General features: G+C 32.0%; 1 long non-coding RNA gene across 1 annotated transcript; it reads right to left on the bottom strand.

Moving 5' to 3' along the window:
• Positions 1-19,341: 19,341 nt before the first annotated feature.
• On the bottom strand, positions 19,342-34,538 carry LOC107436338 (uncharacterized). Its single transcript, XR_001583103.4, has 2 exons — positions 34,252-34,538; positions 19,342-20,416 (listed from the first exon to the last, which is right to left on the bottom strand). It is a non-coding gene; the product is annotated as an uncharacterized LOC107436338 (long non-coding RNA).
• Between the last annotated feature and the right edge of the window lie 37,551 nt (positions 34,539-72,089).

The following is a 72,089-nucleotide window of genomic DNA, read 5'->3' as shown; positions in this document are numbered from 1 at the left end:
AACCTACCCCGGCTCGCTAGAAGGATATATTTTAATGATATCAATACTGAACCTTGGTGTAGGAGTCAAAGTGTTTTATATTTATTATTAGTTTTCCTTTATTTTCACTTTTGAGACTGCATTTTATTGAGTAAAATCCAACATTTTGTGCAGACAAAAAGAATAAAATACTGGACTTTCGTAAATTGATTTTACCAGATGCCAGTTTTCAACGAAAATAAATAAAACAATATTCCCTAAAAATATTTTTCCGTTTGTCTTTCATGAATAAATTTAAAGAATGCCTAGAAGAACAAAATTGAAATCCTGAAATTAATGTCCGTTACCAGATTAGATTTGCTTGGATAACAAAATTTATCGCAGACCTTTTGCTACATCTAACAATAACTTATAAGAAAATATATTTTTCGTTTTCTAAATATGTTTTATTAACTTTGGAGTCAGAACAATTTCGAGTATTAACTCTAGAAGGCACATAATTTTTTTGATCAATAAGAAAGTGTAACAGTTCGATTGTACAGCCGATTTATATTGGATTTGCAGCTAACAAAAATAAGGAACGTAGCTTTTTGAACCTAACCCAGAAGACATGAGACATTATAGACCTTGCATTAGATGCATTTATACGCCAGCATTGAGATCAGTTCCAACAGGAGCAGTATACTTGCAAACTCTGATTTAACGAGATGCATGGTGTTCAAAGACATTTTTATAAAATGGTAAAAACTCTATCGTTACAACCATAAATTAACTTTTTCGTTAATATCTTGAAAAATTTTTGTTGGAATTGTCAGAACAAAAAAAAAAGAAAAAAAGAACTGCATTTGTGTTAACAAACTCATTATTTTATTTTATCTGTCGTTGAACAGCCGATCCAATTTTGTGTTTATGACTACTAATTGCTCATCTCCGTTGCCTTGTAATTTTAAACTAATTCAGAAGATAAGGAAACGCCTGGATCAGTATCCTTAGAGGTATTTATTCGTTATCAGAACATGGAGAACTTTGCGACTCGACAGATTTAACGTGCATCAGTCACCATTTACTATAAGGGTAGTCTTCGGCCGGTGGGGATCGAACCCACGAACTCTTGGACATGGGCCCAGTGCCCTACCAACCAGGCTATCCCGGTCTAACAAACCCATTACTTCAAATTGTTTTAAGAGTACCTGTAAATGAGCAATAAAGAATAAAATGTGAGGTGCCTAATTTTTCTTTTTGGGAATCAGGTAATCATGACTCTATAAATTCAACGTATGAGTAAGAAATTATGATCATTAAAAAATGTTGCTTTGCAAACTATTGAATAGATTCTACATCTATATCTCATCTACTTTCGTAGTTGTTTGAGAAGTATGTGTCTAAATTGTTCTCCCTTTTTAGTGTTGAAAATTCTACTCGTTTTATCATTAAGCGCAGATGACACTTAAGACGTGGAACTTCACTGTGCATGCCATATCAACCAGTGCCATCTTTTGACAACTGTTTTAACAAATACAACTGGAGTTCTTATTTTTTAGCTTTGTCTTTAGAATATTTTTCGGTAAAATTTTTTTTTCGATTTTCTTGTTACTTAAATCGTTTTCTATTACTAGCCCTCAATTGTAATTGGAAGAGTTACCGAAGAAATGCACAAGTTAAATCACAAAACTCAATTTTGTTTCTTCATCATATCATAATTTCTTCATTCTTTAGTTTATTTCTGTGAATTAAAAATTTTAATTTTCATAAATTCAACCAACAAGTACCCTCTGATTTAACAAGTAAAAAATTATTTCGGCCTCTATGCTCTCGATTTAAGCAACTTTCAAAATAATTTTGAGACATTGGCACAGAATTTTTCACTGAATAATTTATTGTTACATTACTTTCATCTCATAGTTTCATTATCAGAAACTTTTTGAGCAAATTTTATCTTTAAATCAAAAGGGTCAAATGATTGTTAAAGTAATTGTAAGAATATTTCATTTTGCTTTTTGAAAAAAAAAATACTGTTCTTCATTTATCTCTTTATAGCTACATTCTGTAGTTTTGTTTGGGTCACAGTATTTACAAATCGAAAAAAAAAATTCTTTATTTGCATAATAATGATCTTAAATTACAATGAGATTAAAAATTGTGTCATTTTTTATTTCTTCCACCCACAAAAGCAGAACTCTTAATTACGATTACAAAGTATGCACATAAAAGTTTTTATTACCAATTTATCTTCAGAGAGGCTTTCGAATCTACGCATACTTTATTTGTATTGCTTTACGATTTTCTTTGCCGGAAATAAGAGGAATTTCTATGTTCCTCTTGAAAAAGTGATCACATATTTTACCCCTTTACATACCTGACATTTTTTTTGGATATTACAATTATGTTTTTTTTCTGGATATAGCCACCACTAGAGTGGATTTATATATTAAAACAATACAAGCACAAATTAACAAATAAAATTGATTTTAATTAGTAAAATTTTCATAATTAGCAAAAAATAATAAGTATTTGAACTATTACGAACCAATGTTAACACGAACTATTTTAAAGAAAAAAATCTTTATAAAGACTGGCAAATTCAATTATTTCATTCCTTAAATTTATCAATTAGAAATAAGATGAATTCTATGAATGAATGTCATCTATTAAATATCGCTTTAGAAAAAAAACTAGGATTCTGACATTTAAGCACCAAAAAAATGAAAAAAAATTAAAAAGTCAGCACAACGCTGACGATATTGATATTATTTGTAGAAGTAAGATAGTTTTCCAAGCTTTCGAAAGACCACAGCTGAATTCTTGGTTTAATAGTCCATGAAAATAAATAAATGTCTGGTATTAGCAAATAAAAGACAAGACTCTCTCTCAATAAAATAAAAAGCTACTATTTTCGAATAGCTTGATCAACTTAACTATTTGGGAGGAATTACAAGCGATATTAAAGACATTAAAATAGAAACTAACTATAGAATAAATATGGTTATTAGATATTATTTTGAAGAGGATGTTACGCCAGATGGTACAGTGTGATAATGGAATATTTGCCTTGCATAGAATTTCGAATAATGAAGAGAGATTAAGAAAAATTAAGTCAGTTTTCTTATAGGCAAGGTTACTTTTATTAGGCAATCAAGGAATAGAAAGTTCTTGAGCATTGTCATATGCATTCGAATTTCAAAAACCCCTTTTCGCCTACTTGAAGGTCAACAGGCATACCCTTCATTTAAATATACAACTATAAAACTTCTTTTTTTAAAAATTAAAAAGAATTTTCTTAAAATCGTCAATGGTTGAGCTGAAGGGCCCTTGGGACAGCCCTCCACTCTTACAACCACCAAGTTCCAATCAAAAAGTATTCAATTGACGCTTTCTTGTACAGGTGAAAGATTTAAAATGAAATACAATGTAAGGTAATGTAATATACTTAAATATATGTAAAATTGATTTAAGTAAAAGTTATGATAAAGATTGAAGATAAATTATAATAAATTATTAAAAGTATAATTAAAATTCGATAATATCAAATGATATTTTCAAACTCAAATTTTGTATTTTGCCATGTAAAATTAACTTAAAAATGATGAAAAAAATTCTATATCTTACGAATCAAAATTTTTCAATCATTATTAAATATAATATCATAAATTAATAAATATTATCTAAAATTTATTTATTGCATGGAATTGTGTTTAGACAAGCGAATTTATGATTATGTGCAAATTTTTCTTAATTAGGTAAAAATGTTTTCAAGATATGGAGAAATACGTAAAAAGTAAAATTAACATTATGGGGTCCAAACTTCGAATCGCTCTCCTGATCAAATTTTGGGGACCATGTTTCCCACATTGAGGCTACCCCCTATAATTTGGAGGTCAGAAATCAGAAGCCTTCGAAACAAGGTATGTTTATTTAGAGAAAGTACGTTTTTGTGTCTGATTTCACAACTAAATCATCTTTTGCACTAATAAATCAAGCATATCAGAGGGCATCCCCTCGAACCATCCGATCATTAAAGCAAATGTTATTTAGGTAGGTCCTTTCTTTCAGCGCACTGTACATGAAAGCAAATGATGAAAAAATCAAATGAATAAATCAATAATAATAAAGCAATATGAATAAATTAAAGGAATATAGAGAGCTAATTTGAAAAAGAAAAATCTTGAGAAGAAATTTCGGTACTGTATAAAAGCACGCTGTATGAAAATAAAACTTTTAAGTTATACAACAAATTAGAGATGAAAATATAGTGATGGTATTTAAAATCCAGCAAATGAGATGGTATGGTCTACTGATAATACCAATGGGATCCCAGTCGAAAAAAAATAATTTTCTTCTAGCAAAGATCTTTTCTTCTAGCAAAGATCTTTTAGCAAAGATCTAATTTTCTTCTAGCAAAGAAAGTATTTTGGTGTTTACTTGAAAACTTTAACTTGTTAAAATATGCGAAAACAACAGAACATTTCCAGATAATTTATGTTGGTGTTATTGCATTTTAAAGTTAAGAAAACAATTGTACAAGGCATTGTCCTTTTAGATTGTACAGATTTAAAATTGATTCTTTTATTTAAAAATAAAGCAAAAATCTGCTTAAATATTTAAAAACGTACGCAAAATAATGAACCTATATAACGTTGAGTTTTATCTAAAAAACAAATATATATATTTATATATATATATAGTTGAAATATAGTTACAGTTTTAAAGTTGAGTTACACGCAAAAGAATTATTGTTTTTCTCTTTTGAACGTTCGGCAAGTATGGAATAGTAATATATAAATTTCACTGAATGGAAAAATTCAACTAGCAAAATCAAATATATATATATATATAGTTTTAGGTATTTTTTAAACTATTTCCGAGAAAAATAATGAGAACGATAAGAAATAATAAAAAATTGGCTTATGAAATCTCCAATAGCTTAAGTCGAATAAGCAAACAAGGTAAAAGAATGTATAAATACAAAATTTGAAATACTAAGAAGTAAGAAAATGATAAATAAAACCATTGAAAATGAATTTATTATTTTTACAGGGCAGGGAAAAACTATTTGTTAGGAATCATATTTTCATTAAAAAAACATTTGCGATGCAGTTCTGCAAAAAATATTTAATTTTGAAACAGTTTTTTTCTTAATAATAAGTTTCCGTATGGGTTGAAATGTTTTGTAATTTTGCGATTTGATAATCCAATTCTACGCAGAAATGTTTCAATATATCTGAGGAATTATTTCCAATATCCAGTGTGATTTTCCTCTTCATAGAACTACAACTGAGGAATAAAAAAAATCAGAAAAATAACCAAAATGCACTGAACAATACTGAGAGCTTAGATTCATGAATAATTTGTTTCATTTTAGGATAAAAATATTTTCTGTTTAGACGTGAAGTCAATCAATTTGACGAGCTAATTTACAATGGAAGTTACGATACTTGGAATTTACATTTATCATTATTATACCTTAAAGTTAGAATTAACATAACTATTATATTTCAAAGTTAGAACTTCCGTTAGACGTTTTTATACATTAAAGTTAGAAAATGTTTTTGTAACCTTTTGTACTTTTAGGCTAAACAAATAAAAAATTGATATTTTTACTCGAAAAAGAAAAAGATAGTTAATTAAAAATATCTTTGATTTGTAAGGTGATTTTTTTAAAAATAAACAAAAAAAATTATTTGTTAAGACGGAAAGTCAACAGAACTTGACTAGCTAATTTGCATTAGGTGTCATAATTATAATGTTTGAATTAACATTAGGTGTTACCATATTTCAAAGATCGAATTTACTTGGGGCGTTTTTATATAATATTTAAAGATAGAAAAATGATTTTGTTACCTTTTATAATTTTAGATAAAACAAATGAAAAATTGGCATTTTTACTCAAAAAACCATTTGAATTAATTAAAAAGATTTACCTAATGATGGAAAAATAACTTTGATTTATGAGATAATTTTTATACAAAAGAAATAATTGTTTTCCGATTCTGAAAGTTCGCCAAGAACCAAATTGTATTGCGTAATGTTTTTAATTACTAAATGTGAACAAAGTGAGTAAAATAAAACCAAACAAATAAGTTAGCAAAACTTAGTTTATGTCTTCTAATATTTTTTTAACTGTTTCCGAGAGACTTGATGGGAAATATATCGAGATTAAAAAATGAGTTTGAAACATCTTCAGTAGCTTAATTCAAATAATACAAAAATATGAAGATGCAAAATTAGAAACACTAAAAGTTAAAAAAAAAATGATAAAACCACAGAAAGCGAAATTCTTATTTTTATGAACCCAAACAAAACTCTTTTGTTTGGAATCATATTTTCATTCAAAAACATTTCCGATGCAGCTGCATAAAAAATATTTCTTTTTGAAAAAATGTTTTGAAATTCTCTCAATAATAACCTTCCGTTTCAGTTAACTTAAAATATTTTGTAAAGAGAAAAAAATAATAAAAATAAAATAAAATTACTTTGGCTTTGATCTTTTCATCTAAGGATACAATTTATTGCAAAAACATAAAGTTATTTGTTTGAACTTTTTACCAAGACATAAAACTAGCTCATAAGCCATTAATAAATACTTACAGCTGATTTTTTTATAAATTACAAATTCATTATTTTTTAGAAAATTATAGTTCATCGCATGTTTTTTTAAAAAAATTTTCCTGTAAAAATCAGCTAAAACTTAATTAACGTGTTTCTTTTTCAGCATTTAATCAAAACAATATTCGGATACTTGCTCTAGCTTTTTTTTTTTTAATAAAGTATCTGGATATTTCTATTCAGTATATTAAAGAAAAAGATTTAAGCTTAAGAGCACAAATAGCTAAATAGAAAAGACAGTAAAAATAATGTATAGTGCGCAAAATAAAAATGGGCCATCCTTAATAACTTTTGATCTAAGGATCGGGTTTTAATGTTTTAGGACTCATTCCTAGTTATTCATAGTGGTAATCTCATATATGCTAAATAATTAGTGTCCCGCAGTGGACTGATCGTTAAGACACGGTTCCCAGCTGATCACCGAAGTCAAGCATCATTGGCTGCGGTCAGAATGCGGGTGCGTGACCACTTGGATCAGTCTGCGTAGGAGCCGAGGGTGTGCGGTATTGGTCCTCGTTAAACTGTTCTACCGTAAAGTGCTCGACTTCGCGTGCAGGTCGTCGGGCTACCAAAGCGGGGGTACCATCCCTTCTGCAGAGGATCAAAATTGTGAGGGTATGTCTAAGGATCATCCTCAGGGATGTTTCCCAGACCGTCTCCAATAGCCCATTGTGCAGCTCTAGTGCGACGTAAATGAACTACAACAACTAATTAATTAGTGCAGATGATATTTTAAGTTAGGAAATCGAGCACAAAAATGTAGTTTATCTGAATAAACATACCGTAAACCTGGGCGAGTCTACCCCTTCAGGGGCGAGTCTACCCATTTTAGTTTTATTTAATTTTCACTATTTTAAATTGCAAATAAAATTTTTTTTACCGACGGAGGACTTAGTTCAAACTCTAAGGAAGATGGCGTTGTAGTAGTTTGATCCGTTTTTATTTATTTGGTGTCTTTTTAACCGACCTGTTCAAACGTCTTTTGAGAGATTTGTATTGAAAATCAGCAAACTTTTAGTTGGTGCTCCGTAAGTATATTATTATTATTACTATTTTCACTTTGGTTAAGTGATAAACTTAACTAAGACTAAGATTACATAAATTTTACATGAAAAAAAAACAAAAAGAATGTAAGTTTTGCTGTTGTAAACAAAAAGCCAGAATTCGCGGGGCGAGTCTACCCATTCGTATTTAGTTTTAATAAAGCATAATAATATAATTTAGAACTTAGTTTATATTAACATTAAGTCATTTTAAATGAATTTGAGTATATTATTTTAATTCTGCATTGATAAATTTATCATTAATAAGAAAATTTATAGGTTAAATATAAATGTAAATATAAAATATGTTTATTTTACCTATTTTTTCAATTTTTATATTACAAAATTAGCTTTTTTCATTTAATGCAGATCGAGAGCTCATTCAACGAGAAAACATTGTAAGAAAAATCACACCTCCCAAAAGAATGGCAAAAGGATTTTTCATGATTCCCAATGTTTGAATTTCGATTTTGTTAATAATCTTTAATTATTATTATTTATTAATTGTTTAATTGTAAATTTATATTAATTTTAATTAATTTCTATCAACAATAATCAGAAAAAAATGTTATTTTATAATGTTAATGATTATAAAAACAAAACTGCAATCAAAATGTGATAATCGATCAAATACTCAATTTGTGTTATTTTATGAATAAAAAAATGGAATATATAATAAAGTTATGAATTTTACTTCATAAATATCCTATATAGTAACTAAAATAACAATTTAATAGTAAAATATGATTATTTACAATGTTAACATTCATTTTAGTAGAATGGGTAGACTCGCCCCATACGAGAGATTTGTCAGCAGTTCTATAAAAATATACAGTAACAGCGTAAGTGTTAATATTTTCTAAAATCGATTTCACAGCTTTAAAGAGGGATAAATAGCGATTCCGAAACACCTATTAAAAGCCTTTTTTCTTTAATATTTACAAAAGTTTGACCACTTGAAAGTTGACCAACTGAAAAAATGGGTAGACTCGCCCCGGTTTACGATACACTTTTTTTGACACAATCGAATTTTTGTTCCCCAAAATATTGGGGGTAGCCGTTATCTGAGATATATGGTCCCATAGTTTGGCCAGGAGAACGGTCCAACGTTTAGACCCCTTAATGTTAATTTTACTCTTTGAGTATTTTGCTATATCTCGAAAAATTCTTCAGTTAATTGAAAATTTTTTGCCCGCAATTATAAAATTCATTTATCCAAAGATAATTCCAAGCAAAAGTAACTTTTAATAAATATTTATAATTTTTCATTATTTTATTTATTATTATTCAAAAAAATTTGAATTGCAAGGGATACGTTTTTTTACATCATTCAAAAGAATATCAATTTACTTGGTAAAATACAAAATTTAAGTAAAATCGGTCGAATAGTTTCTGATAAATAGAATTTTTCATAAGCTGTATATTTAAAATTTGATTTCTCAGGAACTATTCAACCGATTTCACTCACATTTTGCATTTTGCCATATAAAATTACATTCTTTCAAGTGATGTAAAAATATATATAAATTTCAATTAAAATTTTTTTGACCATTAAATAATATGAAATGATAAACATTTATTAAAAGTTATTTATTGCGTGGAATTATCTTTGGATAAATGAATTTTACAATTGCTTACAAAAATTCTTCAATTCGCTTAAAAATTTCTCGAGACATGATGAAATGCACAAAAAGTAAAATTAACATTAAGGAGTTTAAACTGTGGACCGAACGGACGCTCCTGACCAAACAACTGGGACCATAATTCCCATATTGCGGCTACCTCCTGTATTTTGGGGATCAGAAATCCGAATTAGTCGAAGAAAAGGTAAATTTATTCAGATAAAGTACGTTTATGTGCCTGATTTCGTTACTTAAAATATCGTCTGCACTAATTTATTAGCATAATAGAGGTCACTCCCTAGGACTGAGTCGTAGAATGTGAAGATCCGATCATCAGATCAAAAGTTGCGCACTGTACAAAAGCTTAAGTAAGGAATTTTTATAATAATGTAACTATAAGTCACATTTTAGAATAGTTTTGAGTTTAAACTATTCTCTAAATAAAAGAGAGTACTTTTAATATTGAAAAAAAAGAGATATTTTGATATTAATTCTGAAATTTTTTTTCTTCCTTGTATTGCCTATTGGTCTGGAGGATAGTCGAAAATTAGGACCCCTTAATGTTAATTTTACTTTTTGTTTATTTCGCTGTATCTCGAAAACTTTATAAAAGAAACTAAGCGCTTATCCGCACAATTATAAAATTCACTTATCGAAGATAATTTCATGCAAAAAATAATTTTTAATAATTATTTACATTTTTATAACCATAGTTGAAACCATTGCTATACTTAACCATAGCTTAGCCATAGTTGAAAAGTTCTAGGTGCACCGATTTTGACATCAAATCAAGAAAGTAATTTTAAATGACAACATACAGAATTTGAGTGAACTCTCTCGAATAGTTTTTGATAAAACATACGATATCTAATTCATTCTAATCTAACATACGATACGATATATACAAACATACGAATCATTCTAAGCATACGATATTTCCATAACTGCTATCCCCTGGCTGACTACTAGCTGTTGAGGGAGTGTTTATATATATATATATATATATACCGAAGAGCCATTACATTATGACCACCCTTCATCTATAACAATGGGCTCGCCCAGGTTTTCATGGTTTCTCACCCAGGTTTTCATGGGGCACATTAGGACCCATAATCCTCATAGAACAGTCCCTGACGTCTGTAAGCTACTTGAACATAGTTCACCCATTCATGGCAACAGTTTTTTCTGCGGGGGATGGTGTTTACTAACAGGATAATGCACCATGTCATAAGGGTCGAATCGTTATGGATTGGTTCGAGGAACATTCCAGTGACTTTCAAGTCATGTCTTGGCCCCCAAATTCACCCGACCTTAATCCAATAGAGCATTTGTGGTCCTGCTTGGAAAACCAAATTCGTGCTGCCACGCTACCCCTTCGCAATGTGAGGGAATTGCAGGACCAGTTGGTGAGCGCTTGGTACCAGATACCTCAGACTACCTATCAGCACCTTGTGGAATCAATGCCACGGCTGGTGCTAGCAGTTTTGAGGCCTAAAGATGGTCTTACATGTTATTAGCAGGGTGTTCATAATGTAATGGCTCTTCGGTGTATGTAAACATCATTGAATTTTCATATAGAGAAAAACCGAAATGAGGAAAAGGTATAAATGTGAAAAGTGCAGACAGGTTTCCATACTCTGTCCCGTAAGTAAGCAATTGGAAGATATCTCCTAATTTGTGGCTGTTATTTTGAAGGTTTAAAATACCTTATTTACTAAAAAAAACAAGTTTTTTTTAGAAAAAGTACGCTTTTTTTCTGATTTCGTAATTTAAATAGTCGTCTGAGACGATCTAAGGTAGACTCCTTAAACAAAGAAAATTGCAGCTTAGTAAGAAAAATCCAATTTTTAAATCAAAAGTTATTCAGGATTTGGTCTTTTTTTATTTTGGACTCTCACACTTTATTATTGAATTATGTAAAGAGAAAAATGATTTTTTTTCTTAAAAATAATTTGCCCATATCCCTTAGTTTTTGTATAATTAATAAATTTGTATTGCTTTCAAGACACAAATCATATAAAAAATGCTCCTTAAAAGATAATAAACCAGCTTAACAGCAAATAATGTAATTTCCTTCCGTTAATCAGCATGCAATCAAAATGCAATTAGTTACTTATAGAATAACAAATGAAAGCAATCATTAAATTTAGGTAAAACTTATGGCAAAGTACTTATTACTACTTTAATGTAGTAATTTGCTCTAATGAGTTAATGACGCTCATTATTTTAAGTTTTGCTTATGTTGTTTTTCAATTTTCTTATTTAATTGTTCGTGTTTGGTTTATTTTATTGTATAAACTGTTTTCCTTGCATGGTACTCTTAGGACAAATTATCGATATTTTTTAAATATTCAATCAATTTTATCATTTAATCTAAAACTTACTTAATAAAAAATAAACTCAAAATTTTATTATCGTGATTATCAATATGGGGCTACCTAATTATATGCCTTTCTTTTGAGGAAAAGAAAAACAATTATGAAATTACTTTCTTTAATGAAATTTTGATGAAGGGCATAATTTAAGTGAATTTAATGTCTTTGAGCTTTTTCTTAAAAAGTTTAATGATGTTCTTTAAAGTAGCATTCAGCTTGAAACTTTATTCTTCTTTTCTTTTAATCTGATATTTATTATTAATCAATGAATAAAAAAGCATTTCATTACGTAATTAAGAAACATGTCAAGTTGCATTATCAAGATTGATATTTTTTTCTTTCTTCGTAAAATGAAATTGCGGAATATTTGCTTTTATTATAGCAACTGTAACTATCCATTAATACTTTTAATTAAATAAATTTTGAAAGAATAAACAATAATGCTTCATATCGTCGCTTTGAAACTAAACCGTAGTAACTCAAAAAAGTCGAAAAATGAGATATTTTGGTCATTTTGTGTTTTAAAAAATCACCCTTTTAGAGAAACAACGTGTTATCTTCATAGTTCCATAAAATTAATTTAGAGAGCAGATAAATCATTATCGCATTGGCGCGATTCCCCATCTTGGTTTTAGGGAATAGTGTAGCAATGTGTCAGTTGCAACAAAACCTTGGAGGAGATAAAGTCGCTTTGAAACTAAACCGTGGTAACTCAAAAAAGCAAGTCTTTCAGGAGAGAAATTTTTTTTCCTGTACTGTTGTACGTCAGAATTTGAAATGAAATATGTAATATTCGGGAGGATATTTTAAAGAACATCGTTGTATTTTGAAATAACTCTCCACTTTTAATGAAAGTTTCAGAGAAAGTGTGGCAACTCAAAGTACCTTAACTTATTTCAAAATTACCACAAAATTAGAAATGCTACAAGAATCAGGCCTGGTTCATTGAAGAATGTACAGAAACAGGTTTTTTTAATATAAACTATTTTGCAATAGTCACCATAGCTTCGAGTCAACCTGCGGTGGAAGTTCCTGAAAAGTTAGAAATCGCTCTCCTGAGAAACTTGCTTTTTTTAGTTACCATGGTTTAGTTTCAAAGCGACGATATGTAGAAATAATATTGCGAAAATCAGTTTATGATATTTCTATTCTAGCTATTATGTTAAGGAAATGTTTCATATTTTTTAGATAATGCTTGAAAAATTCTGTATTTTGTGCTTTTACAACTATTGACTTTTGCCACTATTTAACAAAATACAGTTAAATTTTTTTTTTCATTTTAAGTGTTTATTATTTAAATCGAATATTATTGGATAATATGTAATATCAAGACAGATTTATTTAGCTCATTTTTATGAATTAAAATTTGTTTTTATTTAAAGAAAAAATTACACATGCAAGAAACAATTAAATTGCAATTTTTTATCATAATATTTTCAAAAATGTATTTTTTACCAAAAGATTTGAAAAGAAAAAAACTAATTAATAAGGGCAGATGATTATTTAAAATACGAAATCAGACACAAAAACGTACTTTCTCTGAATAAACATACACTTTTATCAGCGAATTCAGATTTCTGACCCCCAAAACATAGGGAGTAGCCAGAATCTGGGACATGTGATCCCAATAGTTTGGTCGGGATAGAGCTCCTAAGTTTGAACCCCTCAATATAAATTTTAGTTTTTGGGTTTTTCGCGAAGAGATCTAATCTAATTGAAAAAATTTTGTACATAATTATAAAATCGTTTATCAAAAGCTAATGTCATGCAAAAAAAATAAATTTTAGCAAATATTTATTTCTTTTTGTTATTTTATTAAATAATATTGAAAAAAATTTGAATTGAAAGGTATAAAATTTTTAAAATTTCAAAGAATATAATTTTGCATGACAAAATACAAAATTTGAGTGATATCAGTCCAATAGTTCTTGAGAAATAGTATTTTAAAAAGGACGTGTTTTTAAAATTCAATTTCCCAGGAACTATTCGACCTATTTCACTCAAATTTCGTATTTTAACACATAAATTTAGATTCTTTAAAATGAAGTCCAAATTCTATATTTTTCAATTCAAAATTTTTTCTACTATCATTAGATAAAATAAAAAAAAGTAATAAAGATTCACTAAAAGCTATTTCTTGCTTGGAATTATCTTTGATTAAACTAACTTTATAATTGTAGAGAAACCAAAAATTTCCTCCCGTTGGAAACAAAAATTTTAAATTTGCTTTCATAAGCAAATATTATATTATTCCAATAAATTGGGGGTTTATTTATCATAGATTTCAAGAAGAGCCTAAGCTTTCTGTTTTTCGCATAAACAAAAAATATTCCACGAACAGAGCGTTTATTTAATTCAGCTGTTCTGAGAACTCGTCAAACAGTTTCAGGTGAAACTGCCGAAGTAAATTTATCATTAAATTATGCAGAAACTTGGATTTTCACAAAATCACCTTATTATAAATCTCTGCCCACGTTTTGTTAACTTTACCGGACAAACTTTTTTACCTTGTTTATGATCAGATTTTCTTTTTTAAATTATTTTACCACATACTGCACTGCTGAATGAGGTGGATTTATCAATTTTGAGATATTCTGTAGTGATTTACCATTAGTATGATGAAAAATAATCAATTTTCGATTGCTGAAGGATGCTTTTTTACGACTAGGAGTCATTTTACAAATACTAAATAGAGAACATTGCGAAGTAAGCGATAAAAGTGAAAGCCAAGCGATTTTCTAAATGCCACCTCAGTGAAGAAAACTATAAAAAAAATTAAGTGTCAGACGATACATTTAATTAAAACGCCAGACAATAAATTAAATTTTCTATTTATACGAAAATATTTCAACGCATGACGATATTTGTGGCACTCTGTTGGACTTTTAAAAAAATTCAATCAATATTTTAAAAGAAAGTTTTTAAAAGAATAATGTGAAAAATATGGGACTTCTCATTTGAATTAATTTCCAAGGTTCCTCATTTTAACTACAAATACTCAAAGCTTACGAATACTTTAGAGTGCCACTGATTTTAGTACTGAGTTTCAGATGGAAAATATTTTTACAGCTGCAGCGAAATCGAATCAATAAAATTGATTGGAAATAAACTCAATTAAGTGAAAATATACCGGAAACACAGGCATATTTATCACAGAAACACAGTCGGAAACACAGCTTCAACTAAGAGGTCCTTTTTAAAGTTAATAGATGGCGCTAGCATAACTTTGGATTAGAGTTCCATGAATATTGTTTGTCCATGTAAAATGAATAATGATAAAGAGTTGATTCTAAACTTAAGCAAAATAATAAATAAATAAAAATGTTTTTATATTCAATTTTTTTTCTAAATACATTTTGAACCAATCATTAAGCATATTTTTACTGCAATTAAAATTAATAATTTACAGCTAGATATAATATAAAAAAAATTTCAATTTTCTTAAATTTAAATACTTACGTATTGAATAAATTTTAATTATTGCTCAGAAACTATATTATCCCCAAAATAGTATGACGATTTACTGTTTAGAAAATATTTCTTTAAAACGATTATATTTTCTTCTGCTTTTAATTTATGCGATCCCATTAATTTTATCGTCTGTGTTTTACTTTTAATAATGGCATATGGAACAAATTTACGGAACTCGAATCAAGCGAAACTTTATGAAATGTTGATCGAAAACATGGGAATAAGAATTATTTTTTATAAACAATAGACTCAAAAGGAATTTATTTTGAAAACGCTTTCGATGGCTTTTTTTAGGCAGATTTGTTTAAAAATAGATCACATATTAAACTTAAATTAGCTTCCCGAATAGGAATTCTTTATATTAGATTGTTCGGCTTGCCGTATTGGAAGGTGAGTAGTATAAAAATATTTTTAAGTCAACTATTTTGTGAGTTTTACTATCTCATCTTATATAAATATTGTTAATATATCAATATAATATATGACTAATATATTTATAATTTTAATATGGTAAGAAAGATATGAGATATTATTTATACGTTTAAATAAAATGTTTGAATACATTGATATGATTTTTAACTTCAATGAATTGGTTATTCGAACAAGTTCACTGATTTGGACAAGAACAATGATTTGAACAAGTTCACTGATTTGGACAAGAACAATGATTTGAACAAGTTCACTGATTTGGACAAGAACAATGTTCAATTATGTATTTTTATCAAAAAACTAGTATATTCTTATAAACAGAAGGTTAACTTCTAGCTTTTGTACTGAATTCAATGACATAACATTCCTCTCAAGTGCTTGTTATTTTTACTATACATTAAAACAATCTCTTGGATAGGTAGATAGAATTATGTTTCAAACAAGTAAATGAACAGAATTATGTTTCAAACAAGTAAATGAACAGAATTATGTTTCAAACAAGTAAATGAACAGAATTATGTTTCAAACTAGTAAATGAGCTTTTATGTAAAAAAATCTAAATAAAGGACTGTTAGACAGGTTTAAGAAATGTTACCATCTTAAAAAAATTTTAGATTCTTTTTTAATGTCGTAATTTTTTTTAGCATCAGCCGATTTTGGCTTAGAGTAACTAATTTACTGCTAATTATCGAAGGGTTTTAGGGGATTTGAATTGAATATTTTATTTTAATTATAGTCCAAAAGTGCAATATTTTACGTTTCTGGACAGGAAAATCAATTTTTAAAAGGTCAATAATTAAATGCTAATTTTTTTACGTCATGACGACTACAGTTTTGCACGTTGAGGTATTGCTATTTCTAGCTTTTCTACCTTTTTTACATGCTATCACTTTTTCAATAAGAGTTTCATTAGCTTTGATGCAGGTAGAGTGTTGTAGATGAGATCACTTCTGAAAAAATATATTTTCTATTAATATTCTTCCTTTTAGGTCATTGCAGGTTCTTGTCGGATTATTGCTTTTGTCGGATTATAAATTACGTATTCGAAAGTTTTAGAATAAATTTATCTTAAAATAAAGCAGAATATTACTAATTCTCTTTATATTTTTCATAAATATTTTCAAAACATACATCTAAATTATTTAATTTTTGAAAAAATCAGTTTCTAGCTTGTAAAATGTGTCAAAGATTGTCCATTATGCTATATAACTTTCAGACAGTTTATTATCTTTTGCTAGCAGTTTTTAATAATTTTATAAATAAAAAATATGCTTAGAAAATATTGATAGCTAATATATAAAAAAATTAAATTTTTGCTAACAATTATTTTTTATATAATGCAAATTTAATTTTTATATTTATATAAATTTATATTCACAAACAATTAAAGAAATAATATTCATAAAATTTTTTTCAGAAAGACTTATAAAGCAATTTCATGTGAAAAATTTAAAATGTTTAAAAAATGCGTTATCGTAACCCATACTTCTTTGCTTCAAAGTTAAAACTTATCTTTAAATTTAAAGCTTTTTTAAATTACTTTTCAAACTTTTAATATTATACACACATAAATAAATAACTGCCGTTGCGTTTTCTTAACATATGGGATTTTATCCAGCTTCCTAATATTTTTACCTTGAAATTAGAGATTCCAGAAAGAGTTATTAAAAGTTATTTTTTGCGTAAAAGTTTTTGCTATCTGAAATTATGAAAAAAAATCAATATTATGATAGAGCAATTCTTGGTTTTCTATCACTTTAATAAGTATCAATATGCATCTCCCTGTTGAGAAAGTTTAGTGATCTTTATATAGATGAGAAAATGACGTAGAATAGTTTATTTGTTACAATTATTCTACGTGTGTTTTACTTGTACTTAAAAATAACTAAGACTTTATCAATTAAAAAAAGATTTTCTTCAGATTTTTCGAAATGAAAACAAAAAACTTTTTTATTGAAAAAAAAAAGATGTCTTACTTAAACTGTCCACTAAATGGCGCGATTAAACCGATTTGCTTCATTTTTAAGATGCCTGTGAGTAAAAATATAAAGTTAAAAATTAGTGTTAATGAGATGGTTCACTATTTATTACATTTTCTTACAGACTTTAATGTTTAGAGATTTAGACTTTTCAGTATAAAGCAAAAATCTCAAAAATATCTGTTTAAACAACAAATATCCATGACTTCAAACCAAGTTTTTCACTTTTCAACATTACCAGAAAAGTTCGAATGCTTAATAATTCAAAGTACTTAAAGTATAAATAAAAAAAAGTTACGTCATCCAAATTATCTAAAATAAAGTTTAAAAAAATAACTATCCATCACAATTTTCAAGTAAATTTAATGACATTTAAGCAAGAGTTTTAAATTTATCACAAAAATACTTTTGCACTAATATACCAACTATCACTACTAATCTTTCTTAGATATATGAGTTTATATTGGTATCACATGGGATACCAATATACAAACACAATTAAAAAAGCTTAAAAAAGTCTTATCTTTTATTCGGAAGAAAATGAGAATTCCTACATTTTTTTTATTGCTTTGAAATTTTTCTTTTACTTATAGAAAGGACAATCATCAATCATTCTAGCTTTCAAAGACGCGTTAAAGCTTCTACAAAACGCTCATTTGGGCTGATTTTTAATAATGTACTGAGTAAGAAATATTCATTTAAACATCAAAACAATGAATAGAGCCATAAGAGAAAGAAAAGAAATATTAAACTCAATACTGATGTCTTTGTCAACGCAATAAGCCATTAAAGTGCAAAGGAAAATTTTTAAAATGTAAGCATTTAATGTGAAAATTATATTTTATTGCCTTTGAAAGCTTTTAGTTTTAATGTCTAATTTCAGTTTGGTGATATTTTATTTGCATATTTCCGATGAATTGTTTTAGGTAGAATAAATCTTCATATAATCATTCACTGACTTCATATATTTTTATTTCAATTATTTTACTAATATATTCCATACGTTCAGTTTTTCTAAAAATATTTAAAGATGTTTCTCAAATACATTTTTAATTGCAATGGATTGAAGAACTTAGAGAAAGAAAATTCGAAGAAGCATTTTAGTAGAATTCGTAGAAAGCTCTCAATGACCTGTCCAAACTTTAAGGTTATTATTTTTAGAATATTTTCCGTTTAAATGCCTGGTGTTGTACTGAATCATTATAAGAAACTAAATATTATTAACATTAAAGTACTACCTTTAATTACAGAAATTATAAAAATAAATTACTATAACAATTTGTTCTATTTTCAATAATTTAATGAAGGAAGGACCGAAGCAAAAGTTTGTTATTTATGAACAAGCCTTATTAAAACATTTTGGTTATACAGCCATTTTCATATTTGGTAATTCATCCTGGAGATTTTTGGTAATTCATCCAGTAGAACTGGTCTGGATTTAGGTTTTGGTCTGACGTTGCAATGATTTCATATATATTTTTATAAAGTCTTTAATCCAAAGGGAATCATTCGTCAATATTTACTTTTATTTTCAAGGAGGGTGTTATGTTTGACAAGCTTTATTTAGCCCATTTTCGACACAATTGAATATTTTGTTGCATGTAGAAACATTTTCAAGAAATGGTAGAATTCTGTTTTGAAGAATTCTGGTAGAATTCTGTTTTGATATATAAACAAACAAATAAGTAGGCGTAATAATTAGATTTGTAATGTAACTTGCTGTTTTCTATAAAATTGAATAATACTATCAGAGAATTAGCTGGAAAGTTCAAATAAAAATCAAATTTAAATTTTAATAGCATAAAATTCTGTTTGTTTTTAACAAAATATCTAAACAATATATAAGCAACTTGAAAAAATTTCATATTTTATTAATAAACACATGGTAAAAGTTTAATTTACTACAATAACAGTTTTCTAACCTAATCTCTAATAACTTGTTAATCCATGCAATTCCAACACCTTCATGCAAAGAAGCAATTCATGCAAATTCACCAGTCCAGAAGTTAATTGAAAAGTTAGCAACATACAATCAAAGAATTCATTATTTATACAAATGAGTCAGGTTCAAATCAAATTTGAGTTCTAGTAGAAATTTAATTTGAAACATCTACACATTCAGTTTTTTCTTCTTGAAAATTCACTTTTGTTCTTTTTTATTTAGAAAATTACTTTTGTTCTTTTTTATTTAAAAAAATTGATGTTTTACGAAATTGTTATTTGGAATTTATTATTATTATTTATGCAGTTATTTAATTAAATAAAAAATTAAGACAGCTTAGAGTATTTAATATATATTTTGAAGCACTGTCACAGAATTAATTTCTGCTCAATAGTTATAAAATTCAATTTAAAGCTAAATTTATACTTTAAGCGTATAAAATTGCACTGTTTTTTTAAGCAAAACAATTAAATATAACAGGTTAAACAAGGGTTAAAAGCATTTTTATGCTTAAATTTTAATTAACTAAAATGACTGTTTTCAAACATAAGCTCTAATACCCTGTTAATGTATGCAATACCATCAGGTTTAGATGTTGACAGAAAAGCCAGCAGCACGCAGCTAGTGAATTCATTATTTAAACAAACGAGACAGGTTCAAATCAAATTAGAGAATCTTTCCTTGGGATAGGATTAAAGCAAAGCAGTGGATACATACAGTGGCGGCATATCTGTAAAGTCTTTAAGATAATCAATCCTCTCTCTGGAACTCTGGTTCTCAAATTTCAAACTGATTGTTTTACCATGGATCGACTGATACACTTGATTTCATTATACATCAGTTTTGGTATTAGTGGCTCTTAGGTAATTTGTTAAGGTACGTCATTGGAAGCTGGTGTGGAAATTTCTGTCACTAAACTAATATATTTCAATTAAAATCGAGCCCTAGTTGTATATGAAGAGAGAAATTGAACCTGAAAAAAAGAGTGAGTGAAAATTTATTGTTTTTTGATAATTTAAAAACTATTTTCATGACTTAATAATTAGATGAAAATAAAATATTAAGATTTAAATAATGATAAATTTAAAAGACACTATATAAATTTAACATCTGTTATCAGAGTGTTGTTCTGAAATAGGGATATGCAAGGTGCACAGTAATCAGTGTATGTTTTGAAATAAGGATATGCAAAGTGTGCTGTATTCTGAGTGGTGTTCTGAAATAGGGATAAACAGGATGTTTTATAACCAGAGTGTTGTTCTGAAATAAGAATATACTGGGTGTTCTGTAAGTATATCAGAGTGGTGTTTTGAAATACTAATATACAGGGTGTTTCTTAATCACCGCACTGTTCTGAATAAAAATTGTTCTATTTCTAGTGCGAAGTTTTTAAACACATAGGATGTGTTGAGGGATCAACGTTGTGTTCTGTAGTATACATTGGAAAGGTGTTTTTTAATTAGTGTATATTTGTAAAATTGGCATCAAAAAAGAAATTAAAGTAGTGTACATATTGGGAGTCATTTTTTTGCCAATGCCCACTTGTGCTAACATCCGTCAATTCAGGCATATACGGTGCGATTTTGTTGACCTCTCTTTCAGGGGCACCATATTAGGTGGGCCAACGTCGCTCCCACAGTGAGGACAGATAGTACAGAGTAGGAAAGAACATCCATACCTTGCCCGTGATTCGAACCCAGTACCTTTCTGATGCAAGGACAGTTCTCTACCCCCTACAAAAGCCAGCCGGCAATATTGAGAGTCATAAATAACCATACAAATAATCAGCAAGGAACAAGAAACAGAAACATGATCGAAATCTGACAAATCACTATTACTGAAGAGCGAAATAAAACCACCAAAACTTGCTTGATTGCCGGAATGAAGTGTTATATTCCCGACTATCATCGCCTTTCAGTTTCTTTAGGAAATCAAACAGGTTTTGATGATTTTAAATTCATCTTCCTTGTTTATAATTCTTCATATGATGATTCGGTGCTTCTTTTTTCACTCAGTTAAATGTAAATGTAAAGACTTCGAACGTATATATGCTTTTTTTTATACTTCATTGCTTTTTTATACATCGTCTATGCTTTTTTTATACATCGTCTGCAGTCCTAAAAATATGTGTAAAGGGTTTTGGTTATTAAATATTATTTATCTTCATAATATAATTGAATATGCTAAATCAGGCCGATAAAGGTATTGTCTATAAAAGAATATACAAGAATTCTGTAAAAATTATGTCTAAAACTCTAATTAAAAAAAGGAAGGTTAATGTTTTTACCTGACATGTGCCCCAAAAGTCAAACACATTACACTTCATTGAAATTCATTGGTTATATTTTTTTTTAAATGAAAACAAAAAAAGAAACTTTTAATATCTCAACGAGAAACGAAACACATTTATTCCTAACATTTCTTTTTTAAAAAAGAATTTTTAATATTTTCTTTCTAAATTTTTTAATGTTGAATGCAAATGCAAGATTAAAAGCAATCACGAAAAGTTAAGATTTGAATAATAATTGCTGTAATATTACTGGAAACGATGAATCTATAAAAGAAATTGTCTGTCATTAAAATCAACACCAATTTAAACTTATTTTCTCCGAATTAGTCTCTTTTTATGATAAGAGATGGCGCTACAACTCCTCTTCAATCTACTAGAAAGTCACTTCTTAGTAAGTTTTGAAGTTGAGGATTTCTCTCTCTCTCTGTTAAATTTTTAACGTAAAAAGGTAACATTAAAAAGTTACGCTTTATTTCCTATATGTTTTAATAATTTTTAAAAAAAGATATTGTGAAAGAATGTTTGTAACTTCTTCTATTCAAAGAAACATACTCTTTTTTTTCATTTTTTTTTTCAACAAAGCATCTTTTGTACATCTTTCAATAGACTATTGGTTCACTATTTTGGTCAGTAATAATGATAACATATAAATGATTAATATTTTAGTCAAAATACATTTTTTTTAAATGTATCATCCCCTAAAATGTCTTTCTACTAAGAGTAAATGCATAAAAAATAATTTTCTACATATTTTTGAAAAAAAAAGCAGACTAAACTAAAGGAAATTGTTACAATATTTGAGTGATCCTGATGCTGAAATGCCCTCCAAGAGATTTAAAATAAAATCTTACGCAACATTGTAAAAAAATTGATTTTTCTGAACTTTTCAAAAACTTATTTTAAATCATATTAATAGTTTTTAAAATTTCAAATGGACAAAGTTGAAAAAAACTAAATTATTTGACAAGCTGCCTCTTACGTAATTCTGTGCTGGTGATAGTAATTACTAAAACAATATTTTTAGCAGATTACTTTACACACTATAGCTTACAGAATATTCCAAAGAAAAAAGAATTGCTATTATTATGAATATAACCTTTTTTTAAACACAGGGTGCTGGTTTAAAAAAAAAGAAGCGGAAAATGCTCCAGAAACACATCTTTTAATATCATAAGATGTCTTTACCAGAAGGTGATTTAAATTATAAATTTAGTTTGATCGATATTTATTTCGTTATTAGACCGATTCCTGTTGATGAGAACTTTAGAGACTTATGATTATACTCTTAGAAAGCATCTATGTAGGCTTTAGGTATGAAATATTTTTTAAAAAAAAGTTCTCCTTTCAGTTCACACGTGTGAACTATTAGTTACATCTGCTCTTTTCCAAGATTCATCTTGAAGTAGAAAATGATTGCCATTAAGAGACGTGCATTCCAATACTCATTCCTCATACCGAACGTGAAAAACTAATTGAATGATATTTATGAGTCTCTAAGTTATCATATAAGCATAACTGAAGATGAAAATATGTGAACATAAGATGAAAATATGTGCAGGATAGATTAAACCCATAGATTACGCTAAATGTAAAAAGCGCTGTAAAGAGGGGAATTGTAAACGAACCTAAATGAAAAAATTATATTTCCAATATATCTTAACATGCAGGGTGTTCCGTAGTAATTGCCTATAACATAAAAAACTATGCACAGTTGAGATTACAAACAAGTAAGTACGCGAGAATTTTTTTTTATCTAACTAAGAAGAATTATTATAGATAACAACAAGTTCAAGTATCAAAATCTGTTTGATTACCCCAGAAAAATAAGGGGTGAAAGGCAATAATTACTTTATTTTATCCGTCGTTGAACAACCGACTCAGTTTTGGGCTTCAACTACTAATGTTCAAATCCGTAGCCTTGTAATTTTGAACCAATCCAGAAGACAAGGGAACTCCTGGATTAGTACCCCCAGAAGTATTGATTTGTTATGGGAACATGGAGGACTTTGAGACTCGACAGATTAAACGTGCATCAATCGCCATTTACTACACGGGGAGTCTTTGTCCAGCGGCGATCGAACCCACAACATCTTGGGCATGGGTCCTGTGACCTACCAACCAGGTTATTCTGGTCAAGGCAATAATTAGAAACAGTTAAAAAATTTATCTGCTTAGCGCAATAGTTTTGCTGTATTTTAATCCCGACTACCCTAACAGGTTTGTCAGATTTTGGCAATAGATTTGTTTCTTTCCCTTGCATAAATATTAAATTTGTGGTTTTTAAAGTGCAAAGTATATTTTATTTAAGTATTTCTGAAATTATGAAAATGAGTAAATACGAAACCCCTGTGTTAGAAAATACTGCTCTGTTCTTTGTTTCGAAACATAAATATTTCAATTATTTAAAATTTTATTTCCACCCATAGCACAGCTGATTCTAATTGTGCATTTAAGATTCTTTGATATTTAATTTAGTAACTTCATAAAATTAAAGCTTATCACTCATATATTAGAAGGAATTTTAAAAACAATTGATTCTAATTTTTCTTTATCCAGTTACCATTCCGAACAAAGGAAGAGGAAAAATGACTAGAGTACAATATATTTTAAATATAAACTGTTTTTTTACTTATTTATTTATTTTTTTTAAACTGCAATGAAACATTTTCTAATGATTCGGGTTTTTGATGTTTATTTATTTTGCTTCCAGATTTCAATTTCATGAGGATTTCGTAACGGAAGTCGAAGAATTTTATTTTGCTTCTTTTTTAAAGATTCTATTGCATAAGGTAGAAATAACTTAATTTTACAGATCCATAAGAAAAATATGAATTAAAATACATTTGAAAATTATGTAATTCAATTTATTAAAAATTGGTGAAGCAGAAAAACTCTCATATCAAATCCCAGCAATTTTAACAAAGCAACTCAAAAATGAATGAGTTTTGGTTATGAAAGAGTTTTAGTATGCAGATTGACAGCGTTAAATATATATTTTGAAAACCCTCACAAAAGTGACTACACAAAAGTATGTATATTAAAAATCAATCATTAGTATTTAAGAGAGGAAAAAAAAGGGAAAAACTACTGCAAAATATACGGAGTCATATTTAAGAAAGACGGGATTTAAATAATCAGAATGCGTTCGACTGCTCAAGTAGACAGAGAGGAATTAATGCTTTCTTTTTCTATTTCATTCTTGACAAATATTCTAAAAAATAAATATTAATGAATAAGAAAAACCATGTATATAAAATAAGTAACCCATTCAGTAATTATAAAAGTACATGTTACTCTAATTGTTCTTTTTAAATTATTTCAACTAAGCCACGGTGGCGCAGGGGATAGAGCGCTCGTATCCCAATGAACTGATCCAGATTCGAATCCCTGCATTGATTTGATTTTTGTCCCCGGCTCGCACCGACCACAGTGTTGATATAAAATGTTCTCTGTGGTAGACGGATCATGGGTTAGAATTCCCTTGTTGTCGAGCTAAGCCAACACCTTCTAGAAGAAAGAAGGCCTCAGCACGGATCAATTTAGTAATCTGACTTACCGAGCAAAAACTGCTCAGCGAGTGTAAAATGAGAAAGATGTCTTTTGTTCGGGAAACTAAGCTGTGCAGTGCTGGTAAATACGAAAGATGTCATTACGTTTGGACTACTAAAAGATCACATTTCCTGTTTATGGTATCCCGTTCTGAGGCCTCTTATCTAGGAGGTTTGGCTAACCGTGGAAGGTTTCCGTGGATTTCAGCTCCATGTAACAAACATGCAGGATAGTTTCGTTAAAAAAGATTTCCATGAAGGCTAGTTCGTCCCAATGCTTGATCCAGAAGTTCCTTTGTCTTCTGGACTTTATTCAAAGTTACAAGTATACGGAGTTTAATATTGATAGTCGTACGAATATTGATATTTATATCCATCGGTGAACAGTCCACCCAATTTTTGGGCATACGATTACTAATGTTCAACTCCATATCCTTGTAATTTTGAACCGATCCAGAAGACAAGGAAACTCCTTGATCAGTATCCCCAGAGGCATTGATTTATTATGGGAACTTCGAGGACTTTGCGACTCGACAGGTTTAACGTGCACCAGTCACCATTTACTAGAGGGGGAGTCTTCGGCCGGGGAGGATCGAAACCACAAACTCTTGGAAATGGGCCCGGTGCCCTACCGACTAGGCTATTCCGGCCTTAAGAATATTGATAGTCGAGGATTTATATTTTACACTGCGAGTTTTTTTCTGTGTTTTTATAGAAGATTTCTTTAAGTTATGACGTTATTCTCGAGGAAGTACAGTACGACTGCTTAATATCTGTACAAGATTTTTAGTACAAGTACAAGATTTTAATATCTTTAACTGAATCAGTTGAACACTTACATATTATTCGTTTACTAATATGTTGAAATATTTTAGATTTTTTTTGGCTATTAATAACGATAAATGTAGTGGGAAAAAGCACTGAAAATGATAAATAACTATTTCTAGTTCAGATTTATTCATTGAACATTTATATCCTAATATTATTTAAAGAACATAGCGATAGTAATTCAATTTGGTATAAAGGATCTCAAAGGTAGCTTGAAAACACATGCTTCATCTTGCAATTAAATAGGTTTTTATGATTTTATTCCCGCGCTTCCAAATTATTTAGCTGACTCCAAAGTGTGTTCTTTTTCTTAATACAATCATGACATACTAAATAATAAGGGCAGTGACTACTGAATACCATTTATATAAAATCTGAAAGAAATTCAACTCTCAAGTGATAAAAAATCATGTTGTACTAATTGCTGAACTTGTTTTATAACGGTAGTTGAGCAGCTGACCAAATTTTAAGTATACAATTACCAATGTTCATCTCTGTAGCAATTTTGAACGCAATCCAGAAAACGAAGGAGTTCCCGGATCAAGTATTTTTAAAAAATTAACCTTCGTGAGAGACATTTTGAAGGAACTAATCCGCATTCGCTTTACATGGAGAGGAAAACCACGAAAACCTCTCATTATTAACCTGACGGCAAGGAGTCTCTAACGAATGATCCGTCTACCACTGCTGATATTTTACATCTGCACTGTGGATGGTGCGAGCCAGGTGTAGAATTCGCCTCGACCAGCCATTGTTGGCAATCGAACCCGGATTATCTCATTAGGAGGCGAGTGTTCTATCCCCTGAGCAACCACGGCTCATGTTGTGCTATTTAAACTTCGATTTAACATTGCAAGTAAGCTTTGTTATTGCTGTGCAATTAAGACAATACAGTAATAATCGCACATATAAAAATATTAATATCTTTTATAGAATCAACTAACCACTTACGTACTATTCGTTTACATTATTTTTACTAAAAATCGTTCGTTTTGTATCAACGATAATAGTGTTGAAAGAAAACACTAAATGAGTTCAATAAGTATTTCTTGATTTCGCATATATATTGAACATTTATACCTTAATGATCTTTAAAGAACATAGCGAATCGAGTTCAAGTTGAAAGTTGGTATAAAGAACATACCAGCATAAATCAAATTAATTGTTTTCATATTGAATTTCTTTCTACCTCGAAACTCGTTAAGCTTTTATTCACAAAGAATTGATGAATTATCTATTCTTTAGTACCGAGTTATTTCCATTCCTTTCTTCTTTTAAGATTTCATCACGTATTGATATTACAGACGGAAGAATTTTATTTTTCATACATTCTTCCGCTACATCTTGTACTTAATACCTTCTAAAAAAGGTTATTCTACAAATCATTTGCCTTTTAAATAAAGGAAATCGATGTCACAAGGATTTGTAGTTTATAAGATTCATTTTTCGTTTTTGATTATAGATATGAATATAATTATAATGCAATATATTTTTGAGTATCTGTTAAAATGTCACTTGAAATCGCTTGCCATTAAAATTATTTGTTTTCTAAACTAAACAAAGATTGATTTTTCGAATATAAGATAATTATTTTATTGAGTTGAAACAATGTAAAAGATTTACTATTTGGAACTTTTATTATTTTGCCTACAAATTGAAACATGAATTTCTGAAACTAAATTAAATAATTCTTAATTTGCTTCAGTTTTTAGTAATTATAGTTCAGTTCTTGAAAACATAGCATTAATGAACTCACGATTCTTTAGAAAAAAATGTCCCGTGTTTATTTTTATAATTATAGTTTTTATTCTTTCAAGATATAAGCTTTTAAAAATAATTGCAAAGCGCTCAATAACTTAAGACAGTATGATAATAAGCATTTCATTTAATACCTATAAATATTTTTTTAGTGTTCAGACCGTTTTTATAAGATCGGATTTAGGTGAAAACAACAAGATTTCCCAATAAGCAATAAAAAATTTCGGCGAGGCCTAGATATCCTGGTTGATAGGACGTTGGGCCCGTGTTCGTGAGTTTGAATCCCGCCAGTCTAACAATCCCCATGTATTAAATGGTCACTGGTGCTCGTTAAATCAGTAGAGTTCACTAAGTTTGCTACAGTCCCGTAAGAAATCAATATCTCTGGGAGTAGGGGAGAGTGGGGTCAATTGTAACAGGTTACGATTGTAACAGAGCAAAAATTTCGAGTGTCGGTTTCTAGATTTGGTTTCTAGGTGGCGCACAAGGTGTATTTAATAAATCTACATGTACACCCCTGCTGGCAACCAGTTTTATGTACTTTTGAAAGAGTTACATCACAAAAGATATTTTAACGCTACGTAAGTACTTTTTTTGGTATTAGAATATTATATTGTAACAAAGTAATTTTGTTTAAACAAATAAAAGTTTTTAACCGAATATGTAAGTGGACACCTTAATTAACATTTCAATAAAAAAATTAGTTTAGTTAATTAACTAGCATTTTTTTTAACAAATGAAGCTGAAATGGCGTCTTGGGGACATTTGTAACAATCAGTAAAGGGACGATTGTAACAGCTGAAAATAAATAATCTTATGTTTACAAACCATTACTTAACTCCTTAAGAACCACCTATAGTTTCCTATATCATTTATATTATGCTGCGTGTGCATTATTTTATTTGTCACCTTTCACAGCATAAATTAAAATTTTTAACCCCTAAAAGTCGAAAGTTTAACCCTTTAAGTATCTGCTCATTATTATTTTTACTCCTAAAATATAACTACTATTTTGATCAATAAAAAAATATATCACAACTATGATAATATGTATAATTAACTATGTTTTAGTTGAATTTATGAACTGTTACAATTGACCCCGTAAGTGGGGACAATTGTAACAAGTACACGACTGTCAAAAATTGTTAATAACTAATATAATAACATTTAAAATAAGGTATTTATTTTTTTTTCTAGTAGAGGATAGTCTACTTTACTCGTCTGTCAATTAATACTAATAATATATAGGATTTTTTGTTAGTTAAAAATAGTTAAGTAAAAAATGTTACAATTGACCCCACTCTCCCCTACTGAATTCAAGATTGATCGTTCTCTGGTTTGGGTCAAAATTATGATCTGTAGATGAAGAAATAAAGTATGAATGGGTCTTCCCTGTAAAACGGGCTGTGACGTGTGTGTGGCTGAAAAGCTATTCTTGTCCATATATGGCACCACGGAAAAACAAGAAACACACCCTATGACTTAAAAATTCACTATGATTTCCCGTAGCGGATTTTGTGGAGGTTTAGTCCAAACTCTTTTCGATAGTGGTTAGTGGGATGCAGTTTCTTTGTAGAATTTAAGTATTATGGCCATTTCTGATATATTTTAATTTGGATATGGTGTAGGGATGTTTATCCCAGAAAAATAAATATAATCGCTTAGGAAAAATTGATTTATTATGTAAATATTATAATGAACATGGCCACATTCCAAAATTATAAAATAAAGATAAGAAAGATCCTTAAAGGGATCAAGAGAATCATTCTCTTAATATCAAGAATTTCTGTTAAGGTATAAATTTAGCAGTTAAAAGTAAAAAAAATTGCTCCCAACGGACAGTTAGGAGCAAGGGAAGAGATCCATGATTGGCGATTTATCGAAAGATTAGAAAAAAATAAAGCCAACCCCCCGTAATCAATATTAAATTTGAAAATAATTTGGCGAAAGCGAATCGCTAAGAGACTGTGAGAATAAGTGTAACCTTGTAACTTAAAAATTTTTGTAGTAAGAAATAAAGATTAAAGAGTTATAGATTTTCTTTTAGGTTTAGTCGTGACATTGAATTAATGAGTTTTACATTTGTATTGAAATTAAAAGTTAACCGTTACATTGATTGTTAAGAAAAGAATGAAATATTTGCTTTAGTTTTTTATAAAATATAATAAAAATTAAATAATTGCATTAATTTACTTGAAATTCGATTAAGAATGATTAAAAACATAATCTTAAGAAATTAAAGAAACTTTAAAAGCTAGGAAATATCTAATGCCCGACGTGGCGTCACAGAAATCTTGCTGGTATTGGTAAGTAGCAGAAGTAACAACTGCGTGCTGTGATTTTATGTTACAAAAATCAGAAATTTTTATTGAAAGGTTACTTTTTTGGAAGCAATATTTAAGAGTGATTTGATGCAAAAATATTATCTTCGAAAAAATTCGTAGCTTATCAGGGCCAAGAGAGTTCTCTGGTTAAGGCCTTGAGATCATTTTGAAATAGTGGGATTCGATTTTCAGTGTTGGCTAGAAGCGATGGCTACTAGCCTTGTATGAGATGTAAAGACAGTCGGTGTGCAAGACATATTTAGAAGAATGAAGTGTATGTATGAACTTTGAGGAATAAAATAATGCTAGTTTTGATATTGTGATAAAACAAACATGTTGTTGTAGTGCATTTACGTTGTCTTAGAGCTGCACAGTGGGCTACTGGCAACGGCCAGGGAAATATCCCCGAGGATGATTTGAAGACATGCCATCGCAATTTTGATTCTCTGCAGAGGGGATGGCACCCCCGATTCGGTAGCCCGACGACCTGCATGCGAAGATGAGCACTTTACGGTAGAACAGTTTAACGAGGACCAATACCGCACACCCTCGGTCCTTATGCAGACTAATCCGAGTGGTCACCCACCCGCACACTAACCGTAGCCAGTGATGCTTGATTTTGGTGAAACCGTGTCTAAACGATCAGTCCATTGCGGGACGTAAAAACTAACATAGAAAGTAACAAGGAAAATAAGAACGTCAAATTTTCTCAATTGTTTTGACTTTAAAACGTTTCCCCTCAAAATTTTCAGCCCGAAATTAAACTTTTGCTTTTACTGAATTTGTGAAAAAATGATTAAAATTTCATTAAGTCGATGCATATCATATTAAAACTCTCATCATCCTTCGAAATAAAAGTTTAAAAAATGGTAAAAAGTTAAGAGAAAAAGAGAAACTTTATTTTTGAAAAAAAGCTGATGATACTTATGCTTTTCAGCAGTTAATCGGTATCTACTTTAAACAAAAGATTTTAGCTATCTGGTTCTAATGTTCACGTATATAGAAAAATTAACTAATAATTTAATAAACATAAAGTTAATAATTAAATAATCTCAGTTACTGGTACTATATGAAAAAGGGAATCGCAAACGCAATACACAGAAATGTTACATGCCCTAAATTGCCGAAACTGACGGTTACAAAAACACGTCGCAACTAATAACTTATTTAACAAAGGCGAGTTTACGCACTTTCTTTGCTTTGGAGCAGGTCTCCGAATTTAAAGTTAGCTGCTGTACACAATATACACTGCTCAAAAAAATTAGGGGAGCCATGTGCTCCCCTAATTTTTTTGAGCAGTGCTTATATATATGTGTAGTGTATATATGTATATATATGTAGTGTATATGAGCAGTGTATATATGCATAGATATACACTGTTCAAAAAAATTAGGGGATCACATGGCTCCCCTAATTTTTTTGAGCAGTGTATTTTAATACAAATTACAGAAGCGTGGCATGCCCTGAAAGCCAAAAACGGACGGATGCAATATAAGTAACAAATAATGAAACTTTTTTCTAACAATTGAGAATTTACTCAAAATTTTTCAACAACAACAGGTAATAGCTTGCAGCCGTAATATATACATTGACAACGCGTCGATGGGTGAATAATCTCAAGAATATAATTGTAAACTAATAATTAACTTGAAAAGAGCTTCATTGCGTTTGCGACATGCGTCCCAGCTTATCGCAACAATTTTCTTATCATAATCTCATATTTCCATATAATTCTCACTCATATTTCTTATGATTGTTGCTTTTTATCATGATCCAAATCTGCGTGTAGAATTTTTAAGCAATAGTTCTGAATAACCCAATACTCAGCAGAAGTAAACAAATTAAAAAAGAGCTGAAAAAATTAGAAAAACATTACATAGACCTAAAATAAAGAATTATGTTTTTACATTAATGAAATCATTATGAATTAATGAAATCATAATGAATTCATTACATTAATAATTCAAATTTAATAATATTTATATCATTTCACTAATGTCTAGTATCTAGAGAGTTTTATTGGAAGAAAAGAGGTTTACAAATATTTAGGAAATATTTACGTTATAAAATATTAGAAGCGTTGTTCAGTGTTGAAAAGACAAAATAATTTTAAACTATGTTTCTTTAAAAAAAAATATTATTGGAGATTTCGCGAGATTAATATAGAAAAATATTTTTCCTCGTGGGAGTAAGGAACGTCATTTAATAACATATAAAAATAAAATATACCTTAAACGCTTAAGTGCTAAGACCAAAAGTTGTCGAAAACTTTTTTGAATTCGTTGCTTATTTATGATAAGTATTTCTTAATGCTCCAGAAATCTTTTATGATTTCAAATACTCTTCCTCTTCATGGCTGACGGCTAAAAGTTTTTAAAAAAAGTAAGAAAAAAATGTCTACGCTCTGAAAGCAAGCAAAAATATTCCGCTCTAGACTTTTTTTTAGCTACGTTGACATTTCAAAAACGCCATGTTGCTTTAATCGCTTAAAGCGGTAAGGCCACTTCAAATGTTAAATGTTGACAGATTTTATAAATGGATAAGAAATTCACATTTTCAACATACTTTCAATTATAAATACTTTTCTCTCTTTTTTGGGTAGCGCTGAAGTAGTATTAAATGAGGGCAAATCTACTTGTATTTAGATAAACTTTCATTAATTACTAATTTACTTTTACATACAGAGTGAGAATGACCCGTAACTTCCAGCATATATATCTATATAAAGTGGTCATAAAAACTTGTTTACGCACTCTAAATATATTTATTAGATTAAATGTACTTTACTCAAAATAATTAACAGACCACCAAGAATAACTTTTGTTCTAATGATTAGATATTCACGTCCCAAAACTTAAGATTGATGGATCGAAGGAGTGACCACAAATATGGTAATTAGTCAAAACGATATTTTACACTACGAAATCAGACTCAAAAACGTACTTTCTCTGAATAACATACCTTTTTTCTCGATGAATTAAGTGGTTTTAAATGGATAATTGATTCTGATTTTTGATCCCCATGATATAGGAGATAGCCACAATTTTGGAAATATGGTCAAAATGGGTTGGTCAGGAGAACAGTCCAAAGTTTGGACCCCTTACTGTTGATTTTCCTTTGCGTATTTCACTATATCTCCAGAAATTTTTCAACGAATTTAAAATTCTTGCACAAAATTATAAAATTTATTTAACGTAAGATAATTCCATGCAAAAAAAGTAATTTTTAGTATATATTTATGATCTTTTATTATTTTATTTAATGATAGTCAAAAATAAATTTGAATTGTAAAGTATAAAACTTTTGACATTAGATTAACGAATGTAACTTTACACGGCAAAATACAAAATTTGAATGAATCGGTCAAATAGTTCCAAGCAAATCGAATTTTGAAAATACCACTTTTTTAAACCTCGGTTTCTCAGAAATTTTTGAGCAGTATTTTTTACCGATACTTATAATGAAATATTTTTTATTAATAAAGGATAATTCGATTAAACTAGGATGTTTATTTTTAAAAATGTCATAGACTTAGAACACAGTTTTAAATTGGTATCAGATCAATTGTTTCAAGAAAAATTATATTAGATATCTTTTTATGTTATCTCAGTTTAAAACAAGTTAAAATGATTTTCAAACTTCGCCTGCAGACTTGTGTTTTGTGTGCTAAAAAGCATAAAATATTAGAAATATTAACAAAGTTAACCTTGAAAAAATAAAAATAATTTCTACGTAATTGAATTCATGTATGTCTGATTTCTGAGTAAGATAGTTTCTTAATGTTTAGAACATATAAGATGCATTTTTGAAGTGATCGATTTCGTCGAAAATTTGTGTGTTCGGAGTTCGTATGAGAACTGTTATAGAAAATCTCTAAATCGTTGGAAAAAATATTCATATTTTCTAAAAGTTGCAATTATTTAAAAATGACTTCTAAAATAAATCAACCACAAATTATTTTTTTATTAGTGCTCATATCGCACCTCGGCAAGAAGAGTTCAGAACTCCAAAATACAGCACTTGGAAAAAAAATCAACTTAAAGAATACTATAACACTTACTTATTCGGAATTAGACAAAGAACTGACACAACTGTCCTCAGCTGGATAAATTGCGTGTTAGAGAGCTTGTTGGGGCTTTTGAGCTTGATGGGCACTTCATACAAATTTTTTATTGATGTAAACTCAAAATTGCTGATTTTTAACTTGTGTCACTTTTCTTGCCGGGGCAAGAACTATTCATGTACAAGCAAACTCTACTTTGTTTGGAGCAAGCTAGGTTGCATACGTTTATTTATTTATTTACAGTTACGAATACTCATGAAGGCTTGTATGCTCATTACAAAGATGAATTACTTCCGCAGTGGACTGATCGTTAAGACACGGTTCCCAGCAGATCACCGAAGTTAAGCATCACTGGCTACGGTCAGTGTGCGGCTGGGTGACCACTTGGATCAGCCTGCGTAGGGACCGAAGGTGTGCGGTATGGGTGCTCGTTAAACTGTTCTACCGTAAAGTGCTCGATTTCGGGTGCAGGTCGTCGGGCTACCGAAGCGGGGGTGCCATCCCCTCTGCAGAGGATCAAAATTGTGATGACACGTCTTCGGATCATCCACAGGGATGTTTCCTATAGCCCATTGTTCAGCTCTAGTGCGACGTAAATGAACAACAACAACAACAAAGATAAATTATAAGTTCTTGCATATTGATAAACTGATAGCACAAATTATGGGATTACGATCCGAAGATTTAGGATTTAGGGATTCGAACCCGCTACCTGATTAGAGCCTGTTACCCGAGCCTTTGGCTAGAGAGACTGTTTGGCCAGGGAGACATTTTAAATTATTTTTTATTGTTAGACAGACATTGCATGCATGTGTGCTCATTACAATGACCGCTTAAAGAGCCGTGGTGGCTCAGGGGATAGAGCACTGGTTGATACGAGTTAGTTTCATCATATAGATAGCTGGTCGATACGAATTCGCACTCAACTTTCACTGACCAAAGTGCTGACACTGTGGTGCTGACCCCATGAAAATCTCACACTGCTGCAACCGTCGGAGGTTTACATGGTTTTCCCTTCCGTGTAACGCAAACGAGGGTTAGTTTCATCCAAAAGTCCTCCAGGAAAGCAAAATTTTCCCAATACTTCATCCAGGAGTTTCATTGTCATCTGGATTGGGTTCAAATTTGCAAGACTACGGAGTTGAACATTGGTAGTCATTAACTCAAAACTGGGTCGGCTATTCAATGATGGTGATAACATCATTGAGCAGCCGACCCAGCTTAATATCCCATGCGAAGTTGAAGTACAGATTGCATAGACTAGAGAGGGTCATCACAGAAATGAATCCAGGGTAACGTTGGGAATCGAACCCGATACCTTAATACTTGATAACGTTTACTGAATAAGCGAGATCACTCTGCCATTGAGGCCACAGTAAGGCTTATTTCCATTAATTGTTACACATACATATGTCCTGCAGTGGACTGATCGTTACGACACGGTTCCCAGCAGATCACCGGAGTCAAGCATCACTGTCTGCGGTCAGTGTGCGGGAGGGTTACCACTTGGATTAGTCTGCGTAGAGATCGAGGGTGTACGTATCGGTCCTCGTTAAACTGCTCTACCGTAAAGAGCTCGACTTGGCACACAGGTCGTCGGGCTACCGAAGCGGGGGCGCCATCCCTTCTGCAGAGGATCAAAATTGTGATGGCATGTCTTCGGATCATCCTCAGGGATGCTTCCCAGACCTTTGCCAATAGCTCATTGTGTAGCTCTTGTGCGACGTAAATGAACTACAAGAACAACAACAGCACATACATATGCGGGTTGATATGATCAGATGCAGTACTGTTTATTATCCTTTGATAAGATGAACAACATACGACATTGGTTAGGATTGTTGTTAATTTACGTCGCACTAGAGCTGCACAATGGGCTATTGGCGACGGTCTGGGAAACATCCCGGAGGATGATCCGAAGACATGCCATCACAATTTTGATCCTCTGCGGAGGGGATGGCACCCCCGCTTCGGTAGCCCGACGACCTGCGTGCGAAGTCGAGCACTTTACGGTAGCACAGTTTAACGAGGACCAATACCGCACACCCTCGGTCCCTACGCAGACTGATTCAAGTGGTCACCCACAAACACACTGACCGCAGCCAGTGATGCTCGACTTCGGTGATCTGCTGGGAACCGTGTCTTAACGATCAATTCACTGCGGGACGACATTGGTAAGGGAAAGTTATTGCAAAGATACATCGGGCTTACGGTAGGATTCCAACCTGCTACTTATATGCTACAGGGAGTTCTGTGGAATGCTGACCCCACTCGGTCAGGGAGATCGTAAAATAGTTAAAATTCATGAAATCTGAAACATGAATTGTAAAATTATCCCTTAAATTAGTTTGTAACCGATTATCTGCTTTGCATGCGTTTCATTGCAACAAATCATACGAAAAGGAATTAAATTTGGCGTAACTTTGTACAAAGGACTAAAGTCAAAATTATTATGCTTGTATTTTCAAGAAATGCGAAAACAATCTTATTTAAAAACATTTGTCCCGTAGTAGATTGATTGTAAAGACACGGTTCCCTGTAGAACACCGAAGTCAAGCATTTTTTGCTGTGGTCAGAAAGCGGGTGGGTGACCACTTTGATCAGCTTACGTAGGGACCGAGAATGCACGGTATTGGCCTCTTTAAACTGTTCTACTTTAAAGTGCTTGAGTTCGAGCACAGGTCGTGGGGTTATCAAAGTGGAGGAGCCGTCCCCTCCACGGAGGATCAAAATTGTGATGGCGTGTCTCTGTCATCCTCGGGGATGTTTTCCAGGCTATCGCAGTGGACTGATCGGTCAGACACGGTTCCCAGCAGATTACCTAAGTCAAGCATGTTTTGCTGTGGTCAGAAAGCGGGTGGGTGACCACTTTGATCAGCTTACGTAGGGACCGAGAATGCACGGTATCGGCCTCTTTAAACTGTTCTACTTTAAAGTGCTTGAGTTCGAGCACAGGTCGTGGGGTTATCAAAGTGGAGGAGCCGTCCCCTCCACGGAGGATCAAAATTGTGATGGCGTGTCTCTGTCATCCTCGGGGATGTTTTCCAGGCTATCGCAGTGGACTGATCGGTCAGACACGGTTCCCAGCAGATTACCAAAGTCAAGCATTTTTTGCTGTGGTCAGAAAGCGGGTGGGTGACCACTTTGATCAGCTTACGTAGGGACCGAGAATGCACAGTATCGGCCTCTTTAAACTGTTCTACCTTAAAGTGCTTGAGTTCGAGAACAGGTCGTGGGGTTATCAAAGTGGAGGAGCCGTCCCCTCCACGGAGGATCAAAATTGTGATGGCGTGTCTCTGTCATCCTCGGGGATGTTTTCCAGGCTATCGCAGTGGACTGATCGTTCATACACGGTTCCCAGCAGATTACCTAAGTCAAGCATCACTGGCTGCGGTCAGTGTGTGGGTGACCACTTGGTCTAGTTTGCGTAGGGACCGAGGATATGCTGTATTGGTTCTCGTTAAACTGTTCTAGAGTAAAGTGCTCGACTTCGCGTGCAGGTCCTCGGGCTACCGAAGCGGGGGTGTCTTCCCCTCTGATGAAGATCAAAATAGTGATGGCATGTCTTCGGATCATCCTCAGGGATGTTTCCCAGACCGTCGCCAATAGCTCTAGTGCGACGTAAAGGAACTACAACTACAGGCTGTCGTTGCTCTAGTGCAAAGTAAATGAAACAACCACCAACATATCAATGAGATTTCAACGTTATTACTTATATGTGGCATATCTCTCAGTTTGTCGACTTTTCCTCTGTTTTTTAACAGGGCACCAGCTGGTATTTTAGCTTTTTTCTTTTTAAAGTTTTTATTGTTATTTTTTTGTTTTGATGAACGTGTTTCTCCAAAAGTATTGGAACCACCAAATGCTAGTTTTTAATTTTTTCTAATCTTCCTCTCCAAAAGTGTTTTGGAAAATATTTAATTTTGATCTCTACTGTAAACTTGTTTCGCTTCTTCAAGAACAGCGTACACTCTCATCACCTCATCGTCATCATCTTCAGCATCAACAACTCAACTCACAAAAATACACCTTACAGCAAGGGGGATAAAAGCGAGTAGCAGAGATCCCCCCCACATCGTCATCAACAGTCAGTCAAGTGTTTTTATTGTCATAGCTGAAAAACTATGTTTAGAAACGCTAAAGTTTATCTGCTCACTAGTACTTCCTCTGGTTTTTTAATTAGTTAAAAGTGTTTTTCAAACTTTAGAATGGGTGGCGAAATAATGTAACTATAGTATTCATCATTAAAAATTAATTATTTTGGTAGGACCTGGCTCAAGTTTGGGTTCTAATTAGAAAAGTGTCTATATTTGCTCTGGGCCATTTGGATAAGTATAAATATTTCAAATATATTATAATTTGGGACAATATATTTAGTCAATGCATAACCCAATTTTTCAAGTTTTTAAATATTTCTGCATAGCTAATAAAAGATTGACGTTTGCAATTTATAAATTATTCAAATAATAGAAGTTGCGAAAATGAACTTTTCCCTATGGAATTTTATTACTTAGTTACGAGCCACACTAAGCTCAAAACAATTTATCAGGGGCATAAGATGAAGTTATTGCATGTAACTTAATTACATCAGTTATAAGATTGTTGTTCAACTCAAATTTGTCAATGTTTTTTTTATGCATGAAAATTGTGCATGTAATATAAAATATATTAAGCAAAGCATTTTACAAAATATATTAGACAATACATTTTACTGAAGAATGTATCTTTTATTAAAATTTTTGACAAAAGTCATGTTATTTAAAGAGAATACTCATTCAGTAGAATAAAATTTTTTAGTGTTTTATCTACATAAAAATTGAACATATAATATTGATAAACTTTATCTATAAATATAAAGTAAGTTCTATTATATCAGTTATATAGTTCCTGATCTTTTTATAAAAAACATTTATATTGATAAAAGTCCAGTTAAGAGATTCATACTGCGTCAGTCTGAAATAGTGATTTAAAAAGTGTTTGACACTTAATTTTTTTTGGGTAAACATAACTATTATTATATTTCAAGTTTTTTCAACATCCTAAAGACTCTTTACATATTTGAAGTTAATTTGTAATTGGCAATAATTGATCCGAAAACGGGCTATGGTTAACTGCTATTATCCTCAAGGGGTTTGCCTTGTAAAGGTAAACACGGGATTCACGACCCCGAGGTACCCTAGTGAAATTAGCTTTGCTTTTGTTTCTCAAACACTAGGACTGTGACAATGAATGAATATACATAATGACTAAGAATGAATATGAATAGCATAACTATGAATGAATACATTTCAAGTTTTTTCAACATCCTAAACAATTTTTACATATTTGATTAGGTTGTTGGTTGGATTTTATTGGCACAAGAGCCAGAAGTAGCTATACTGCGCCAGGCACTAGGTTAAAAGTCTGTCTCTCGGTCAAACTACTGTATTTTCTTAAAGCAGGGAGCATAGTCCTATAGTTTTGATAAACTTTAAAATTACATATTTGAAGTTAATGTTATAATTAACAATAATTGATCCGAAAACGGGCTATGGTTAACTGCTATTATCCTCAAGGGGTTTACTTTTTAAAAGTAAATACGGGATTCACGACCCCGAGGTACCCTAGTGAAATTTTGCTTTGCTTTCGTTTCTCATAAACACAGTTTCGGTAAACTACAAATGATTAATACATATTAAGTGTTGTGAGATTGTTGGTATTGTAAGAAATGAAAGATATCAGTATTTTCATGTGCATGTATAAGTCTTCCTCTTTTAGGTTTATTCTCTAAGTTTATTCTAAGATTATTCTAAGTTTTCTTTAGTTTCAGAAAGTTTAAGGATAAGATATTGATTGTATTGGCTAAACAGGTTAGATAACTTTAATCCTAATTTTTTTAGACATTTTAATTTCGTGATTATTCGGAAAAATTATTTACCACATACCCTGATATAAATTACCCACAATTGTATTTTCTCAAGGGGTTTGCCCTTTGTAGGCAAATACGGGATTCACGATTTTGAGGCACCTTAGTAATTTTTTTCAATCAGTACGATTTAGACAATGTCGAGATATAGAAGTATTGCGTAGGGATTTCTTAGAACAAGGAGTTTAAAAGATTATAAATATCATAGAAATAGATGCGTTTAACTGTAGATGCATCTGACATCCTCAAGGGGTTTGTCGTTTAACGACAAATACGGGATCCACGACCCCGAGGAACCCTAGTGATATTTTTTCGTTTTTACATGAGCACAGACTAACTGAAATTAAGGAATACATGGTGAGGTTTAAAATAATTATTACTCATGCTAAGTTTTGTGTTTTTCTGAAAATTAATGCAGTTCGACTTAAAATAAGTGAACTATAATTACCAAAAGTTAAATTTGAGACACAATAAAACTTTTGCTCTTAAATTTATTCAGATTTTAACTCTTTTCACTGGACTTTAATTTAGTTTTTAGGAAAATAACTTTTACTTTGGACTTAGTGAGTTAAGCGCAGTAATGTCGCATCTAGATCTGGGATTACTAAGTCCAAATAAGATATTTAGTGTAAAGTTTTTGAAAATCTGGTCTCTTTACTGCAATCAGTTTTTTTTTAAAATAAACTTATAACATCTGGAAAAAAACCTCACTCTATTTCTCAAATTTAAAATGTATATATATAAATTAGTTTGTATCAGAAAGTACAATTTCATCCTAGTAGTTTTAATTTTAACCTGTTAATAAGAGCGGCATAGCCTAATCGTGGCTCTCGCGACAAAACATTTACATCACTCACTCAACACCGTAGCAACCTATATATCTTGCTCTCATATTTTGTTATGGAATTGGTTTATAACATCTTATGTATTAACGTAAAGTTTTGCGTGATATGTTTTGACTTGCATTCTTCAATAGCATATTAAAAAAACTAATGTATAATTTAAAAATATGTTTCGCTTTCAAGTGTTAGTGGGAATAATTTAGTTGTAGATTTCAAAACTCTGGTGCAATTCTGTATTTATAATACTCGTTTTGCGTAGTACTACAGCGTAGCCAGTATCTAGAAAGATGTTTTAATTAACTTGTAAAATAAATATTTTTGTTACAACTGACCAACTGAATTCTTGAGATTTATAGGACCTTTAAACCTATGAAGTTTAAATAAACCTATGAAATTTAAACAAACCTTAAAAATATCAACTTTTTAAATTTTTCAGACAAATTAAGTTTTTGTTCAACCCTGCACTATTACTGAATTGCTCGATGCATAATATAGCGTGTATCATTACGGTGACGATTAAGATTCTTTTGACTTCTATTTCGATAGTCTTGAGTGAGTTGAACTCTCGGTTGCGTTTAGTTTTTCGGATAAATTTTTCTCTAATTTACGTTTCACAACTGTCTAGAATTAAGTCAATTGTATTATATCAAGGCTTATGCGATACTAATGACCCACTGGTTATAAGAACTCGTAACATTACTGCTCATAATTAATGCGGTAGGAATTTGTCTACATTGCTCTTAGTATTTGTTAATAGTAATGGTGTGCATTGCAAGGTTCACCTATTGGTAGGTAAAGGTATTGTATTACGGTGGCCCAGGACCTTAAGGCCTACACGCCAAATTCAGTTAAAAACTCAATCGTTACGCATTTCATCCTTTTATAAATTTACCTTACTAACACTGCACATTGACGTCTCAACTATCTCGCCTAATTTGATTGGAAGGTTTTCTGTTGAACCAAACATCATGGCTTTCAGTGTGAGAAACATCGCAAAAAAAGGGGGGAAACAGCATTGAATCGTATTAAAAAGTGCATTTAGTTATTCCTTTTTCATCCTTCTCAGCAGAAAGATAATTACTGAATTAAAAATCTTTTTTTTGAACGAAATTAACAAGTTTCTTCTTTGCCTCAGTAAATAACATACTGATTTATCTCAAAATAGACAGTTTGAAATGTCCTTTAAATGCTGTAACATTAAATTTTACTGAGCGACTTGTACAAATGTCTTTTAATGTAACACATAATCGCAAAATACGATGGTGTAAACGTCAGAATATATTTTTCTCCTTGCGTTATTCATTAAAAAAAATAAATGCTAATAAAATTGTTTAAGTACAATACACCCGAACTTATTACATTAGTCTACTTTTTAGAATTTAATTTCCTTCTTGCCATTTCTAGAATAGAAAACTTATTTTTTTGCGTCTTTTCTAATAAATTCTGAAGCAAAGCATAACGAAATTTATTTAAAAATACAGCTTAGCAAGACTAATCGCGTTTGCACCAATCTAGGGTGTTCACGTTTTGCTCTATGGATTTGTCTTTCGACTTCAATTATTTCTATTGGGTTTATAATTACACTGAAGTTTAGTTAAACTATTATTAGTGAATACGTATAGTTTTCTCGAAATACAGGAAAACTACTTGTATGAAAAATAACTAGTCGAAGGGGTAAGTAACAAAAAAATATATCAAAATTGTGAATGCAGGACAACGGAATATACTACTACTCTAAAGATGTAGATGTATTTTTTTACAAGCATCTTTTTAGTAGGTTATGGCTACAATTGACTTTTAATCATGCCATCTAGTGGTGGTTTCTGATTTTTCCACAATGGAATCTTCCTTTTGTCAGCCTCATTGTAAACATACATTAACTTTAAAAGGGTGGCTTTGATGCTACTGGAATCTTCGCATCTAATGAATGTTCTCTTATATCATGTCACTCTGTTCTAAAGTTGGCACCATTTTAAATAATTTTTATGACAATAGTGGGAAGAAAAAGGTATTTGAAGGCACTTTCAAAATTTATTCTCTAATTGGTGTAGGTATAAAGCAGTTGAATTGTAGTCTAAGCGTGACCATCTACACAATATATAACTTTCATATATTACTGAATGAAATTTAGACTATTTTTAAACATTTATAAAACCATGTTTTTGTTTAAATATATCCTCAATTAGAAACATAGGGTCATTACTATACTACTTCCTTAAAGGAAAACTCTTTCAATTATTCAAAATTGTCAAATTATTCAAGTCAAAATTCTTATTTACCTTCTGATTCATTTCAAAATGCATTGTCTGGCACAGGCGTCTTTTGTTTTTTCTTTGTGCAATCAAATTCTCATCGACTTTTGAGTGAAAAATCATAAATAATTTTTTTTTGGTTAATGGCGGGCACTTGGGATTATTTCCCGTTGGTCTCAGAAATGCCAGAATTGCTACTCTTATCGTTATCCAGTGAGCACTTATGGCTAAGCCACGGCGGTGGAGTAGCGTCGCCCACGTCATACAACAACAAACCCGTTTATAGGGCGGGTTACAATCACACAGAAAAAAGGACATAGAACACAGAGAAAAAGAAAGCCTACATAAGAAGTTCGAAAAACTTGTAGCTTTCTATGAGAGAATCTAAAAATAAAATTATTATTACATAGTATGGTACTCTGCTAAACAGCAAGTAAAGTCACCGTGGTACTGGTTGAACTGTAATTTATTAATTCTAAAGTATTCGCTGAAGGATGTTAAAAAGATGATCGAAAAACTTGTAGCTTTCTATGAGAGAATCTAAAAATAAAATTATTGTTACATAGTATGGTACTCTGCTAAACAGCAAGTAAAGTAACCGTGGTACTGGTTGAACTGTAAGTTATTAATTCTAAAGTATTCGCTGAAGGATGTTAAAAAGATGATCGAAAAACTTGTAGCTTTCTATGAGAGAATCTAAAAATAAAATTATTGTTACATAGTATGGTACTCTGCTAAACAGCGAGTAAAGTAACCGTGGTACTGGTTGAACTGTAATTTATTAATTCTAAAGTATTCGCTGAAGGATGTTAAAAAGATTATCGAAAAACTTGTAGCTTTCTATGAGAGAATCTAAAAATAAAATTATTGTTACATAGTATGGTACTCTGCTAAACAGCGAGTAAAGTAACCGTGGTACTGGTTGAACTGTAAGTTATTAATTCTAAAGTATTCGCTGAAGGATGTTAAAAAGATGATCGAAAAACTTGTAGCTTTCTATGAGAGAATCTAAAAATAAAATTATTATTACATAGTATGGTACTCTGCTAAACAGCGAGTAAAGTAACCGTGGTACTGGTTGAACTGTAATTTATTAATTCTAAATTATTCGCTGAAGGATGTTAGAAAGATGATCGAAAAACTTGTAGCTTTCTATGAGAGAATCTAAAAATAAAATTATTATTACATAGTATGGTACTCTGCTAAACAGTAAGTGAAGTAACCGTGATACTGGTTGAACTGTAAGTTATCAATTTTAAAGTATTAGCTAAAGGATGAAACAGGCAAAATAACTTGGTTTGAACAACTATAATACTGGTTGAATTGTAGACTGTTAATTTTCAAAATAATGGTTTTAAGATTTCAATTCTAACACCGTTATATAAACATAATTTTTTGTTTCTATGAGTGACTTTGACACTACTGGAATCTTCACAGCTAATGAATATTATCGTGTATCACACTATGTTTCAAAGTTGGTAACATTTAATGACTTTTGGAGCGTTATAAGAGAGGAGAAAAAGGTTATTTACTGGTTCTTTTAATTTTTGTTTGACCAAATTGAGTAGGTATAAAGAAGATGAATTGTACTCTTAGCATCACCTTCTACACATTATATTACATTTATATATTGCTGAATGAAAATTAGACAATTTTTAAACATTTATATTATCGTGGTTTTATTTAAATATGTCCTCAATTAGAAAAAATATGGTCATACTGCACTATTTTCGTAAAAAAAAACTCAATTATTTAAAATTATCAAATTATTCGAGTAAAAATTCTTATTCACATTCTGATTCATTTCAAAATGCAGTGTTTGGCACAGACTTCTTTTCCTTCCTTGAGTAATCGAATTATCATCGTCTTTTGAGTGAAAAAGCCTACATAAGATGTTCGAAAAACGTGTAACTTCCTATGAGAGAATCTAAAATTGCAATTATTATAAAGTATTGTACTCTGTTAAACAGCAAGTAAATTAACCTTGATTTTAGTTGACCCAACATACAATTTTTAACTTTCAACACTGCTGTTTTATCCTCTGACATTAAAGTTGGATGTCGAAATTGCAAAGTCTTCATATGTCCCAAATCTCTTACGCTGTTTTAAATGCCGAAAGTTCGGTCATTCAACAAACAATTGTAGAGGAAAATAAACCTGTTCGTGCTGTAGCCAATCTGGTCATGCGTTTAAAACTTGTAATCTTCCTGAAAAATGTCAGTTGTACGGAACCTCATTCCGCAAATTCATGAAGTTGTCTCAAATGGAAAATCTTATTATGAAGCAAAAACTAAATTCTTTAATTACGCAACCCAGGTCATCATCTGGCCCATACGCAAAAGGCTGATGCCTCACCGTAACAAAAGCAACCCGTACCGCACAGAAGACCGAATTGAGAACTCGATTGGCACAAGGCCCTGAGTCATGCAAGGCTAAAGCACCACATGTCGATGTCAACGGGCAAAGGAGGAAAAGGGTTTTGACGAAAGTCCGGGACCCACTGGGCGGCGTCAAACCATCTGCAGTCGGGCTGGGCCGACAGCAGTGGGCGTCCGCCACACCGCGACCCATCGAAGCTCCCAAAGCCTGGAAGGCCTACAACCGAAACTTTATTAAACTACAAAATACATCAAAGTGAAACAATAAAAAAAACAAAGTCCTTAAAATGACAAAATTTTTCAGTATTGCCCTTTCGGGCTCACAATACCGGAATTCGAAGGATCCTTAATACCTGGTGTTGCGTTGTATTTTCTCTCTGGCCCACTGAGTAGATAGGCAATTTTGTTACCATGCGTTATTATTAACGCGGAGTCTCATTTTGAATTTTGAGTTTGCCTCGTTGCAATTTATACAGGAGCTCTTCTTAGTACAGGTATCTTTCTTGTGCCCAGGCTCTCCACAGTTGGCGCAGTTCTCAGGGTGCTCACAAAGCTTAGCCAGATGACCCAATCTGTTGCATTTGTTGCATCGAAGTGGACGAATGTACTCTTTGATTCTGATTGTTGTCCAATTTAGATTCAGTCTGCCTCGCTTAATGATCTTGTCGAAAGTATTTGGTTTTGTCTCTATAACCCAATGTGTGCTTGATCGACCCTTGATCGGAAAGAGGACTTTGGGTTCTGAGTCTTCAAATTCTTTGACACTTTGAGTGCTTTAGCTAAGTCTTCTTTATTCTCTATCTCTTCAACCTCGTAAAGAATGACTCTTGGATTTCTTCTTTTCACTTCTTCACCCCCCAGGGGCACACTCTTGTGTGACGGGCATGGCGCACCCGGGGTCCCGAGCTGGACCTTAGCATTCTTCCATTTCTCTCTTGCGACGGTCCTGTTTTGAGTTTCCGACTTTAACTCGAATATTTATATTGACCTAGTGAACGAATTTTATTTCATCCAAAAGCACTGTTTCTCATTTACAGATTATTGATCTTCAGATTTTTGTTTGTTTTTTATTGTTTCTATCGGGTTTCCTGATATATTATGTTTCGCCTATTTATTTTAAATAACCAATTTTTCCCTTAATCATACAGACTAAAAACGTTAGCTTTTGCTGACCAGCACGTTTGCCGTGTGCTGCGTCTCGTAAGGTGGAAAACGGGATCCTGGGGTACCTGTCTGCTTTCTCATATGAGTGTGGCGCCCAAGGGGGCATTTTCATCTCGGAGTTGGTAGGCTGCGTGCTCTTTGGCCCATGCTTCACTGTAGACGAGTGGAAGGAGGCTAGGTCCCCCTCTCTTTCAACCGGCTGGTAGGGCATGCCTTGCACCCTGCTAGGGACTAGTGCTGTGTCAGTAGAGTGCCCTTGAACTCTGATAGTTTTGGCGGATCCACGCTCTCTTGGTGTAGTGCTATACCTGGAACTACCCTGGACAGATCACTGAGGCTGAAGATTTCAGAGCCAGTGTGTTTGTTCCCCTTGTTGGGCTCGATGGTGGGCATGGGAGTGTCCAGTTGAACGTTTACGTGTACTATGGATACAACCAATAACACACACAGTTTCGAAAAGACGACATATAAATTTGATTTATCAAAATGCTCAAACTATGAAACAGCAAAAGCCAGATTCCTCATTCTCAATTCTAAAGACAGAAAACTTAGTACAATATCACCCTTTATTGTGCAAAAATTCTTAGAATCCCACATTGGAAACCCTAAAAATGTCCGTCAGTTGCCTTCCGGTGACTTACTAGTGGAAACCAGTTCTAATAAACAAACCATGTCACTTCTAAAAGCTCATAAAATTGATAACTTATCCATAACCGTTACTCCTCACAATTCTCTCAATATATCAAAAGGTGTCATTACAGTCAAATCTCTACAAAACCTCTCAGTCAGCGAAATCGTTGAAGGTCTTTCTGATCAAGGAGTCGTTGACGCAAGACACATAACCATTAAGAAAGGCCAAGAAATATTTACCACACAGCATTTAATACTAACATTTAGCTCCCCCACTCTGCCAACTGATATCAAAGTAGGATACTTAAACTGCAAAGTACGCCCTTATGTTCCAAATCCTCTCAGGTGCTTTAAATGCCAAAAGTTTGGACATTCAACTAACAACTGCAGAGGTAAAGAAACTTGCTCCCGCTGCAGTGAAGCCGGACATATATTCAAAACCTGTACCCAACCCGAAAAATGTATAAATTGTTCTGATTCTCACTCTGCAAATTCTCGCCACTGCCCAAAGTGGAAACAGGAAAAACAAATAATCAACATTAAAGTGACTCAAAATCTATCATACACTGAAGCAAAAGCCAAATTTCTAAGTTCCCAACCAAAACCTAATCTCTCATATGCTGCAGTCGTAACCAATAAACCGAAGAAATCAATAGGCATACAATGCGATGTAAATGAAATTGAACCAAATAATAATCTCAAAGCGCTGCCTAGACAGGAATCCAACACATCAAAAGTTCCTTCCCAGCCACCTGCACAAACGCAGAAATCTGAAATATCCATAATCCCTTCGACATCTTCGCAAATCACTTCTGAAAGCCAAAAATACTTGAAATTAACCCCACAATTGATAACTAAGTTACAACAAAAACTTACTCAATCTCCACTCGTAAGCAAACAGAAATATGTGCCAAAAAGTAGGCAGAATAAATTTCACAAAATTAGGGTAAAACAGTCAAAAAATAAAGAACAGCAATCTCAATCTGATGCAATGAGCACCGATGACGATAACGCAATAGAAATTCAGAATCTACAAATGCAAACTGAGGTTGGGATGGAGACTCCTCCAAACCTTTACCCAAAAAATACGAAACATAAAATTCGAAACAAATAAATGGACAAAATAATATCTTGGAATTGTAGAAGTTATAATACAACAAAACCAGACATTATTGATATCATAAATACATTTTCCCCATGTTGTATTTGTCTCCAAGAAACCTCATTAAGACCTTCTCAAACAACCAAATTTCGCGGTTATAATATCATTAGGAAAGATAACGAAAATAATAACAAAGCCTGTGGCGGAGTCATGATTATGACTTCTAACATGTGTCCCTCCAACAAAATTATTTTAAATACTCATTTACAGGCAGTTGCTGTTCAATTAAGCATTCATTGTTTATTGACAGTTTGCTGCATCTACCTACCACCTCGTGATATTGTACTTCAAGCTGACATTGACGATTTAATCACACAGCTTCCTCAACCTTTTATCATATTAGGAGATTTTAATGGCCATAATCCCATCTGGGGAAGTTCCGACTTAAATAATCGAGGACAGTTGATTGAAAAACTAATAGATGATCATTTACTCAGTCTTATTAATACAGGTGAGAATACTTATTTTCACGCTCCATCACAGTCATTCCATGCCATCGATCTAGCAATTTGCAGCCCATCTCAATATCCATATTGGTCATTTAATGTTCATGATAACCTATTTAATAGCGATCACTTTCCCTTAATCCTAACTCATACAGGTAACAGTAATATCCAAATCTCCAGAACACCACGGCTTAAAATGAATACAACTAACTGGGACAAATTTACGTCAGCCATAAAACTAACAGAAGACTTGTTAAATATAACTGATATAAATAATGCTGTAGAACATTTCACATCCGAAATACTTGAAGCAGCAAAACTGAGTACAAAAATGACATCAACTAAACTTCCAAAACATCCTAAGCCATGGTGGAATGAAGACTGCAAAAAGGCCCAAAAAGAGCAAAAACAACGTTGGCAAATTTTTCGCAGACACCCAACGACAGATAACCTCATAGCTTTCAAAAAAGCTCGGTCTATGGCTCGTAGAAACCGGAGAAATGCCCAAAAAGTTTCCTGGCAGAACTATATATCCTCAATAAAATATAACACACCAATAATCGACATCTGGAAAAAAATTAAAACTATATCTGGTAAGTACTCTGGACACAAAATACCTATTCTGAAAACTGATAATTCAACTCTATCACAAATCCCTGATATTGCAAACGCTCTCGCAGCTGCTTTTTCAGAAGTTTCTAGCTCTTCTAATTATACAGAACCTTTCGCATCTTTTAAAAGAAAAATAGAAAAAATCAAACTAACACCGAAGGAAGACGCTGACAATAATTATAACAAACCTTTTACAATGAACGAGCTCCAATATGTTTTGAAGAATACACATCCCTCAACACCTGGTCCTGATGAAATCCATTATTCAATGCTTCAAAATCTGCCGTATAAAGCTTTAACTTTCCTACTGCAACTATATAACCGAATCTGGACAGAAAGAGTTTTCCCGCGAAATTGGTCAACTGCATACATAATCCCTATCTTAAAACCAGGCAAAAACTCAGAGGAAACTGCGAGCTATAGACCAATTGCTTTAACCAGCTGCCTTTGTAAACTTTTTGAGAAGATGGTTAACAAACGCTTAATATTTTTACTTGAATCTCGAAATAAACTATCTCCATTTCAAAGCGGATTCCGCAGAGGACGCAGCACTAATGATAATCTATTAAAACTGGAAACCGACATTCGTCATGCCTTTTTGAAAAAACAGCACCTAGTCTCAATATTCTTTGATATGGAAAAAGCCTATGACAGGACTTGGCGGTATGGAATACTGCGGGATTTAATCAAATGCGACATTGGAGGCAACATGTTTTATTTTATTAAAAACTTTTTATCTAACAGAACTTTTAGAGTTAAAATTAATTCAATTTTATCAGATGTTTTCCCTCAGGAGCAAGGTGTTCCTCAGGGAAGTGTTTTAAGCGTGACACTCTTCATCTTGAAAATTAATGACATGCTGCATCAACTTCCTACAACTGTCTATGGCGAGTTATTTGTGGATGATTTTAGAATATCATGCCGATCCGTCAATATGTCACTAATTGAACGTCAATTGCAAATCTCTGTAAATAAAATTCTAAAATGGGCAAATGAAAACGGTTTTACATTTTCTTCACAAAAAACTCATTGTGTTCATTTCTGTCGAAAACGTGGTATGCATCTTCATCCTGGGATAACTCTTAATAATAACGTGATTCCTGTTTTAGCAGAAACTAAGTATCTAGGCATGATTTTCGATGAAAAGCTTACATTCAAACCTCACATATTTTATATTAAGAAAAAATGTTCCCACTCCATGAACATACTCAAGATCCTCACTAACTGTTCGTGGGGGGCCGATATGACTCCACTGCTTAAAATTTACCGTTCTGTTATCCGTTCAAAATTAGACTATGGTATTCCCGTATATTCTTCAGCGCGCCCATCTGTTCTGAAATATCTCGACACAATCCATCATCAAGGTCTTAGAATATCGTCGGGCGCATTTCGAACTTCGCCAGTTGAGAGTCTGTATGCGTTATGTTCAGAACCAACTCTTCATTTTCGTCGCTCGCAACTTTCCTTGGATTATTATTTTAAAATCAAATCAAATCCACATCATCCGTTATATTCAAGTGTCACCAATCCGCAATTTACCACCCATTTCTCTTCACGTCCATCCTGTATTCCTTCTTTTGGGATAAGAATCATTAATATTTTAGATGATTTTAACATTTTCAATTTCGCAGCTTTTACTAACATAGAGACTATCGCACCTTGGGTCAATGTCCCGATGTGTGTCCTAGATATCTATAATAATTTCAAAAAATCTGACACCTGCTCTAGCGTTTTTGTCCAAAAATTTTATGAACATCGTAATTATTATAATGATTTTAAACCAATTTTTACTGATGGTTCAAAACATGATAGCCATGTTGGCTGTGGTGTGGTTATTGAACATTGTACTATATCTGAACAATTACACCAAGACTCATCAATTTTTACTGCAGAATGCTATGCTATTTTGCTAGCTCTTAATTTTATCTTTGACCAAACTCATCGCAAGTGGATAATTTATACTGACTCTCGCAGTTTTATATCAAGTATTCCTCACATCGGGCGAAACCCCATGATTTCTAAAATTCAAAATTGCTTTATAAAATTGTGTGATGGAGGGTTCCACATCTACTTTTGTTGGATACCATCACATGTTGGCATACGCGGAAACGACCTTGCAGATATTACGGCTAAAAACACCCAAAATGTAAGCAATAACCTTATAACATCTCTTGATTTTAAACGAATATGTAAAACTACAGTACACAATGTTTGGAAAGAACATTGGAATAAACAAATTAATAATAAACTGCACGAAATTTATCCTAATCTTGACAACTTCAAAACAATAGATACTGATCGCAAAACCCAGGTTATTATTAATAGACTGCGCATTGGTCATTCCCGTTTTACTCACATGCATTTACTAAAATCTGAACCTGCACCTAGTTGTTCTCTATGTCATGTAAACAATACTATTAAACATATTTTAACAGACTGCGAACGATTCAAACATTTGAGGAACAAACTTTTTGGCAGCTTTTATCCTAATCTTCAATTTTTACTTGGTGACCCTATACATCACAACCTTTTAAAGTTTATTAAAACTATAGGACTATATCCTCAGCTTTAAAATAATACAGTAATTTAACTTAGATACCGACTTTTAACCTAGTGCCTGGCGCAGCATAGCCATTTCTGGCTCTTGTGCCAATAAAACCCAACCAACCAACCAACCACTTCTTCACATTTAAATTTCTCCGTAAGGCCCCTGACTTCAAGTTTGTCAACGAGTTTTCTAACATCACTTTTCTTTTCCATCTTTAAAAGGATTTTATTTAAGGCCTCCACTTTTTTTTATTTTCTCATCTTTTTAAGGCCCAACTTTAAGTTGGAGGGATTATTTTCTCTTACGACCTGTTCAATGTCGGTGTAGTTTTCCTCACCTTTGGGTCTTATCGTGACACAGTGCTCTGTTGTTGCCCTAAGGGCCCCAGAACGGCTGTTCTATAATATTTCCGAAGTATGTTTTTTGTTGCTTCGTTTTGCGCTTTTGGCTCTTAATAATATCATTCAAAGCTCTTTCCACCTCGTTTTGCAGATCCTTCGTATAGGACAACACTTCATTCTGCTTGAAAATGATGTCGTTAAATTCAAAAGCGATGGTGCAGAGTTGATTGGTCATGGCTAAACTTATAGGTTTGTTTTGACTTTGATGAATGAGTCCGAGCACAATTTTTCTCTGAGAAAAATACCGGATGTGCCCCATTCTGGCATTGACTCCTCAAAAGAGTCTTTAAAGTTCTCAGGAGGGTCCTCTTCCTCCATCTCTCTCATCGACTCAGACATGATTTGACAAATCTGTTAAAATCAGTTACAGTTTCAACTGATTTTACTTTCTTTATCTCGTGCGTTTTAGCAATTTTTTTTCAAGTAACGAAACGTCAATTAGAGCTCGAAATCAAAAGAGCTGCTTCGGTCTACCGCCTTCCGTCTGCGTTAGCCGTCCTAAGACGTTTCACCCTCGAACTGCGATGAGGTGCAGGGCTGGTATTGCCTTCACATTTAGATGTTATTTGGTAGACCTTTTAAGAGTTTGGCACGGGGAATAGACTCTAGGCCTTTGTTTCACCGTGGGTATTTGCCATGCAAATTACCTTATATTGCTTAATTCCAAACTCTAAGGGACTTGAGGGTCAATATGATATAAAAAAATCACAGTAGGCTAAGGAGTAAATTGCCGTCCTGCCCTCTTTCGGGCATTCGAAGGAATGACTCGCCGTGACGATAGTCCCCCCCCCCCCAGAGGACCGCTGTCCGTCCACCAGCACATGCTCCCGACCGAGCAACCAGTTCGGCTAGGTATCGTGGCTACAGTTTAAGGAAATGATAAAATGCTCCGAGAGGTTCGTCTTATATTGCCGAAGCCGACGGGACCTTTCTTATAGTGATCTCATCTATTAGATGACGAGACATTTGGCTATAAAATGACTTTATTAACACATTATTACAATCGTACACCTCAGCCAACGAATCATCCGTTCAAAGTGGAAATAATAACATTACTAGATCCAAAACTGGATGGAGAAATAATACAATGCTCAATCCGTTAGGAGGGAATTGACATCAATAACATCAAGTTGAACGAATAAAATTAATATATTTGACAAGGGCGTAATACTTGGCAATACGCTTGGCATGGGTCCTTGGACAGATCTTCAGAATGTGTCCCAGAGTATCCTTAGTGCTACAGCCGCCACGGCAGGATCTATCAGCGGCTCGACCACGGGAGGACCTTGTTCCGGTAGGCAACGCATTGATCGTACAATCGTACCCATTGGCCGAAGCCATACTTTCTGACTCTAGGAAGACCCAGAGGCAAAACTCGCTGGGCACAGACGTAGGTACGAAGCAGGAAATACTCTCGAGGACGAGCCAGGAGGCTCACCCTTTCACCTTGCGACAAGTCACCTGCAATAAAGCGGAAGGCACGAACTCTCGAGCACGTTGGATGGGACAACCAAGTCCTCCATTACATGAGGCGAGGATGAATTTAATGTTTCAGAAATTTTCATATCCCTCATCTCCTTGCCCGTTGATTCGTCAATGTCCGCCGACTTTCCAGGTAGCCAGGCATCGGTCAAATTCTCATCAGATGAATGTCTTCTTTTAGAGAGCTTGGTCTTTGGTGTTCGACCGTGGTCTTTTCGGAGATCCTCCAGCAACGCAAGATAAAGCTGCTTTCTGTGGCCCTTAATGCTCTCCAGAGATCTGGAGGTGAACTTAGATGCCAAATACTCATTAATAAATCTTGTACTCTCGGGTGCCGAAAGCTCACACAGAGCCAGCAGTCTGAACTCCTGAAGGGACCTCGTCTAGCACTCCTACGTATCTATCAAGCCTTGATACTATCGAGGCTGGATTATGCATGCGCAGTCTATGGTACGGCAACCACTTCTAACCTACGAGCCCTAGACACAGTACATCATGCTGCTTTACGCATATCTTCTGGAGCATTTCGTACTTCTCCAGTGGAAAGTTTATATGTAGTTTGCCAACAAATACCATTACATCTACGTCGCATGCAGCTGTCTCTTACTTATTACTTTAGTGTCATGTCCTCTAAATCGCATCCCTTAAAGCAAGATGCTATTTCATCAAGCTTGGAGCGACTGTATCTGGCTAGACCATCACACATTCGCCCATTTCATGCTCGCACACGTTCACTTATCCAAACATTCGATATTTGTGAATTGCCATCACAATCAGTAGATCACTTTCTCATACCTCCATGGACCATTTCACCATATCAATATATTTCCCTTTTCAAGTTCTACAATAAAGCCAACGTTACACCCGGCGTTTTTCATAAAATCTTCACTGCACATCGTCACCAATATTCTCAATATATACCGATTTTTACAGACGGTTCAAAATCTGTTGGATATGTAGGCTGCGGTGTAATCATCGCTGATGATACATTTAGTTATAAAATCCCAGATATTTGCTCCGTCTTCACTGCTGAAGCTGTTGCTATCCTTATGGCACTACGACTAATTTCCTCACACTCTACTCGAAAGTATTGCCTATACTCTGATAGTATGAGTGTTTTAAGCCAACTAGAAAAGTTTCACTATGATAGTTATCCAATTTTATGTATCATTATTCATTTGTTAAAAAGTCTTCAGAAGAACGGCTTTGAGATTTTATTTTGCTGGGTACCAAGTCATGTTGGTATTCCAGGGCTGAACGAGCTGACTAAGCTGCACGATCTGCCACATCTGTCTTATCATTGTCCATACCTTTCGCCGATGTAAAGCTACACATCCGAAAATTTGTAACATCAATATGGCAACAACAATGGGACCTCAAAGTTTTTAATAAATTGCATAACATTAAATCTGATTTAGACAGTTTGCCAGTGCTGCGCTTGCGCAGTGCTGATGTGAAGCTCACCCGCCTCCGAATCGGTCACACCCGGTTAACGCATCTCCATTTACTGTTTGGAGAGCCTTCTCCGGAATGCAGTACTTGTAACGTTCCTCTCACAATTCATCATATTTTAATAACGTGTTCATGTTTTAATCAACATCGTTTAAAGCTTTTTGGAAGTTCTATTTTATGCATGCAAGATTTGTTGGATGGCATTCACCATCCGAACATTTTTGCATTTTTACGTGCCGTTGGTATTTTTAACTGCATATAAAAGTTTTAACACATCTACTGTTTTATACACTCTTAATATCTTATCACCTTTGTTCATTTTACTTAGTACTTCACGCGTTTTATACTGTATTCATACTTTTTATCGTGTTTTATTCACTTTGTACTGTTTTATCAGTTCTAATTGTGCTGCAATTAACATTTTGCATGCACTTAGACGTTTGAACTGTTTCACCATATTGTTTGGCGCAGCATGTCCTCATTTGGACCTTGTGCCACTAAACCCTACATTCAATCAACCAATCACAATCGGTTTTATTTGATGAATAATAAGTAGAAACTGAAGGCTGCAACGACTGAAGCTATGACATGTTACAGAGCAAATAATTTCAGCTGCTGAGATTTCAATGGTATATACCTCGAAAAATTACCAAAATTTCCGAAACCCTGCTGGACATATGATTGTAGTCAAGCTCATAAGATTCAAAGAAAGTCATGGAGAATATTCCGCCCCTTCCCAACAATTGAAAATCTAATTTTTTAAGAAAAGCACGTGTTGCAGCTAGAAAAATTCGACGACGTAGTCAAAGAAATTCCTGGACTCAGTATATCAGCAAATCAGCAAACAATACCCCATCCAAGGAAATCGGGAGGAAAATTCGATCAATATCCGGCATCCGCAATACAACATCTATTAGTTATCTCGAAATAAACAATAAAAAAATCACTGATATTAAGGAAATAGTCAACTGCTTAGCTGAGAATTTCTCAACATGTCAAGGCAAAAAATCTCCCCATCGTTTCAGCATCAAAATCTTTCCATCGTTTCAGAAATGCCAGTGACAGCCACATGACGACTATAATTCACTAATCACGTTAATTGAGCTAATATCTGCTATTAAATATTGTAAACCAACCTCAGCAGGACCCAAAAAACAGCAATTTTGAGGTTATGTCAATAAAAAATATGTCTGAGGTACCTCATCAAGCTCAAAAAATGTTACATCTCTAACTCGCAATTTATCCAGCTGAGAGCAGTTGTAGTCAGTTTTAAGTCTAACCCATAATAAGGGTTATCTTATTCGTAAAGTTGATTTTTCTCAAATGCTGCATTTAAGAGTTATGACACTTTTCCTGCCGGGGTGCAATATTCACTATAGCATGCTAAAACACCTTTCCGAAACTCACCTTTTAATTATACTAAAACTGTTTAATAAAATTTGGAGTTGGAGGATTTTCCCATCGGAGTGTCCCAATGTGATCGCCATCCCTAAACCCGGAAAAGATCCAAAATGTCCTACCTATAAACCAATAGCACTCACAAGCTGTCTATGTAAATTGCTAGAAAAAATAATAAATGCCAGATTAGTTTATGTGTTTGAGAGCAAAGTGGATTGCGGAAATGCTGTTCAGCACTAGATGATAACATTTTAAACTTGGAAACAGAAATAAGCTAAGCTTTTTCAAAAATACACCTAGTTTGCTATCTTTTTTGATTTAGAGAAAGCTTATGATAGAACTAGGCATTTTAAAAGACCTAATGATGCATAATATTACTGGAAATATGTTTTACTTTATAAAAACTTTTTAGCTGATATTTTTACTGAAATTTTATTTATTTAAATTAATCCGCTTTTAACTGTTTACCCAACACCATCAACGGAGAATTATTTGTTGACGATTTTCGGTTAACTTGTAAGGCCAGGCAGATGAGAACTATCGAAAGACAATTATTACAACAGGCAATCAATAAAATACTAGACTGGGCAAACATAAACGGTTTCACATTTTCTGAAGCAAAAACATCACGAGTACACTTATATAGAAAACTAAATCTTCATCCTGACCCCAACATATGCCAACTTAACAATTTCCATATACCCGTTAAAACTTAAATTAAATTCCTTGGTCTCATTTTAGATCAAAAATTGAACTTTTTACCTCACATTAAATATTTAAGGAAAAGTTGTGGTTACAAAATTGATTTACTCAAAGTTTAATCAAATATCTTTTGCGGAGCTCACCTTGCCATAATCCATTCGAAAGTAAATTTTGCATCAGTAATATATATCACTCATGGGCTGCAATAGTGGCACAACTAAAAAAGAGCAAGATTTTTGGACTAAGAACAGGTGTAAATATGAAAATACGCATTCTTTCAGCTGCAATACTTGCAAAACTCATAATTCAACTTGAAGGTAATCTTCGTTTAAGCAAACGAAAGCATTTCGTATGCATTTTCCTTAGGAATGAAAATTTTAAACCCACTTATCTCAAAACATGATTTTTTAAGTTATGCCGCTATTGCAGAAGAGCGACACGTATTCTTAAATCTCTTTAATTTTTTGATTTGTGGGTCTTTCTCCTTCAAGGATTCGCTCTTTCCCAATAGCAAAAAAAAAGTAAATAAATAAAATGAAAATAAATAGGATAAGAAATGCTATTGCTTGCTTCTATTTAATCTGAATCAATTGAAGGATATGGAAATATTATTTGGTTAAAAAGACGTAAAGTTCTTTTTAGTATCTAATACTTTATTTCTCTCTTTTACATATGCTACTTTATTGGAGTGCCAACTCTACTTAAATTGCTTCGAGTGTCCGGATTTCGTATCTTTGATAGCTGAGCAGAACTTTAAATTTATTTTTTGAGAAGTCAACATAAAATAAAAAGAACAAGTGATGTATGTTTTTAAGGAACAAAATTGCTTTGCAAAAAACTACTGTGGGATATTTGAAACCATCTAAGTAAATCTTGCTGTTTGCGTCAGTTAAAGTTGAAAGTTGCGTCTTTTAAAGTTTATATGCATGGATTCAAAGAAAACCATAGAATTTCGGGTTATGGAATGTTCTTTTATATTCGCTTGTTTAAATCCTTACTTTAAGAGTTTAAACTAAATTCAAAATTTAAAAAACTTCAAAGTTCATGTAGAGCTTAAGCTGTCTCTTGCTCCAAACTCTCAACTATCTAACTAGCCATTTATTTCCATTTAACATAAATAGCTCTTTACTATTGAGCTCACGTTTGGTCAAACCAAAAGTTAAAGAAAAAATTTGCCACACTTTATATTTGTTAAGTTGAATAAAGTCAAAGATCGTTCTTGTACAAAGAATGAAACAAACTTCTTTTAACACCACAAAGATCTTAGGTGAAGGATGTACCAAATTACTACTCAATACAGTGACAGAAATATAAATTTATGAAGCATCGGTGCCTCAATTGCAATCCGAAATTTAACCAGTTTGATTGAAGGTTTTCCTCATCCATGTCTTAGAGGTAAAATATCTTCCTGTATAAGTTTTAGTAACCAAACTTATTTGTAATATTAATCTTATCCTATTTTTTTGAGCTGTTTAGATTAAAGACTATTTATTTTTAGCAAAGCTGCCGTAGTTTTAACCCAGCTTTAAGCATGGTATATCTTAAACTACTATCTTAAAATATTTGTATCTACTAAAGTTTTCTGACACTTATAACAAAGTCAATCAAAACACTTTAAGCATTTCTACGAAAAAAATAAGTTAAAAGCATCTCAATGAGTAATTCTACGACAGAGATGCCGAATCTATGGCACGCGTGCTAGTATGTGGCAGGTTTTCGGTATCACGTGAGAAGTAAATATTAAATGACTTTAATTCAGCACCAATTACTGAAAACATTAACTCCACTTCCTGTGATAGCGGCCATCATAGGCGTATTCAGAAAAAAGTAAAGTCGTACTTAGGTGCGATGTAGCCACAACTGTCTCTAGCTCCAATAACTCTAACAGAAAAGTACGAATTTGTTAGGTGACTCTCATCATCCTAACATTTTTGCATTTTTACGTGCTATTGGCATTTTAAATTGTATATAAGTTTATTCTGTTCATGAATTTATTCATTTTTAGAAGGATATTCTTACTTTTATACTATTTTACTGTGTTTTAACTTTGACGTGATTTTAATCCAATATTACCGTTGATTGTTTGTATATGACTTTATCAATTTTTAATTATATTTAGGAAAATAAGTATGCACTTCAATTTTGACATGTACAAGCATAGTGTTTGGCGCAGCATGTCCACATTTGGATTTTGTGCCATTAAACTCTACATTCAATCAATCAATCAATCAGAAAAGTACGAAATTGGGTGCCATTTTGATACTTTCCAGGCTAACTGAAAGCTAACTATTGTATTACTATAATATCGTTTAACTATGTACTCCCTCCACTATGTTAGTCTGTTGTAGAACTTTGGACCTTGTGCCACTAAACCCTACATTCAATCAATCAATCTGTTGTAGAAGAAAGTAATAAAAAGTTAAAAATATCTAGCACTGTTTCCATTTCATTTTATTACTTACTACAAAACAGGTGCCTGTTTTAGGATATTTTACCTTAGGTTATTATTTAAATGAAATTGCTTTTAAAATAATGTTTATTAGAATTTTATTCAAAGCAATTTAACTAAACAGAAAGTATAGTTATACAAATGCAATTCTAAATATCTATTTTAAATAAAAAGGGTTTAGATTATTGTTTAGGAATAAAATTAAAAAGTTGCACACTAGACATGATAAAACATAATTTAACAGGCAATGTAACTGAAAAACGATCACAATCTCTGATTTAAAGATTTATTTTTTTTGGTGTGGTAACAAGATTGACTTTCTAATATCCAGTCTCGTTAAATTTTAAAAAACTCCAAAAAAAATATAATGCGAAGCTTGTTCCAAATTTACATCAGTTGCAATTTAGAAGTGATTTGGAACTGTGATAAAAAGTTTGTTTATTCGGAAAATTCCTCTTTCCGTTTCATGAACTGACAGGTCAGTCAACTCTAATATTAATATTTAAGGAGCCGCAAGGAGACTTTTTGGCTCTCCTGGGAAGGGAAGTGGAGGAGTTCGAAAGATTTGATAAATTTCTTTCCTTAAAAGAAAATTCTATTTTTATTGCCTCGTAAGAAAAAAATGCCGTTTTCATACGTCTAAAAAATATTTTAAAAAGTTCCGATGTTCATTTGTCTTGAATTAATCGTTTCAACTTATTTAATTTTAGTTTTTTTTACTACAATTTTAAGTTGGCTAGTTTGATTTTAACCCTTTGACGATGATGGGACACCGTGTCTCTTTAATATATTTTTTTCTGACGCTCTAATTACGAGCAAAAATATATTTCGGTATTTTTTAATTATAAAAAAATAATACATAGTTACTAAGAAAATCTGTTAGAGCATCGGAAATATGTTTTTACTAATGTAAAATCCAAAAAGCAGTTTAAAATTTTTTTTTTCATTCATGTTCAAAAATGTATCAATTGATTTTGTAAATTGAAGAAATTTCAGTAATGAATAACTGCCTCTTTTAGATCTAATTAAGTCAAAATAAGTGCAAATTTGAAAAAAAAATTGTTTGGAAGAGAGCCGTGTATGGAAGTTTTTAACCTTTAATACAGAAAAAGTGCATATAAGCAGGAAGCACACCGGTGTTTCCTACTGTGTTTCATAATCCTAAATTATTAAAATGGCATATATTTACTTATTTATATATAATATACTATATATTTTTTACTTAATTTGGCCTAAATTAATACAAAATTTAAAAAAAACAATGAAAAGTATGTTTATTAATAATCTGCTTCAAAGGGTTAAGAGATGCCCAGAATTTATCGTAGTTTAATCAATTTTAACCTGATTTTAGACACAGTATAGCCAAAAACAGGTTATTGCACCAAATATATATTATCCACGCTTTTAAAACCTGTATTTTATAGCAGCATGTTGTTTTTTTGTTCAATGAAACATTTTTTATGTAAATTTTTAAACTGATATTTGAAATGTAGTGTAAAAAGACTAGGATAATAGATCCTTCAAGTATTTAAAAATATAAATGTAAGTTTAAGGAATCTTCAAGGTCTAATAACAGGATGTCAACTTTGGTACTGTATTTGTTGACTTTGTAAACAGTTCTCTATTTTTTATTGTTTTGCTTGTTCAAACAATTGTCGTAACTTTTGTTTTAGCTAGCGGGTGTTATTACTTTTCATCACCATTCCACTACTTCTCTACAGTATCGCTAATCAGAAATAGGTGAAGATGATAGAAAAACTTGATCAATCCATCTGTCCCGAAGCATTTTATTTTCTCTTAGATCAAGATCTTATCTTTTCTGTTTTTATTTTTACTATAGTCTTCTTTAAGAAAACTTTAATCTCTGAGGAAAAAGAAAGTAGAATTTGATTTCTTGCTTTGAGTAAATTGGCTGTCAATATTGTGACAAATTGAAAAAAAATTGCAACGGCTTGCTCTGTTGTATTCATTTGCCGATGTTTTTATTTCGATATCAGACTTCAATCACGGGTTTTGTTGACATTGTTTTAGTTTCTCAACTTTAGATTCAATTTATTTTCTGTGCCATTGAAAAAATTGGGATATTAAAAAGCTGGTTCAATTTTATTATCGTAAATTTCTGAGGCGACGAAAAAAATGAAGAGGTAATCGTATAAATTTGTATTTCACATTTTATTCATTTTTATCACAAATTAGCAAGAAGAGTGGAAAGCTGAAGGAAAATAGTTGTATTGCTATTTTTGGGCCTACTAACATTGTATCCCACAATCATGCATGGTATTTTCAATTCAAACAATCATTAACAGTGAAGCATATTTTGCTAAATCTTTAGATAAAAAGCAAAGTTTTAAGTGACCTCATTATTTTAATTATGATTATTAAATAAATTACCTTTTCTAGTTTTAAACAATAAGCATCGTAATTGCTTTACATCTTTAATTTAGAATATGAAAATAAACCCCCTTTTAGGTATCGACGTTGATCGTGATCGAATATAGTAATGAAAAATGTGAGGCAGTTAGTTTAGATTGAAATGGATGGATTTTTGTTGATTATAATGGAATTAAAGATTGAAATGGATGGATTTTTGCTGATTATAATGGAATTAAAGATTGAAATGGATGGATTTTTGTTGATTATAATGGAATTAAAGATTGAAGTGGATGGATTTTTGCTGATTATGAAGGAATTAAAAAAATTCTAATATTTGATTGAAACACGATTATAATCACTTTAAAACTTTATTTCATTACAGACCTTGAGGTACAAAATAAAAGAATATTGTTATCCAGGTGGCAATTCAAATAATTTAAATTTAGCATTATATAAGTAAGAACATGTTATGGGAAATAAGTCAAATAAAAAGCTAAATGAAAAATGAGTATTTTATCCAATTGAGTATTAATCTTCTCTACATTCTTTGTAAAATCGACGTTTTGCAATACAGGAGAGATCCATTTAAGGTGTTCGTTTACGCATTTGTCACACGCGTGTTAAACACAGGCACCTTCGATTAGACGAATCTTCATCAGACTGCTTTAGCTGTAAAGAGCTTTTTACTGTGAAACACATTCTAACACAGTGCCACAAATTCAAATATAAAAAGACAGCGTTATTTTTGCTACCAGTACCCAACTTTATATAAACTCATTGGTGATAAACCTCATAATATTTTCTTCTACTTGAAGAACATTGGATTTTATAATTTAATATAGTATTGATGATTTGAATAAGTGTAAACCAAAGGACTTTGTTTTAAAATTTAGGAATCAGTAAATCATATCAAGTTAATGATGCGGTATAGCCATTTTTGGCTCTTGCACCAGTACTATAAATTAACTAACCATTATAGGCGTATAATCGAAAAAGGCCAAGTCAGCCAACTTCACTACATCTCAAATTAATATTTAAATAGTGTGACTGAAGATTTAAGACCAAAAAGTTCGTTGAAAATTAAAATAAACCTAATAATGTTTAATGTGGTTGAAGAAATAAAGATTAAAAATAGAATTTGATGCACAGTTGTGACATTGAGTTACTTTCATAGAAAAGTTAAGTCGTTATATTTATTGAGAATGGAAATATTTTGAGAATAGAAATATTTGCGTAATCTTTAAAATTAAATTGATGAAATAAGTGAATCTGAAAAAGTATGAAATATGTAATGCCTATAATGACCGCCCAAATGCATTGGCAGGTTCATTTGGTAACCAAAAAAGTTTGAGGTGGCTTAAAACAATCGAAATCCTCTTTGAAATGAAGTTTTTTCCAGATCGACATTTTTTTTTAACTGTATGAAGTTGTAGGTTTTATATCTATAGCCATACGAAAGAAGGATCCGTTTTTGCTCTGTTGTTGTGGCTTATCCTCCAATGCCTGACGCAGTCAGACAAGGTCCATCAGACAGTTGACCCTAAGAAAATCGAGGACCAGAAGGGGGGATAAGTATATGTCCTCTCTGGAAAGTCCCAAACAGTCCAGGATGTGTTTTGGAGAAGCCTGTTCAGCTTGACATTTGGGAACCGTTTTTTTCATCAAATTACCCAAGACCAAATTATAATGAAAATAAAAGCAAGAAAAACTATTGCTTTTGCACATCAAATTTACATCACACGCATTTGAGTTAGGCCAGCTGTGCCTATGTAACATTACACTTTACCTCCTCAATACAATTTCAATATCGTTTTGTAATCCTTAAAAATCGTAAAATGGCAAAGAACAAGTTTAGTTCTATTAAATAATTGCAATATTTGAACAAAATTCAAATTTCTTACAGCACACAATATAAAACAAAAAGTGTTATTTTCCTTAGAACGCTGAGCATACATTGCGTGCCGAATATCATCAAGTGTTGAAACTTTCTTTAGGTAGTTTTTTTTTCTAAGCAGGTACCTTTTATTTCTACATCGAGGATTGCGTTCAGTTTTTTTAGGTGACGAAATAAACGCCTTCTCATTTTTACTGTACAAATATGCGGCAAACAAAAAAAAGTTATTTCGTTTTATTTCGATCCACAATTTCTTTTTTTGTACAATGAACTGCTAAAGAAAACCTACAGACGAAAATAAGTTAAAGAAAATAATTTTTGGCTCTTTATTTTTGAAACATTCGATTTTTTGCATCATTGCTAAAATTCTAAAATTGTGTAAAATTATCACAGCTTTAAGCATTCTAGAATGCTTTTAAAGATTTTTATATTTAAAGTGGTAACACATTTGAAACTTAAAAACTGCTGTTTTGAGTTTCACAACCAGAAATAAACAAATTAAATGGTTAATAACCATGATAACTATATTCGATTGGTTTTAAATATTAAAGAAAATGACTTAGTTTTCGTTTCAAATTAACTTTTTAATTATTTTGATGCCAGTACAAAAGATTTTAAACTGAAATCGCTATGAGATATTCATCTGAAAAATATCGACTGTATCGCAAAACTGCCTTAACCTCTTGACGCAGAATTTTTATTTAGCATTTTTTCTCTACTTTCTTCATTTTGTATTTAGGTCAATAAGTGCTAAATATGATATTTAGCAATTCAATAATAAATGGTTATGATGTACAGCATGAAAAATCTGTATTTTTTTTCCGCTTTAAAGATAAAATCTTCCTAACACGGCTCATTTCAAAACAATAAGTTTTCAACTTAGTTGACCTAAGTTATACCTTAGTTAATCATTAAACTTTTTTTTTTTTAACAGAATCAATAATTGATAAATTTTTAAGCATGAATGACAAAAATAAAATTTCAAACTACTTTTTTGGATTTAATATTTTAGTGCAAATATAATTCTGATAACAGAGATGCCAACTTGCTCCGGACAGCGAATAAATATTTTTGAGTGGTATCCTTTTAATGTACGATTCTTGGTTTTGAAAAAATCTAAGTTTTTTACTCACCACTATTTTTAAATAATTCGAGAGCTTACGTGATACTCCACTTTGTTACAGTAAAGCCGTGCTGATCCTTTTTAAAAAATTTGCAAAATTTAGCGAATAGTTCTTTACCGCTTTTTAAAGTAATTTGCCCCACCCGGAGCAGTTGGCATCTCTGCGGTAATCAAAAACATTTTTAGTAACTATTAAACTGTTTTTTTTTGCAATTAAAAAATATCTGTTTAACCTAGTGACTGGCGCAGTATAGCCATTTCCGACTCTTGTGCCAATAAACTCCAACCAACCAATCAATCATCGTGGTTTCTAATGATTTATTAATTTCATCAATATTTTAAGAACAATGGTTTTATTGCATCAACATTTTCTGTATAAGTAAATTACAGAGTGAACTTTTCCATTTCAACAAAAGTTTTTGATTTAAGTCTTTGTTTTCCATAGGAATAAATATAGCATAAATCGGAGCTACAAAAGCTAGTATAGCAGATTAAATGTAGCAGGGGAAAATCCGCAACATCTCACACTCGAGTTGTTCCGAACAAGGAGAGCATTAAATGAAAGAAAAACTCTTGGGAAATATTAGGAAATAGACTTTTTTCTCCTTCATTGCTCGCTCTGTTTTTCTTAGTCTGCAATAAAGCGGAATCAATGTTAATAAGATAGGGCTAAGAAAATATCTACCTAAAGAGATAAAACTGCTTCTCATGAAAGTATTATTTAGAAATAAAATATTCCTCTCGTGACTAGTCTGAAAACATCTAACATAAAAATAAATCCATAAATATATTTATGGTTGTCTTTAAAAAAACAAATCCCTGTGGAGTTTGTTACACGTGCGTCTTATAGAAAGTAAGAAAGAATTCGGTGATGAACAATGGTATTAGAGAAAAGGAAGTCCCCCACCCTGGATCTTGTCTTTCTTAGTTTTAATACTTTTTTAACCATTCAATCAATTCTTCTTAAACTTTGCACTGTAAAAAAACCTATGTTGCCGAGACACTGCTTTAATCTACCGTTGTAAGTCTTTGAAAAGATTTGAAACATCAAAACTTAGGAAAGATATTTTCTATGCAGGGCGTCCCGGGATTATTGAGACAAAATTTAAGGACATTACAAGGGTTCAGAATTGCATAGAAACGTCATGGGAAAGTAGTATATCAGGCATAAGAAACAACGATACACAAGACTGAAATCATCTGATATATTTATCAATCAAAGAGATTACTTGTTTTGTGGTAGATAATCTGCAAGAATGTCACTAAAGATGTTCAAAGTTTCCACGATTGCTAGCGATGCATGATTATATCATCTGACCTTGGATTGGCAGACTTGCTCAAATACACCTGAGGTTCGCTGGATATCCTCAGTACCACAGACTTTTCTTGCAACCAGATTTCGGAATCTGAAGGTGTTGTGTACACCACATTTTCCAGTGCATCCTAAGGAAAGAAATCTCTGCTGTTTAAATCAATAGGATATGGTGGCCAGGTAACTGGTCAACCACACCCAATTCATTTTGTGAACACCACCACCTATCTGCGAATGAAAACTCTTCCGACCATGGGTTGCAATGCAATTCTGAATCCTTGTGATATACCCTACCTTCTCTTAAGTCTGTCCCAATAATTTTAGGATACCCTGTAGAACAAAAAAGAGAATAATTGATGAGTTTCCTACTTCAGAGGGCTTTAGAATGCGTTATAGTAGTCTAAGTAAGATAAACTTTGAACTACAGGGAGTTCTAAAAATACGCTTGACGTATTTTAATAAAGTGTTTAGAAATATTCATCCGTAACCTAGCTTTCATTAGATATAAATGCTTTATTTTACATATTTAATGCTTTATTATACTATAAAAAAGAAAAACCAGCATTCAAACTATCGTCGTTGGAAAAAATATATCGTATAAAATCCAGACATGCCATCAACCATCACTGACGTGTAATGACTTGTATTATCGCTCTTGCTGGTCTAATATGGTCAAAATTTGTCTTAGTACTGTAATGAAATGCATTGACAGATTCAATTAATCAAAATTGCTGTAGGAGTGAAATCTTCAGACCTACATTCTTAAACTTTTAATAACATTCCTAAATGAATTTGAAGACAAATTTTAATTTCTGAAAATTCAAAGCCTAATAAACGTCAATTATAGCTATATGCTTCACCATAAAGTTTGATTTTATATATGGCTGGAAAGTCGTTTTTTTAAAAACTCCGTTGAATATGACATGTATCCCTTTACAATCTTCATATAAATATGCGTAGCTAAGCTCTGTGTGTTTGGCCAGCATGTGATTTATTTGGACCTTGAGCCATTTAACTCTATTGTTAATTCTAATACTGGAGGGTGCATACAAATATTATTAGCAATTTGATTATCCTGGAAAATATATCACAGTCAAAGTTCTCGCACATTTCTTAAACCAAATTCTTCAATTTTCATTAAATCTTATACGAAATTCATAAAAAGTCATTAGCAAAAAGTCTTTTTACTTAACGTTGAATATACATAAAGATAGCACAATTTTCATGGTTGACCGAAAATATAATTATGATAAATTCTGAAAGATTTTAAATACTTTTTATTTTTATCTATAATGCCTATTTTTAAAATTTTTCTGCCTTGAAAGAAATATTTTCTAAGAAGATGAAAAGGAAGTTTAATTTTAAAGAAAGAAAATTCGTGGTAGTATTATACTTTTCTTTTCTGTCCCTTTTTAATCTTTATTCTATTTAAGGTTCTTGACTTCTTAAGTAGTAAGCACAATAAGACTAAATTGCGTGAAAAAAGTTGCATAATGCATGCTTTTTTTAAGCAAGCCTTTGTTTCTGGATCGAGAGGGAGTTTGCACCAAAAACAATTTTTTGGCTATATACTTTAATTTTTAGAATAAAAGCTATTTCTCGAAAAGTCAATGATCTAAAGATCCAATTTGTTTACTTTATACCTCGACTTAATTTTTAGTAGCAACATGGACGTTATTACAAAATTAAATATTTGTTAACGAAATCTTGTAGAGAATGTGACGGACGAAATTTTCAATTGCTGAGAATTTGCTTCGGAAAATATATTATTATAAATGCTACAAATTTCCTCTGAAATCAAAACAATTGTCCAAGCAAAAGTGGTTTCTACAACCCATGAAAACGTGTCCATTTTTACTTTTTACTAATTTTTTTCCTTTATATGAATACTTTATACCAATTTATTTTATCGTTATTATGTAATACTGGAATTTTTGGCGCAGAACCTATAACTCCAAGTCTTCAACTCCATTTATATTTTAATTTTTAAATGCACTGAGGATCATATCTGCAACATATAGAAATTGTGCTATGCACTCGAAGATTTTTCCATTAACTAGTCTGTTATATCTTTAACATTATGCTGTGAATTGTCTTTTTGATTTGTATTAAAAACAGTTTCTTTAGCGCAGCATGTCCATTTTAGACCTTGTGCCGTGAAAACCTGCATTCAATTCAATTGAGATCAACTATCGCACTTTTCAATTCAATTAAGATCATAGCTGTAGGATATTCCTCTCCCTGTAATGCAAATGGAGTTGGTACCATCGAAAAGTCTCTTGTCCTCTGGAGTAGCTTCAAAATTACAAATCTTTCACGTGTCTACATCCGTAAAAGTGATCTCGTCGATACAATGGCTAAGACCACTTATAACTTAAATAGTAATCTCCTATTATCTTTGGATGTTAAACGTATTTGTAAAACCTCATTTTATCAAGCCTGGAAAAAACATCGGAATGCACAAATCAATAATAAATGACATGAACTTTGTCCTAAGCTTGATAGCTGTGAAACATTAAATGTTGACCTCAAATCCCAGGTTTTAATTAATAGACCGCGTATCGTTCATTCTAGTTTTGCTCGTGTACATTTACTGAAAGCCAAACGTGCACCCTTCTGTACTGAATGTCAAGTCGACACTTCCATTAAACACATTTTAGTTGATTGTAGACGATTCAAACATTTGAGGAATAAACTTTTTGGCCAGATATTTAACCATTGCTTGGTGACCCAATACATTCCAAGCTTATCAACAGGATTATATTTATTAATTTAAAAAAAAAATTGAATCTTTTTAACCTAACGACTGACCACTTTTGGCTCTTGTGTCAATAAACCTCAACCTACTAATCAAAATTATAACGCTACGGAGTTGAAAACTAACAGTCATAAACTCAAAAATTGGGTCACCTGTTCAAAGACTGATATAAAATAAAATAGCTGTAGGGCCAGTAATTGCAGAATGCAAAAAATGAATGTCACAAAAGTGGCAAAGATAATCAGACATTAGAAACTGGTTTATGTTATGAAGGGCTTGTTCAAATTGAAGTTAAAAAAATAATTAGCCACCTAGAATTAATTAGCCACTTAGGTTAATATCAATTAGTTACATTAACCTAAATTGAATAAGATATGAAAATTAAGCTTCTTAGTTCCAGATGGGAAAATTTATAGTTTGTTTCAGATATGCAACACCATGTGATTATTGCATCATTTCAAATAGAAAAATGTGTTACTTGACTTTGCTGAGTACTGGGAACCTAAGTTTAAAATTAGTATTTTTAGACACTTTTGTAATAGCATCATATCAACACCTCCTAGAAAGAACAGGCCTCAGCACGGGTTACCATAAATATCCCTTAGTAGTCCAAACGTAATGACATATTTTGTATTTTCAAACACTGCGCAGCTTAGTACCCCTAACGTAATGACATCTTTCTTATTTTTCGTCTACTGCGCAGTTAACTTCGTCACATCGGACTACTAAATTGATCCGTGCGTGCTGAGGCCTTTCTACTTCTAGGAGGTGTTGATCATATCCGAATATATTATCAGTAAGCGAATTGAATAAAACTTTTAAAAATCTGTTATCATAATAAAAAAATTTTCGTCACTTAATAGAAAATCTGGCATTAAGTGCAAAAAAGGCAATGAAGCACATTTGAAAGCGAAATAAAGGTTAAATATGACTATAATCATTTGAATGCTGTAGTACAGCTAAATAATGTGAGACAAAACTAAATCAACCACTCACTCAATCTTAGAATGGTTAATGAAATAGACGCAAAATAAGATGATTCAACTAAGTGATTTTTGTTTGGCGCAGCATGTCCTTTTATGGACCTTGTGTCACTAACCCTACATTCAATTCAATTGCACGCATTGAAGCAAGTAAGCAACAGGAAAAATTGAAGTATAACGCAAAAAATCTTTAGTGTAATTAAAAAAAAAGAATAATCTTTTTTTTAAAATTATAATAGTGTATTTAAGTGCAGAGTTATGAAGGCAATAACAAGTATCTTAACAATCAATTGGCAGGCTGAATAAGGTAGCGAACTTGGTAATAAGTTACATGAAATTAAACAGTCAATCACCCCTTTTAAAAGACTTAATAGTTACAGGGAAATTACAGTGCTAATAAACATATTGCGAATTGGCCATACACGGTTAATTTACAAACACATTCCATTAAACGAGCCATCATCTGTTTGTTTGACGGAGCATACCCGCCTTTGGAATTGTGCAATTAAATCCTATATTCAATTCCAGCATCTGTTTGCTCTACTTGCAAAGAACCATTTACCATTAGACAAATCTTTACCCAGTATACTATATTAAAAATTGAGAGACGCAGTTTTTTTAATTCCGAGTTTCTTAATTTATCTATCTTGGTGAAATTCAACACTGAAATCTTACTGACTTTTTAAGACACTGGATTCTTCTCTTCAATATAAATCAGGGTTTTTTATTAACCATGTGCCCATCACCACATAGCCTATTTTTGCCCTTGCGCTAGGAAACAAACTAAACTAATAAATTCTATAGTATATATTTTAACTGAAGTTTTGCTCAAAAATCATGAAGTGTAACAGTTTAATCACGCGGCTCAAATCAATTTAAATAGATATTCATTTTGCGAAATTAACAGGGATCGAATATTTTCCAAATTCAAATTGATTATGATTAGAACAAGAACACATTTTTCATCAGCAATAATTCTTTTTCTTGTGCTTGGAGGACCATTAAAATGATTATCATTAATGTTTTCTGAGCGACTAACTTACTATTTAACTCTCGTTAATTATACTTCATTGGAAAACGTAATGCGGTTTGGGGGAAATTCTCTGACGAAAAATCACAGTTCACTCAAACAGCGTAATTGCCAGTTATCGGAATAATGAATAGAATAATCACTGGGAAAGGCAATTTATTTCAAATGTAACGCGTTGTAGGAAATAAAGTTCGAAAATTGGGAGAAATGAAAAAGTTTTGCATTACTGTAAAAGTTACTGCGAAAATAATTCAAATAGACATATGGGCATTACCACGGTTCTGCCCTGCACGTGGCCTAGAAAAATGATGCGGTTTAAAAAAAATGTATTTATACTTAAAATATTTTATATACATAAAAAAATACTCATATTAAAAATCTCTTATAATTTCGAATTGTTTACCCCCATGGGATGATTCTATTGAAGGCATTGTTGAATTTTTATTATGAGTTACTCAATGGTCGTTGAAGTTTTTAAAAACTTACTGTTGTAACTAACTTTTCAAATTAAAAAAAATCTACATATACAGGATTCCCCC

The sequence above is a fragment of the Parasteatoda tepidariorum genome, chromosome 12 (genome assembly GCF_982258835.1).
Source record: "Parasteatoda tepidariorum strain Cologne lab strain chromosome 12, Ptep-v5.0, whole genome shotgun sequence".
In the NCBI taxonomy this organism is placed as follows: Eukaryota; Metazoa; Arthropoda; class Arachnida; order Araneae; family Theridiidae; genus Parasteatoda; species Parasteatoda tepidariorum.
The sequence above is the reverse complement of the archived record's forward strand: the minus strand, read 5'-3'. Positions and strand labels throughout refer to the sequence as shown.